At 34.1% G+C, this 61,745-nt stretch overlaps 2 protein-coding genes, 1 long non-coding RNA gene and 1 other non-coding gene across 5 annotated transcripts; 3 read left to right on the top strand and 1 right to left on the bottom strand.

Moving 5' to 3' along the window:
* Positions 1–12,112: 12,112 nt before the first annotated feature.
* LOC145569548 (small nucleolar RNA R71) lies at positions 12,113–12,219 on the top strand. Its single transcript, XR_014096144.1, has one exon. It is a non-coding gene; the product is annotated as a small nucleolar RNA R71 (small nucleolar RNA).
* A 16,067-nt stretch (positions 12,220–28,286) lies between these two features.
* Positions 28,287–39,033, top strand: LOC145568663 (UPF0235 protein At5g63440). Of its 2 annotated transcripts, none has more exons than XM_081628090.1 (7): positions 28,287–28,488; positions 31,112–31,218; positions 32,921–33,074; positions 35,717–35,813; positions 37,981–38,069; positions 38,146–38,214; positions 38,807–39,033. In XM_081628090.1, the coding sequence occupies exons 1-7, from the start codon at positions 28,411–28,413 to the stop codon at positions 38,864–38,866; spliced, it is 654 nt and encodes a 217-aa protein (XP_081484216.1). In that variant the 5' UTR covers positions 28,287–28,410; the 3' UTR covers positions 38,867–39,033. The 2 variants fall into 2 exon arrangements, with proteins under 2 accessions (XP_081484216.1, XP_081484215.1); XM_081628089.1 differs by having other exon boundaries at positions 28,290–28,488; positions 31,104–31,218.
* Positions 32,123–32,865, top strand: LOC145568662 (uncharacterized). Its single transcript, XR_014095875.1, has 3 exons — positions 32,123–32,279; positions 32,461–32,558; positions 32,665–32,865. It is a non-coding gene; the product is annotated as an uncharacterized LOC145568662 (long non-coding RNA).
* Positions 39,034–47,655: 8,622 nt separating the features above from the next.
* Positions 47,656–50,728, bottom strand: LOC145568660 (large ribosomal subunit protein uL22y). Its single transcript, XM_081628088.1, has 7 exons — positions 50,515–50,728; positions 50,378–50,414; positions 50,237–50,277; positions 48,761–48,991; positions 48,543–48,645; positions 48,400–48,467; positions 47,656–47,919 (listed from the first exon to the last, which is right to left on the bottom strand). Exons 1-7 carry the CDS (start codon positions 50,515–50,517, stop codon positions 47,890–47,892), a joined length of 513 nt encoding a protein of 170 aa, XP_081484214.1. The 5' UTR covers positions 50,518–50,728; the 3' UTR covers positions 47,656–47,889.
* Positions 50,729–61,745: the final 11,017 nt, after the last annotated feature.

The raw sequence follows: 61,745 nt of genomic DNA, 5'->3' as shown, positions 1-61,745 counted from the left end.
TTGGGTCCAAATCGGGGTTTCGGAGCCAAACCTTGAACAAAATCGAGATTAAAATAATCAAAACGAGCTTCTAATCTAATTAGCAAGCAAAACCAGAAATTTAAATTCATTTAAATCACCTTGAAATATTAGTTACAATAATTAAATGAGCGTGGGTCCGATACCGTTGTTGGGTTTCGTGATGTCCGACAACACGCGGAACAAAATCCATCCCAAAATCTGCACACAAATTAAAGTAACTAAAACATGCATATTAATTAACAACATAATTAATTAACACAACTAATTAACAAGAGAGAGAAAGAGGGTTATACCCTTGACGCGTGTTTTGCTCTTTTCGAGCCCTTACTTGAAAGCGTTAAAGCTCTGCACATGTGCAAGCCTCCAACGGCTCTCACCCTCGACCCGACCCGAACGGCCCCTACCCCGAAGCTTAGTCGAGGCTAGACCAAGAAAGACTAGAGTATTACGAACTTAAAGGTTTCCTCACTTATTGGGAGATGCCTTATTGAGTTCAACTCAAATGAATAATCCCAACTCAAATGAGGACCACAAGGGGAGGACCATATGTCCCCTTGTTCCCCAAGCAAAAGATCTCCCCTCTAAGCATGCTCCACGTGGCCTTGTGCAACATGGGTGCCATGTGGGCAACCCTTGAGCTCACAGTTGGGCCAACAAGCACAACAAGCTTTCCCGCATCGACTTGCAACAACACGCCACGCTTATGCAAGCTACTTTGTTGATGGGCGCTGGTGGTACGTGTGCCTGGGCATGCTAGCCCAGGTAGGTAGCCCTAGCAGCTGCTAGCATGCTTGCTTGGCTAACAAGCCCTAGCCAGCACCCGAGTAGGGCTGCTAGGCTTACGGCCTTGCTAGCAGCTACGACTAGCATCACTTTATAGCGTAGCCCTCGTTGGCTAGGCCAATGCGAGGGTAGGGCTATATTTTAACTTGTCGTTTAGATGATTTTTCTCGTCTTCCTCGATTTCTAAAATCGACTCGACTTGCGACACTCGGTTTTGACGCTCTAAGCTTGGAATCCGACATCTTTGTTCGTAATGTCTCTATTGACTCATTTAATCATTCGGATCAATTCGTTGGTTACTCAATTGGGTGTGACCCAAAGGGTTCAGTCAAGATTAAGCGGTAATATTAATTATGCATTAATATTACTGATCGAAAGCGGCCTCCAGCTAAGCATTCCGATCACTTGATCTCACTGAATAATTAAATTTCTAATAATTTCGAACCCCCTATCGGAATAATAATAATACACTTGTTCAAAAGACATTATTCTTTTCACCCGCAACCTAAAACTCCTCCCTCTCCCTTGAAAAAAACCTCCCTCCCCATCTGCCGACGGCCCAAACCCCCTATCCTCGAACCGGTGAACCCAATTCGCCCATCCCCCTACCATCTTCGCTCCTTTCCGTCCTAAACTAACACCTCAAAACCATAAAACCCCTAAATAAAAATTTAGAGTTTCGATGGTTCGAGTTAGTGAGGCTGTGGGGCAGTCGCCGATGTGGGGGAGGTCTGGCGTCAGCGGGAGGGAGTGTGGCCGGTGTCGGAGTAGGAAAACGAAGAAGATATGAGCGAAACACTAAACTCGGCCCAAAACCGACACCCTTTCACTAAAACGGCCATATCTTAAAATCTAAAAAATATACTTTGACCAGATTCCAATTGGGTTGGAAACTAGACTTGATAAACTTTCCAACGATATATTATATGCCTTATTCCGAGTTACAGATCAAAAGTTATCATTGTTTTAAAAACGCGTAAAAAACTGGATTTGCCACGCCACGACATATGCTGACGTGTCACGGTGTTTTCAAACGTTTTCTCCACGCTTAAAACATCACGCTGTAGACACCCAAATGTGTCTCCCCAAAACCAAACCCAGTGATGAATACCTTTTGCGTCGAATGATTATCGAACGAGGTGAAAGTGTGAAAGTTCAAGTGTTGCGGTTAGTTTTTAATAAAATTCTTTCTTTCTGTTTTCGAAAAACAACTCTATTTTATGAAAACAGCCAATCCAGTTTAGTTTGGTCCACGACAAGGGTCCAATAATAGTGTAGTTGGATGGGGCTTGCAAAGAGCTTTCCAACGATATATTATAAGCCCAATTCCGATGAATAATGAGGAAGTTATGGCCAAAATATTAAACTGGGCCCGGTTTGATCTTTACATGCGGCCCAATGATCTAGGAGAGGGCCCAATATTAATTATTATTCCTAAAGTTATTAGAATTAATTATACTTTTCTAGAATTCTCTAGAAGGTTCTCTTTAGTCCTAATAAGATTAGAATTAATAATTATATTTTGATAAGTTTTATTTGGAATAAAATATTATTTTATGAAAAATACGATTTCGATACGGACTTTACAAATCGATTTTGATTGATAAGTGGACTCCGTGTTTGAAAGCGCATAGGAATCCAGGCTGTCGCCAAACGACAGGCTTGTCGCCACGCGACAGGCCTGTCGCACGCGACAAGCCTTGTCGTCACGCGACAGACCTTGTCGCCACGCGACAAGCCTTGTCGCCACGCGACAGACCCTGTCGCTACGGTCGGTTTTGCAGCGACAGAGTGGAGTTTTATTCCTTATCAAATTCTACCTATTTCTGGACTGTTTTCTTATAAATAGGGTCCTAAGCCTCCGTTTTTAATCATCTACGATCTACAATCAACAATCAATTCACAATCATCTCTCTCTAAAACTAGAAGCTTTCACTCTCTATTCTTTTTCTAAACCTTCCCTCTTACAAAATTCCGTATTCACGAGATCTAGAAACACCTAGCCAAGTTCGAAGTTGCCTTCGCCCTAGACGTGAAAGGTTATAATTTCTGAGGGTTTGGTCCATAATCTCTATTTCAATTATTTAATTTGATTCTTTGATTTCATATTTTCCTTGAAGTTACTAACGCGTGTATTTTGTTATTAGAAAGAGGCACGAGGCATCAAAGTATGTAATCTTATTTCTCTATTCTTGTAGAAAGCATGTTTAAATTTGTTTAATTCCTAGTATCATGTTAGGATGTTGTTATTGCTTTCTAGTATCATGTTTAAGGTGCCTTTTACTCTTTTCTAATATCATGTTAGTATCATGTTAGGGCTAAAGCTTTGATCTTTATTGTTTAGTGACATGCTAGGATTTGTTATTAATCTTGTTAGTATCATGCCTAGGATCTTGCTATTATTATACTTTAACATGATTATAATTGTTATGGTTATTATTATGATGATTGTTATTATGTTGCTTGATGATTATTATTGTTATTGCTTGATCACGCCTTTTATGCATGTTTAAAGAGAATTTGTACTTGTAATCACGCTTAATAAGATAATTAATAATCTTGTTTAGGGCTAATATGATTATAATTTAAGTGATCACCAATAATAGTTTTATTTGTGCATTAATATTCAACCAACATAGATAAACAGGTTTAGGGTTGACCTATTGTTTGCATGCTAGTCAGAAAGCGTACATGAATACGAGAAGAATGAAGTAGAGGCCTATTTTTAGTGCAGGTTCAATCTCTTTTAGGTTGGATTTGTACCTTCATCCCCGAACCCTATTTGGTTTAAGACCTTTTGGAGTTGACGATCTCCTGGATCGTTAAGGGGTGTAATCTTCACCTTGTGAACGGTTTACAAGTTCCTAAAACTTGTTGGCGACTCTTTTGCTCTAGCTTCCTTCCCTTCGGACGCCACCATGCTTAAGTGTATGATCACAGTGGGGTTCAAGCTTGGGGTTAATGGCTTGAAATATTCCCTACAGTTTTTGGCGACTCCACTGGGGAGGATTTCTATTTTAATTCCTGAAATTTATTTCGGCAATGATTTAGAATGAGTGGATGAGACTCGAAAAGTTCTAAGTATTTCACGTGCGTAATTTTGATTAGCATTATTGTCATATGCATAAAAAAGGTCCTCATTGGATAGACCATCCGAAATCAGTCAAAAAAAATAGGATTTTTACACGTAGGAAATTTGAGAAATATCTTTCACAACTAGAATTGAAATAACGCTGCGAAATCTGGAAAATTCTAAGAGCGTAGATACCTGCTGAGGCATGTAGGAACTAGCGTCTAGAAAACAGGGCTTGTCGCCTGTAAAGTGCTTCTGTCACCTAGCAGCAGTTCTGTCGCTTAGCGACAGGGGTACTTTTGCGGCGACAGTCCCTGTAGTCTGGCACCAAGTTCTTCCAATACCGAGCCAGAACTCTGCCTTCTTGTTTTGACCATTTCTAGCACTGTTGGCTCGATTCTACTTCCTGATTAAGTTTTTCTCACTTTTCTGAAACCCATATGTGTTCTACATATGGACATAACCCTCTGGGGGTTCACGCTCCATCTACCCAATCGAACGCTCCTGGCAACGACGGGTACATCCGAGTTTGTGAATCTATCAAACCATGGAAGCAAGTTTTTAACTTGCGGGGTCCCATCCACTCGCGCCAGCCCTTCTAAAGGCTTCCGCGCGGTGCATCCGGACTCATAACCATGGACCCTATTTGACTAACCCATATCTCGAACTTTAGAGAACTAGAGCCATGGTTAGGTTGCAAACTCATTGCATCATATTGTGACTACTTGACTATTTGTGCATTCTTTGCTTGTGCATACTTTATATGTGCTAACCGTTTGTTTGACTTGTGTTTAAGTCTAAATAAACCAATTAATGACTAAAAAGGACTTTGTCTAATTAATGAATTAATTAATTAATTTGACTAATTAAAGACTAATAAAGTAATTAATCTGACTTAGTACGACTGTAGGCATGTCCCCTTAGAGTAAAATTACTGGAAACAGTCCCATATTAATGTTCCAGAATTGGCGTAGGAATTTGGGCTGTGGCGCCGCAGTTTATTGCTTGTCGCCTGGCGACAGATTTGTCGTTTGGCGACAAGCTTCAAACTGTGGCGACAGTTCTGTTGTTCCGGCGACAGTCTAGTTTCTTACTCGAGTCATCACGACGAGTCTAATTAAACGGTCTGCTAATCAGTTTAACCAATTTGTTAATGGCTTTAGCCATGTCTAAGTCCTTAATTGAGTCTAGGCACCTAGTCCCATGGTCATACACAAGAGTCAAAGCATGTCACCTACACTCACTAGTGTTGCCACGGGTAAAACGGACCATTGAAGAATACACACCAATAGGAATGACTTACAATGAAGCTTTTGACTGTCTCCACGATCAAGGTCTTATTCGCCCCATTGGTCCCAGTCAAGACCCTCCGCCTGAAAAACGGTATTCCAATTGGGACCCAAAATCTTATTGTTGATACCATAGAGGTCGTGGTCACACCACCGAAGTATGTCTCGCTCTCAAAGATCGTATTCAAGACCTCATTGATTCAAGTTTCCTTCATGTTCCTCCGCTCGACAAGAAGACCAGGATTAGTAACAATAATAACAGTGGCTGGAAAGGAAAGAGGAACGAAAATCCTTCTTCTTCCAAAGCTACCCACTCGAACAACGTTAGCATGCTTAACTTGGATGAGGTCCTTGCCTTGAACAAACGAGAGCAAAAGAGAACCTTTACACCTATTGGCATAAGTTATGACACAGCATTCGATCGCCTTCATGCAAAAGGTTTTATAACTCCCATAGGACCGTTTGGGGACCCACCTGTCGAGAAGAGAACGGCTAGCTGGAACCCCAATGCACATTGCAAATATCATCAAGGTAGGGGTCATACTACCGAGAGTTGTTGGAAGCTAAAGGAAGCAATTCAATATTTGATCGACAATAACAAGCTTCCTATACCTCCAGTCGGCAAGAAGACCGAGTGATGATAAGACACAAGACAAGAGGCGAGCTTCAACGATAAGATTTCGTGACCTCTTTTTTATTTCTTTTTTATTCCTTTCCCCAATAAGTCTAGCATATGCACTGTTTTATTCTCCTTAGATTTATTTTGTAGGATCATTATTTCTTCCCCTTTTAATAAAATGAGCATTTATTTTCTTGCATATGATCATCGCATTGCATTGCATTCATAAAAAAAATAAAGAAAAAAAAATAAAAAAATCCATGTCAAACTACGCATAAGGTATACCAATGATTTGAGGCACCCCTTGTAGCCACATCATATCACCTTTCACCCTCCAAATATGCAATCCTTTTTTGATAAACCACTTTGAGCCTCGTCTAATGATAGACCTTTCATTTTTCAACCCATATCTGCCTAACCTTGGGATGGGATGGTGTGCAACTTATGCAATTTTCAAAGAACGAAAGCTTGAGTGATTTTACATAAAACTCAAAAATTCAAAAAGCAAAAATGATAAAAGTGTACAAAAGGGCAAGTGTTCCAATGTCATTGACATGAACATGTCTTTGATATGAATACGTCTCAGATTGCGTCTCTTATCGAGTGCTCGGTACCATGCCTGAGAAACATGAATACCAAGTGAGTGATAGACCGTATGATCGGGATTGCCCATGCTTATAAAAAAGAGATTTGAATTTGAAAAATGATAAAGCAAAAAAGAGAGAGTAAAATATAAAGAGTTCCAAAGTGAGAAACCTCAAGCATAATAATACAAAGATTCAAAAGCAAGGTTGCACACCTTGGGGGGGCTTATGTAGGGTCTTGAGCCTTTATCCCTTTCTTCTTCAACCTTTAGCCTAACCACATTACAACCCTTAAAAGACCTTTTTGAGGTATACACACTTGTGCGAGGTTTGGCTAGAGCTACGTTCGGCCTGATTCCTAACGGATACGTAGGCAACCTCACATTGGGGTGCGACCGTAATAAAAATGCATTCATATTCACATTCACACACTCACACCATGATCATATCAAAGGACCTCCTATGCTCATCCCTATCTATTTAGAGCTAGACTTGGGGGCTTGATCCTTACATTATTAGCCTACCTAGCCTAAGAGTCACCACCATTTGACTCTTTTCAATATATTTTTCCACACACTTAGCCCTTGCAGCCTAACTTTAGTGTCACTATTACACACATCACAGATACATGACCAAATAATCCTACCTTTAGGAACCCTTTGTCATGAAATCTTAACACAACGCTGAAGCATGCCTTATCATGTTAAAATCAAGATCAATCATCATTGCATCACAAAGTATGAAGTACTTAGCCTCCGCGCCTAAGCTACCTAAATACTTTCATTATCAAGTCAACTAGGATAGTCTAAGATGTTACAATCCTTGTACTATGAGATACAACGTGGGCGCATACATTTGACTAAGCTCATTCAACATGCACCATCAAAAACTTCTTTCTTTTTTGTGTCTTTCTTTTTCGGGAGAAAGTCGGTACCCTCCACAAAAATGACGGAAATTTTTTGCTTTTCACAATATAATGCACACACGGGTCATGAGTCACACGTGTCATTTCACTTCGAGTCGAGTCAACCTCGAGTCAATCACAGCGAGTTAAGTTTATACCTTGAGTCGTGTCAAGTCAATGAGTCAAGCGACATTAAACCTTAGGTCAACCCTAAAATAATTAAAGAAATTAGCAAAGTCCTATAGTCAAAGATAAATACAGGTGCATCCCAGCAGCAGCAAGAGTAGAATAGGGAAGACCCTACTCCAGCGCCAGACGACAACATCTAGCGTCTGGCAACAGATTTAAAGGTCATAAACAACAGAGGCACCGACATAATGGCTCACAAGCAGTAAAAGCGCCGACGTACTGGCATAGCGGAAGAAAAGTTCAAAGCGAGCTTTAAAGGTCGACAAGCGTTGGTCTTCGGAAGTTTTCTTTGGAATATTATCGCAACAAACATTCAAGTATCAAAGCTCTATTGTTCAGAGACGCATGGACATTTCATTCAAAGCTCTTTTGTTCAGAGACACGTGGACATTTCATTCAAAGCTCTTTTGTTCAGAGACGCGTGGACATTCCTTTTCAAGCTCTTTTGTTCAGAGACGCGTGGACATTTCATTCAAAGCTCTTTTGTTCAGAGACACGTGGACATTTTATTCAAAGCTCTTTTGTTCAGAGACGCGTGGACATTCCTTTTCAAGCTCTTTTGTTCAGAGACGCGTGGACATTTCTTTTCAAAGCTCTTTTGTTCAGAGACGCGTGGACATTTCATTCAAAGCTCTTTTGTTCAGAGACGCGTGGACATTTCTTTTCAAAGCTCTTTTGTTCAGAGACGCGTGGACATTTCTTTAAAAGCTCTTTTGCTCAGAGACGCGTGGGCATCCTTTTCAAGCTCTTTTGTTCAGAGACGCGTGAGCATCCTAAAGAAGCTCCATTGTTCAGAGACGAGTGAACATTCCTCAAAAAGAAGCTCCATTGTTCAGAGACGAGTGAACATCAAAACAGCAAGATGGCGTTCCATAGAATGTGGAAAGTTGTCATAACAGCAATGCAGCAACAAATCGGTTACCTTTAGAGACGTGTGCTCGACGGTGCAAGATACGCGTTTCTTAACTCTTTTATCTGTTTTAACTAACGCTAGTTTGTAGGTATCAATGTTACAAGAATGATTTAGGATAGCAGAACGTTCTGAATCGTTCTCCGTCCCTATCGCTACTTTGACTTTCGTTTTCGAAACTTGCGTTTCTCCAAACTCAGTCAAAGTGGGGGCTTCTGTAGACACCCAAATGTGTCTCCCCAAAACCAAACCCAGTGATGAATACCTTTTGCGTCGAATGATTATCGAACGAGGTGAAAGTGTGAAAGGTCAAGTGTTGCGGTTAGTTTTTATTAAAATTCTTTCTTTCTGTTTTCGAAAAACAACTCTATTTTATGAAAACAGCCAATCCAGTTTATTTTGGTCCACGACAAGGGTCCAATAATAGTGTATTTGGATGGGGCTTTCAAAGAGCTTTCCAACGATATATTATAAGCCCAATTCCGATGAATAATGAGGAAGTTATGGCCAAAATACTAAACTGGGTCCGGTTTGATCTTTACATGCGGCCCAATGATCTAGGGGAGGGCCCAATATTGATTATTATTCCTAAAGTTATTAGAATTAATTATACTCTTCTAGAATTCTCTAGAAGGTTCTCCTTAGTCCTAATAAGATTAGAATTAATAATTATACTTTGATAAGTTTTATTTGGAATAAAATATTATTTTATGAAAAATACGATTTCGATACGGACTTTACAAATCGATTTTGATTGATAAGTGGACTCCGTGTTTGAAAGCGCGTAGGAATCCAGGCTGTCGCCAAACGACAGGCTTGTCGCCACGCGACAGACCCTGTCGCCAAGTGACAAGGTCGGTTTTGCAGCGACATAGTGGAGTTTTATTCCTTATCAAATTCTACCTATTTTCGGACTGTTTTCTTATAAATAGGGTCCTAAGCCTCCGTTTTTAATCATCTACGATCTACAATCAACAATCAATTCACAATCATCTCTCTCTAAAACTAGAAGCTTTCTCTCTCTATTCTTTTTCTAAACCTTCCCTCTTACAAAATTCCGCATTCACGAGATCTAGAAACACCTAGCCAAGTTCGAAGTTGCCTTCGCCCTAGACATGAAAGGTTATAATTTCTAAGAGTTTGGTCCCTAATCTCTATTTCAATTATTTAATTTGATTGTTTGATTTCATATTTTCCTTGAAGTTACTAACGCGTATATTTTGTTATTAGAAAGAGGCACGAGGCATCAAATTATGTAATGTTATTGCTTTATTCTTGTAGAAAGCATGTTTAAATTTGTTTAATTCCTAGCATCATGTTAGGATGTTGTTATTGCTTTCTAGTATCATGTTTAGGGTGCCTACTCTTTTCTAATATCATGTTAGTATCATGTTAGGGCTAAAGCTTTGATCTTTATTGTTTAGTGACATGCTAGGATTTGTTATTAATCTTGTTAGTATCATGCCTAGGATCTTGCTATTATTATACTTTAACATGATTATAATTGTTATGGTTATTATTATGATGATTGTTATTATGTTGCTTGATGATTATTATTGTTATTGCTTGATCACGCCTTTTATGCATGTTTAAAGAGAATTTGTACTTGTAATCACGCTTAATAAGATAATTAATAATCTTGTTTAGGGCTAATATGATTATAATTTAAGTGATCACCAATAATAGTTTTATTTGTGCATTAATATTCAACCAACATAGATAAACAGGTTTAGGGTTGACCTATTGTTTGCATGCTAGTCAGAAAGCGCACATGAATACGAGAAGAATGAAGTAGAGGCCTATTTTTAGTGCAGGTTCAATCTCTTTTAGGTTGGATTTGTACCTTCATCCCCGAACCCTATTTGGTTTAAGACCTTTTGGAGTTGACGATCTCCTAGATCGTTAAGGGCTGTAATCTTCACCTTGTGAACGGTTTACAAGTTCCTAAAACTTGTTGGCTACTCTTTTGCTCTAGCTTCCTTCCCTTTGGACGCCACCATGCTTAAGTGTATGATCACAGTGGGGTTCAAGCTTGGGGTTAATGGCTTGAAATATTCCCTACACACGCGCTTAATGAATCTGGGCGTTTTTTAAGTAAAACAGTACATCGTGTCACGATGTGCATTACCGTGCCACGGTGGACAGTACCGCGTCACGGTGCACACACCGTGACGGGGTGCTCAATTAGGTTTTTACTGTGGTGCTTATCCCTTCTTGGGTTTCTTGGAATCCCCTGCTCATTTCCTCTATAAATACCCTGCTGATTTCTTCAGTTCGGGGGCACCAACAATCATTCTCTTCTCTCTTTCTTACTTTAGGCTAAATATTAGCCTCCCTATTCTTCCACAATACTTCACCTAAGCACTCCAAGGAGTTCATACTTGACCCGAGGTTCCGTCCTTAAACCAAGGCGTGAAAGGTAGAATTGATTGAGGGTTTGGACCAAATCAACTTTCTTTTTATTTAAATTTTAATTATTTCAATTTGATTTATAATTTTATTGAAGTTACTAACAATTTATTCATGATATAACAATTCAAGGAAACGCGGAAAGTTAGTATTTAATCACTTAGTTATTCTTATTTTATTTTATATTGCTAGTATCATGATTAGCTTTTCTCCTTTACTACTACACTTTCTAATACCTCATCATTATGATTATAATCTAGAATTCCTTTCACAAAATTTGGAAATTGAGGCATTTGAATTAAAAGATTAGAAAAGGGAATGGTAGCATATACCTTCTTAAGAGTCTCAGAATATTTTCCAAAATGCTTATCAAGCACGAATTTTGATAACCTTTGTGGGAATGGCATCAGTTCCTCATAGGCTTGTGGAGCAACATACTTGGGATCTTCTTTCTCACGCTTCTCTATTCTTGACTCCACATTGCACACTTTCTCTTCTAATCCTTCCGCAATCAATTAATCTTTCCTCATGAAAATTGCATTGCATTGTTTCATTTGGACTTTTGTTTGATCTTGAAGAGTTGTTAGATGAGTCACTTGTTGTGACAGTTGAGAAAGATGAGTTTCTATCCTCTTATTTTTAGAAACGAGTAGTTGGATCGAGTTTTCAAAATATTCATTATGCTTTGCTTGTAAGTGAAATTGCTTTGATATAAGTTCTTGTTGTTGACGTTGGGAAGTAGCAAAAGTCTCCACAGTGGATTCAAGATTTGAAGATTGAGGTGGTGGTTGGTGCATGGGATGTTGATTGAAAGGTGCCCTTGCTTGAAGAACGGGTGTTGGAGGATTCACTAGAGCTTGAGTGTTCTTGTATGAGAACCCTTGATGATTTCTCCACGCTCCATCATATGTATTGGAATGAGGATCATATGGCCTTGTGGAGGTCGTGTTATAGAAAGCATTCTCTTGCTCAATCGTCATTCCATCATAGTTAAGCTGACACTCTCGTGTAGTATGACCCTGCGTTTCACACATTTGACAAGTTTTCGTCAAGGGTCGAGGAGGCCCGGCTTGGAGTTGATCGAATTTATAAGTTAATGCCTGTACAGAACTTATCAAAAGAGTTAGAGCATCAACATCATGTTTACCTCCTATGTTGGTGGCATTTCTTCCTCCTGGATGGTAATTATCATTAGCCGCCATCTTCTCAATCAAATCCTTTGCATCGGTTGGGTTCTTAGTCATGATAGAACCTCCGGACGCTGTATCAATGTATATGCGAAACTCATGGGTCAAACCATATAGAATATTTGGATCAACATCCACTCTGGAATACCATGATGAGGGCATTGTCTCTGCAATCGCTTAAACCTTCTCCATGCCTCATATAGGGATTCGTCATTGGATTGATGGAAGGTAGATAGCTCGTTCCTTAATTTTGCAGTTTTCTCTTGCCCCAAAAATTTGACTAGAAAGGCCTTGACAAGCTTGTCCCACGTATCAAAGGAATCAATACCTTCATCTCGTAACCACTCCCTTGCACTATCCCGTAGTGAAAAAGGGAAAAGGCGTAGTCTAATAGCATCATCAGTGACACCATTGAGCTTCATAGTGTCACACTTCTCCAAGAAACTATCAATGTGAGTCATAGGGCAATCATTCGGTGAGCCCGCAAAAGAATCATTGGAGATGAACTGTATGAATTGGGGCTTCAACTCAAAAATCTAAGCAGTGACAGGTGGTCTAACAATACTAGAGAGGAATCTAGTTGTTGTATCTGGAATACCATACTCCAAAAGAGATTTTATTCCTGGATTGACCATGTTTCTTGTATTTTGATTTTTCCTTTTTCTACCTCTTCGTCTTCTTGCAGTAGCTTTGATCTCAGAATCAAATGGTGTTAAATCATCTGAACCTAAACTTCAAGTTTGCATGCAATAAAGAACTAAAACGGGAGATAAAAGACACGAGGAACAATAACTGAAGCAACAAAATGTATGCTTAGTAAAAACGAATCACAAATAACTAGAATGAAACCGTTAGTCCCCGACAACGGCGCCAAAATTTGATAGGCGTGTCACGCACTTAACAAAAATAAACCTAACTAGACCACTACTATGTAGATAGGGAAGCAAGGGTTGGATTCCAAGAGACTATGGTTCAACCAATTATAACGACTCAAGCAATTACTAAGCAAGGAATCAATTCAAGTAATAAGGAGTATACTAACTAATTAACTAAATAGCACAATTATTCTAAATAATAAGAGAAATTCGATAATAAACACATCCAAGATCAAGCACCACCACGAATATAATCAATGCATAGTCATTCTACCCCTAACATATAATATAATCGACAAGAGGAAAAATAATCCCTATAAAATACCAAAGGTCTCTCTCGAGTTATCAATGGCTACCCTAATCACAATCAAGCCTACTCTCGTGGAATCATGAAAATTAGAGACATTAAGCACATTACTCTAACTTCCTAATCATTCATTCAACTATTCTCATGATGAACTTCAAACCCTTAATTGATCTATTCAAATCCGTTAAAACCCAACTCTCTTTGCGATTAAAACAAAGGAATAATAACAATAATAATTATCTCTAATCTAGTATTGGCATAAACACAATCAATTAAGCATGTCAATTGCAATTATCATTAAAGAATTTAAAGAAATAATTCATGCATCAATCATATTATGGTTCCGCTAGATCTTAGAATAAGAAAACTACTCACTCATGATTATAAAAACAAGAACAAGAATTAAAGATAACATAATTAATAATAAAATAAATTAAAGAGAGTAAGAAAGTACCAAATCTTGAATTGCAATGAAAAATAAATTCTAGAGAGAAAACTAGGTCTAAGAGTTCATAAAATAAAACTAAGGAAATAAAGAAGTATTTATACTCCAATAGAAAAACCTAGACAAAAGATAGAAAATATCTTAAATTTCCTAAAATACGCGTCCAGGCACGGACATGCCAAAATTAGGCACGGACGTGCCTGACCGCACAAAGCTAAGGCTTCTTCGCTGGGGCACGGACGTGCCTACATGACATCTTCCGCAATGGCACAGACATGCCTTCTCAAAGGCATGGACGTGCCACCTCCCAAAAATGAGGCAGTAACTTCAAAAGGTTTTCCATTAATGAAGGCACGGACGTGCCTGGAATTGGCACGGACGTGCCTGAAATTGGCACGGACGTGCCTTCACTGCATCGTGCTTCACTCGCATCCACACGTCCATGCCCGCACAAAGGCATGGACAGCCTGCTTAGGCACGGACATGCCTCCATCGAGCACGGACGTGTCTGGGCATTTTTCTTCTTTTTTCAGCTTCTTTACTTCCTTCCTCGAGTAGGTACGTCCATACCTTATCCAACATGGACGTGCTTGACTTGAAAACTGCTCCAAATTATCTTAGCTTCAATCTTTGATCCTCGTGAACCTCGGTTTAGATTCGCAACACCACAAGATCTCCAAATTAGCTCCGTTAATCCTAAAATACATCAACAATAACAAAACTACCCATAAAAGCACAAAGTCATTGCAACTAAACCAAAGCAAGCCAAAATGAACCAAAATCAACTAAACTAGACTCAAAAACTAACTAAAAAGACTCTAAAAATACGCACAATACACGATATATCACGTAGAGATAGACTTAGGCGTATTACCACCGTGTGATTACACAAGGCTACTCAAAATACTTAACTCAATAACAAAACTTGTAGTGGAAAACTCAACTTTCTTTTTACGAGTGTTAACGTTTAAAAAATTAGTAACGTTGTTATGAGTACTCAAAATAGAAACAAAGACCAACATTTCTAAACTAGGTGAGGCAAATCCCGGGACTCCCATATGCTCATTCATGACTCCACCTGAAAATAGTCAACCCTGCTTTACCATTACGGTTAACAGGGCAAACCAAAACAAATAGGAAGTACGGATTAGTAAAATATGCTAAGTACGATAAGTGCAAGATTACGTAAAACACATTTTATTTGCAAATACGCTTTTAAAACCAATTCCAATAATTAATCCAATAAATTCCAAAACTCATGATTCAAAACCAATTCTCAAATATAATTCCAATAACTCAATAATTCAATAATAGTGATTAATAAAATCAAATCTTTTCAAAAACCCAATTTCCTCTCTAAGTGTGCACACCCCCCAAGCTAGTTTCCTACTATTTCAAGGCTATTCTCGAGGAAAGACTTGGTCATACAAAGTTCATAGTATTCAATGAATCCACATAGTGGGATTAATATAATAATCATGCTTGTAAAGATTTTATAAATAATTTAATAATTCTCATAAAATTCCTCTTTGAATAAAATCAACCTTTATAATAAAATAACTCAAAAACTCCTTTTGTATTTAATTCAATAAGCTTTTAAAATCAAACCTTTTTAAAAACTCTTTAAAATAATCCAACATACTTTTTAAAACCAAATTCCTGTAAACATTATAAATAATTTCAAACCATTCAAAACATGATATTAAAATCAATCCTTCAAAAATACATTTATTAAAACAAATATTAAAACCAATTCCTCCAACCATAATTTATTTCATAAATCGTAATTCAAATCAATTTAATTCAATCACCAATAAAATCATATAATACATGTTATTCAAACCAATCACTTTCGAAGGTATCTAGCCACCTAAACGTACCTTGATTCCGAATATCAACCAATACTTCGCACTTTCAAAGTTTAATCATGAATACACCTTGTAATTAACATAACCATAAGATTATTACAACATCTTTAGACATAAACCCAAATCTAATGTGCATGGACTATAAAACTCTCTTAAAAATTATACTTTAAAATAAAATTATAGCTTTGAAATAGATTTTATATTTTAGAAAACTAACCATGAAGAAAATAAAGGAATAGGATTAAAGAGAATTGAATTTGCGTTGAAAAGAATAGGCAAAAATTGCAGAGTCTATAACTCCTTCAATATAGCTCCAAATTGGGTGATACTTGAGTCTAACCTCAAGGATTTTTCGAGAGGAATAATCTTTTGTGAAACATCAAAACCCCAGAAACTGACCAGAAGTGCCCAAAAATTGGATCCAAAGATATACGAGCCGATTATGTGTGAAAAGAGTAGAAAGAAAAATATGAAAAGGTTTAGGAAAAAGAAGAATAAGGGAGAAGAAGAGAATTGGGTTTTGGTGTGAATTATATGAGAGGTATGAGGGGGTATTTATAGGCTTGCTCATGCAAGAATTATGGTAGGAGAATGTAGGAACAATTATGGTAAATTGGTTTAAGGAAATTACTTGGAGAATAGAGTTTAAAAATTAAGAAAGGCGTAATATTATGGGACTAAGAAATAATTAATTATGAAAAGTGTGTTGTCATGAAAAATAATGTGGCAAATGGCTTTACTTGGGGAATAATCAAGAATGATTTAAGGTAGGGAAATAAGATGAACAAATATTTAGGAGATAAAAAATAAGAATTAAGGAAAGTAATAGAATTGAGGAAGATAATTAAAATACAAAAATTACCAAAATAATTTTTCTCAAAATACAATATGGTGACCGAAAATTTGAGCTTTCCTCAGCTCATATTTTCGGACCTCCCTTTAAATATTTAGGCAATTATTTTGCTAGTTTTTAAGGAATAAAAATGATTGTGTAAATAATATATTTTGTATAAAATAATTAATTAAGAAAATAAAAATTATTCACTAAATAAATTCACTAAAAAAAATCATATTTTCTACACTTAGAAAATCTGAAAATCATAGCTTATTATTTAGGAAATTCGGACCTCTTAATTAAATAATTTAGGAAATATTTAGGAAATATAATTTTGTTTGATTAAAATATATATATATGTATATATATATACGGTTTTATTAAATAATAAATGGAAAATAAATCTTATTGATATGTCCACTTTATATAGTGTTTTACCCCCATCCCTTGGTCATATTTAGGAGTATTTTTGGCTCTACGCAATCACTTTTATTACTAATATGCGTTTTCTAGTATTTTCGTTAATTTGGTATATTGTTTTATAGGAAATTGCAGATTAGAAGCATTTTCCCGGACTTATTGAAGCCACTACGAGACATTGGAGTAGGAGCGCGTTCATATGACCATATTCTGTAGCCCAAGACCGGTGATTAAGGGCTCTGCGAAGAAGAGTTTGAGGCAGTGGGCCGAGCTTTAAGGACCCAAAGAGGAAATCCAGATTGGGCCAAGAAAGTTGCTCAATTGAATATCCATGAATGGCCGAGAGCTCGCTCGACCGGGGAGTGCCCTCGCCCTGAGGCGCGCCCGGCCAGGCGAGGAAGGAATAAGAAAAAGGCTTTCCGCCCGGAGGCGCGCCCGACTGAGCGCTAGTGGAGATTATCCCAGCAAAAAGACGGGCCCGGCCGGGCAAGAGTCCGCCAGACTGGGCGCGTGTTTTTGGAAGTCTGATTAGCGTCGTTTAATTTATTCTAACTTAGAATTTTCAAGCTTAAGTATAAATAGGCTTTTCTAACCATGATGCGATTACATCTTTCATTAGTTAAAATTCTCATATTTTAGTTTTAAGCTTTTGGTTTATACTATTGTTCTCTCAACACTTTTGGTTTTATGCAATTCATTAATTCCGTTTATTTTGGTAACAATTTCTTCCCCTTTTATTTTTAGTAATTTAATTGCTTTGATTAATTATGCCTTGTTTATTTGCTTTGCTTAGTTTAGATTTTAATATGTGTGAGTAGATTTATTTCTAGGGTTGTGGGGATCCATAAATAATATGAAGGGGTAATCTATTATTGTTGATTATATTTGTAGGCGTCGTTCGAAATGCGCCTACGTTAGCATGTTGTGAATATGCTTAGCACTCATAGGAAGTGGGAATTGACGTATATGATTAGGGGCAAATAAAGTAGGGAGCTGCCAACAAGTTTTTAAGGAACTTGTAAACCGTTCACGGATCATAACAGGCAACCACGAATAAAGGGACAACGATAGGCAACAACGATTGACCCGTGAAGGTTACACCCCATTCATAATCCATGAGATTACTAACTCCATATGGTTCGGAACCAGAAAAGGAGGATCGGGGATGATGGTAAGAAGTGAATCATGGAGTCACATTCGAATGTATTGGCCTCTACTCGATTCTTATAGTGAAAAGTATTCCCTGCGATCTCAAAGGCATGCAAACAAAGATTTAATTCGCTCCAAACTATAATTATGCTAAATTGGTTGAATATTAATGCAACATATAATTCAAAAATATTTGTGATCACTTAATTAAACAACAAGATTAAAAAGGAACCTAAGCCGGTCGTCCAAATTATCTTATTAGGCGTGATTTTCAATTACATATTCTCTTTAAACATGCAATATGCTGAATAATAAATATATAATAAAATAAACATTAATATTGGAAGCAATTTAACAATAAATTGTTAGTCAAATCAAATATAAATTAACCTAATCATGATTCTAGCAATATAAAAATAAAATAAGTAATTAAATTAATTAATTACTCACATTTCGCGCACTCCTTTAAATTGCTACATCATGAATAAATTGTTGGTAACTTCAATAAAAATATAAATCAAATTGAAATTAAATTAAATTAAATTAAAAGTAGAGTGGATTTGGTCCAAACCATCAATTAATCCTACCTTTTACGCCTTGGTTTAAGGATGGAACCTCGAATGTTGTATAGACTCCTTGGAGTGCTTAAGGAAGGAATGATGTAGATAGGAATATAAGTTTAAGGCTTAGAGTATGAGAGAGAGAGAAGAGAATGATTTTTTTGGTGTGGAAGAGAGGAAGAGAGAATGATTTGGTGCCTCGAACTGTAGAAAGGAGGGGGGTATTTATAGAGGAAATGAGTAGGGGATCACACGGAACCCTAGAAAAGATAAAAACCCTAATTTGGGGCACCGTGACACGGTCAGTGTCTGCCGTGATACGGCAATGGGTGCCGTGACACGGTACAGATTACCGTGTCGCGGTGCGCAGTTTTGCCCTAAACTGATAAAACACGTGAAAATTGTACGCGGAGAGTACGCATAAAAATCTCGTGTCATGGTATGTGTACCGTGATACGGGAAAGGACACCGCGACGCGGCACGGGCCAACGTGGCACGGCAGGCGCCGTGTCACGGTGTACAGCCTATCCAAAATTGCATCCAGATTCATAAACGCGTGAGAAAACTCGGAAAATACACATAAAAAGCACCGTGACACGTTGAAGAATATCGTGTCACGACAACAGGCACCGTGCCACGTCATCTTTTGCCGTGACGTGGCATTTTAGCTGCTTCATGGTAATTCTAATTTTTTACGCGTTTTTAAAACTATGATAACTTTTGATTCGTAACTTGGAATAAGGTATATAATATATCATTGGAAATCTTATCAAGTATACTTTCCAACTCAATTAGAATCAGGTCAAAATCATTTGTAGAATTTAAGATATGGCCGTTTTAGTGAAAGGGTGTCGGTTCTGGGCCGAGTTTAGTATTTTTCTCATATTTTCTTTGTTTTAAATCGGAATTGGGCTTATGATATATTGTTGGAAGGCCTATTAAAAGGCCTATCCAACCAAATAATAATTAGATCAAAATTACAGGGCACAAAATCAGTTTCTCTCCGTTTTGTGATGTGGACACGAAAAGTGGAAAGTAAGTTATGGTTTAGGGAAAGTAAGTTATGGTTTTGTGATGTGGAAAATAAGTTATGGTTTTGTGATGTGGACACAAAAAGTGGATTGGTTTATGAAATGTATTGGGAATGAATATGGATTTAAGCATTCCAAAGGTTAAATACTCAACCCGACCAATAATGACGGTGAAAGGTTGTTCATCATCGGGTTTGGTTTTGGGGAGACATTTTTAGGTGTCTACAGAAGCCCCCACTTTGACTGAGTTTGTAGAAACGTCAGTTTCGAAAATGATAGTCAAATTAGTCGATAGGGACGAAGAATGATTTGAGACGTTCTGCGATCCTAAATCACTCTGTATACGCTGATACATGCAGAAAAATGTTAGTTCCACAGATAAAAGATTAAAGGGATAGAATGTGTATCTGACACCAATGTATTGGTGGCAAACGAGTTTGGTAGTTTTCTATGCTTAATGAAATCCAACGGATGATGTTTGTTGAGATACTTTCCATGCTTGAGGAAAGTCGACAGATGATATAATCGTTGACTTCTTCGCCTTGAGAGGCGGCAACAACCGACAATTTTCCATGCTTGAGGAAAAACTTGTCTGATGATGAGATTGCAAGTCCCTGTGTATTGAGAACCTTGCGTCGTGAATCGTCTTCGCTTGGGAGATAATCACTAAAATGATGATGATTCGATTATCCCCGAACGTGGGCTTTCGATTGTCCCCGAACGTGGGCTGTTAATGGTTCGATTGTCCCAGAACGTGGGCTGTAGATGGTTCTCTTGTCCTTGAACATGGGTTGTAGATGGTTCGCTTGTCCCCGAACGTGGGTTGTAGATGGTTCGCTTGTCCCCGAACGTGGGATGTAGATGGTTCGCTTGTCCCCGAACGTGGGCTGTAGATGGTTCGCTTGTCCCCGAACGTGGGCTGTAGATGGTTCGCTTGTCCCCGAACGTGGGCTGTAGATGGTTCGCTTGTCCCCGACGTGGGTTGTAGATGGTTCGCTTGTCCCCGAACGTGGGCTGTAGATGGTTCGCTTTTCCTCGAACGTGGATTGTAGATGGTTCACTTATCCCCAAACGTGGGCTGTAGGTGAGACCTGCAAAATAAAATTTTCCAAAGGACCCGTATAGACTGCGACTGACTTGACCAAACTTGACTTGACATGACATGACATGTGTATGACTTGTGAGTGTGTGTGTATGTGTATGATTTGAGTGTGTGTGCAGACACAAGAAAACGAAGATGCAAAAGCAAAAAAATTTCGTCATTTTTGTCATGAGTGGAGGGTATCGACTTTCTCCCGAAAAAGAAAGATGTGAAAAAAAGTTTTGTTTTTTACTTTCCCTTGATGAAAAGATTTTGAAAAAGTTTTTGAACTTCCTCAAAAGAAAAGACATGAAAACAAAAGAAGTTTTGAACTTCCTCATTGAGCAAGATGAAATGAATCGTATGGATTGAACTGCTTATCTTGAAAATAATGTATGCATGATGCATGTTCTTAGGCCAGGAGGCTAAGGACAATTACGTCATGTGACACGAGAAATGAATGAACTTAGGTCATGGAGCTAAGCATCATATGTGGTGTAAAGAAACGATCTTGAACGTCACTTAGGTCTGGAAGCTAAGCACGTATATAGATGAAGTGATTAGTGCATAATGAACGTTTCTTAGGTCAAGGAGCTAAGCACGATATGCTTTGTATGATTACAAATCATTGATACATAAATGTTGCTCAGCACATTTATGCGATGCGTGAAACAATGAACACTGCTCAGGTCAGGAAGCTAAGCAAGTATATATAATGTTTCTTCTAATGAATGTTGTCTTGAAAGATGATGAAGCATGCGCGGTAGGGAAACAAGATTTCATGATAAAGGGTTCCTAAGGGAAAGATGATATGGCTATTTATGTGTGAAAAAAGGTGTGAAAGTGATACTAAGGTGAGGCTGCAAAGGCTATGATGATGGAAAGAGATGTGAGAAAAATCGAAATGGTGACTCTTTAGGCTAGGTAGGCTAAATGATGTAGGTTCAAGCCCCCAAGTCTAGCTCTAGATGGATAGGGTCATAGGGATAAGCATTAGATATTCTTCGACTCGATCATGCATATGAATGTGGTCGCACCTCAATGTGAGGTTGCCTACGTATTCGTAAGGAATCAGGCCGAACGTAGCTCTAACCGAACTTTGCACAAGTGTATGTACACCTCAAAGCGGTCTTTCAGGGGTTGTAATGTGTTTAACTTGATGGTTTTAAAGAAGATAAGGGTAAAAGGCTCAAGACCCGAGAGAATCCCAAAGATGTGTAATTGTGAATTTGAAGAATTTTGCAAGTTTTATTTTTCATATATTTTTTTTTTTGCTTTGAGTTTTTTTTTTATTCTTTTGAATCAATGTAGGCAATCTCAGATCATACGGTCCATCACTCACTTAGCATTCATGTTTCTTAGGCACGGTACCAAGCACTCGATGAGAGACACAATTTGAGACGTGTTCGTATCCAAGACATTGGAACACTTACCTTTAGACATTGTTTTTTATTTACTTATTCTTTTTTTTTTTCATTTGAACTTGCTTTCTAAATGTTACACAAATTGCACACTTTCCCATCCCAGGGTTAGATGAATGTGGGTTGAAGAAATGAAGGCCAAACGTTGGACGAGGCTCAAAATGGTTTGTGTCAAGAAATGGAGTGTATGTTTGAATGGTTAGTGGAAAAAATGGGTTGCAAAGGTGCCTCAAATCATTGGTGTACCTTGTGTTCGGTTCGGAAATTGATTTTTTTTTTCTTTTTTTTGTGAAAATGATCGAGATGTAAAGAATACTCAATTTATTGATGAAAATGGTGAATAAGCTAACAAAATTATCAAATTACAGAAAGGGAAATCTATGCTAGACTTGAATTGGGGAAAAGGAAACTAATAAAAAGAAGAAATTAAATCATGAAATATCGCGTGAAGGGCTCACCGTGCGCCTTGTCTTCATTACTGCTTGTCACTTCTTACCACCTAGAGGGACGGGAAGTTTGTTGGCATCTACTAAGTCTTGAATGGCGTCCTTCAAATTCCAGCATTGTTCGATAGAGTGACCCCTTCCTTGATGGTACTTTCAATGGGCATTAGGATTCCATTTGGCGCTCCTTTCTTCAGGTTTTGGCTCTAGAAATGGCCCAATAGGTGTGATCAAGCCTTGACCGTAGAGGCGATCAAAGGCCGCATCATAAGTCATTCCTAAAGGAGTGTAAGTTCTCCTTTTCTTGGGCAATGGAGCATCAAGAGCTAACACTTCATTGAGATCGACCTGGCTTATATTGTTGGTAGTATTTTTGTGCTTGGAAGACGAAGAGAAGGAAGGTCGTTCTTCTTGTTTTTCCAAGTGTTATTATTGTTACTACCAGCAGTCTTTATTAGCTCGTCCTCGATATTGATGCCAATGTCGTATACAGCTTCGAAAGTGTTTGGTGGAAGAAATTTGAGATGTTCCCTACACTGGTGAGTCAGATTTTGGATGAAGAAGCGAACCATCTCTCTTTCTTTGGGAGGATCTACCAAGAGTGAAGTCGTTTCCCTCCACCTGTTCAGATTAGCGGTGAAGCCTTAATTCTCTTTCTGTTTGAGAATGGAGAGTTCGTGTTCAGAAGTTTTGGTTTGAATGTTACACTTGTAACAATTCATGAAACTGTCAGTGACATCTTGCCAAGTCGCAGTACGCTTGGCATCTAGGGAATAAAACCATTGTTGGCAAGCATGCTCTAAGGAGAAAGGGAACACCGTAGGGAAGAGTGTTACGTCCAATCCCTTGAGAGCCATGGTTGCAGAGAACGCCTTCAAATGGAATATTGGATTGTCAGTAGGCTTGAACTTTGGAATATCAGCAGTGGAGAACTTTTCAGGGAGCCTGTCTTTCATATCCAAAGGAGTGGGAGGCTGTTCCACATAAGTGAAATCCTCATAAATCTTACTCATCTATTCCTTCAATTTGTCAAGGGTAGAAACAGTGACATTGTTTTGTTCCATGGTAGTGACCTTAGTGGTAAGGGTTTTCATCATAGCAGACAGTGCCTCGATGGATTTGTTGATGTTCTCAATATCTTCCTTAGTGGCCATTGGAACGAACTAAAAGTGGTTTGAAGGTGAACGCCTCTTAGATCTAAGAGATTGTTGCGGTGATGACTCGAACCGTATTAATCTTCCCCTGCTCCTTGACCAAGTATTGAAATAAAACAATTCACTTAGGGTTCGTTTGGCATCACTGTGGTTTTCTGTTTTTTGGTTTTTTGTTTTTAAAAAACATATGATATATGTCATATAATGAATCTAAAAGTAGTCAAACTTATTAAAATCATGATAATATTGAAAACTGACAATAGAAAAGTGGAAACGCCTTTTTCTTGTTTTCTGTTTTTGGTTTTTTGTTTTTAAAAAAAAAACAAAAAACGATGCCAAAAAAGCCCTTAATTGTTTGATTCATTGCTCAAGATAGGAAAGGAAGGGGAAAAATAGACATTTGAAAACATGTGAGAAAAAAAAAACTCCACTCGTTTTTTTATTATGACGAAAAAAGGGGTGCATGAACCTACTATACGATCATAAACGACATGGTGCACGACTCGAGTCAAAAAATAAAGAAAGTGTGTGGACTATACTTGACTTGTGAGTGATTAAGTGATGTTATAAGACTCGTGATATGATCGTACGGCTAGACATGTGAATAGTAACCAAAATGACTGACGCGAGGACCAAATTAGCACGGAAGACTAAAAAAAAGCTGACTAGACTTATTCCCTGGGCACCGTGACACGACAAACTATACCGTGTTGCGGTACAACCTGCCGTGACACGGCACTGATTGTCGTGATGCGGCATTTCTGCCGTGGCGCGGTGATCAGTTCCAGGTGTTTTTGTGTTTTTTTTCCAGTTTTTTTTTTTTAGTGTTTGCGCTAATTACTAAGTGAGTACGGTCCATTGGCATTAGTTAGTCATAAAATAAACCACCATAGATAAAGAAAACTCGTTCAGGTTAAGATCAAAATGATCACACATAGGGCACGTAGGCACAATGATGCAAAGAAGAGTTCGCAACCTAAGGTCAAGTTCTATATTCCACTATGGTTAAGTTTATTTAGTGTCAAAAGTGTACCATGGTTAAGAGTTTGGACGCGTTAGCAAGGCAGCCTCCCTTGAGGGTGTATGCCAACGGGCGGCTCCGCAAGTTTGTGATTAAATCGAACTCGACTCCATGGTTTGGGTGAATTTAATAACTCAGATGAACCCTTATTTCCATTAGCGTTTTTGGGTCGATAGAGCTTAAATTCCCCGGGGCTAAGACATATGTAGAACACACACGTTTTTTCAGAAAAATGACTGTGCTAAAAAAAATAAAGCCACTGGAAAGATTTCAGGATTGCCGCGACACGGTAGGAAGCACCGTGTCACGATACAGATCGCCACGTCACGACATTCTGCACCGTGACACGGCAGTCAGGAAATCTGACTAGTGCCTCTGTTTTCTTCGTTCCCAATCAGGTTATTCAATTTTTTCTACAGGCGAACCTAAAAACGACGTTAAAACGTCTATGAAAATGTAAAAATGCCAATTTAATCACAGGAATACGATTCAAGAATCTTTCAAGTCTCATCCACTCATCTTAATTAAATACCGATCACTCAAATCGATAAATAACCAAGAATCCTCCCCAGTGGAGTCATCAAATTGTAGGCGTCGTTCGAAATGCGCCTACGTTAGCATGTTGTGAATATGCTTAGCACTCATAGGAAGTGGGAATTGACGTATACGATTAGGGGCAAATAAAGTAGGGAGCTGCCAACAAGTTTTTAAGGAACTTGTAAACCGTTCACGGATCATAACAGGCAACCACGAATAAAGGGACAACGATAGGCAACAACGATTGACCCGTGAAGGTTACACCCCATTCATAATCCATGAGATTACTAACTCCATATGGTTCGGAACCACGAAAGGAGGATCGGGTTGTTCATCATAGGGTTTGGTTTTGGGGAGATAGTTTTAGGTGTCTACAAGATTGTCTTAATTTCCTATTGATTGATTTAGTGTTATGCAATTAGATTAGGCTTGTTTTAATTGTATGAGTTATATATGCAATATTGATTCTAGGGATGTTAGTGGGGCGGGTCAAGTAGGAGATCTGCCCCATCCTTGCCCCAGTTGGGTGGGGAGGTCTTGGTTTGGCGTGTGGTGGGGCGGGGATGGGGATAAAAATCATACCCGCCATGGGTGATGGGGCGGGGGTGGATTTTACATTATACCCGCCCCATCCCCACTCCGCCTAACCCGCCCCACTTCATACCCGCCTCATCCTCGCCTCACACCCACATCTATATATTTTTAAAATTAAAATTATATATTTTTATACTATTTTATATAAAAAAAAATTATGTAAAATAAAATAGTAGATATAACAATTGTAATACACTAATTTTATAACTAAAAGAGTGTGTAATATTAACAATATTTTTTTTTTCTTGTAATCTATGTTAATTATGTTGGATTGTGTATTGGGAGGTGGGGATTAAGTGGGGATGGATATCCAAGTGGAGGGTGGGGCGGGGATGGTTTTGGAATTGTACCCGTCGGGGCGGGGATGGGGATGAATTTCGGACCCATTTCGGGGATGGAGATGGAGATGGGGATTAAAATTTTTGGTGGGGATGGGGATGGGAAGGCCAACATCCGCCCTGCCCCTCCCCATTGACATCCCTAATTAATTCGAGATTCGAGAGATGATAATTGATGTTTAGGCTTATTTTCAATAGACAGGTTAATAAATGGTTCAGTCAAGTTCGAGACATGCGATTTAATACCAGTAGATTAATTCTGTGATTGTAACACGTAGCGAAAGCCTTTTATGATCTGGTTAATTAATGCAATTATAATTGACTGTTGTGTTTTACCCTGGAATATTATTTATTGGTGAACCTATACCTTAGGCTTTGATTTATTGTTATTATTATAATTCTTAATCGTGTTAATTTAATTAGGTCCTTTAGTTTAATTCCGCTAAAAATAATTTGGTTACTTAATAGTGTAGATTATATTAATTAGGGAAATTCTACATGGTGGCCTCTAGGTTTCAATTTTTCTACGTGAAAGACAAACTTTTTTCCAACTCTCTCAAGTGGCACTATTGTTTTGCAAAATTAAGTATAGTGTCCTTTTTTTGGTTTTATGGCTAACTTTTATAATTAAAATGGTTAACCTAAAGTTTTTTAGTTTAAAAATTAATTAAATTATATTTTAAAATAATAAATAAAAAAAATAGCCCCCAACCCACAACCACCCTCCCCACCAAAATCCAAAATAACAATTGAGTTTTGAAAATGTAATTGGCGCCAAAATTATTCAAATATCATTTTGGCTCAAAAATTCAAATAGTAAAATAAATTACTAGAATACCCTTTTAAAAAAAATACTAATTAATTAGAATATAAGTTAAAAAAATACGAGGTATTACAGAAAAACTCAAGGGTATTTGGTGAAATAACAAAAAAAAAATGTTTAAATATTGTGTTATTTTGTATTGAAACTTATTCTATTGTGCTAATATATAATGTTATTTTACTTAAAGATCTTGCTAATGGACGCCCCGGGGCGTTAGATAACCCTTCAAAATACTCCGTAGTACTTAAAATGGTATTAATTTGGGAATGCATGCCAAAATCAGGCATTCATTGGTGTAATTAAAGTTTGTTTTAAGTTAAATCTAGTCAATGTCTGAGCTACGCTTGGATTTTTCAATTAATACATAGTTGGATTATTTTTATGCATAACATGAAAAATAAAATTTGTATATTGATTTACTTAGTCGTCAATAACTGGAATTATCAATATGAAACAGACTTTTTTTTTAAATTGAAAACAGGATTATGTATGTAAAAATTTTAATTTTCTATCTTATTTATAATCTTAATAAAATTATTATTTATTTTCTTATGAAAAAAAAATGACAAAAAATAAAAAAATGGAGGGATTATTTTAATATGGTGTTGACACATGTAATCTAAGAATTATTTTGGGGATTACTTTAGTATACTAGTAAGTATAGATTTCTATTTTCAACTATCTTATCCAATGCCTTCAAGATTTTCATTAGCTTTTGCTTTTACTTAAACCTTGTGTTATTATTATTTTTTTATTATTATGTTAATCCTCAAACACATACCTTTTTTTTTTTATTCTTTGTACTCTCTCCTCCTTTTAGCTTTTGATATCATGAGCAACAATAGATTCAATACAAATACAACAAGTATAATTAGAATTTTTTTTTTTGAAAGTTACACAAAATCATATTCAATTTTGGACAAAAAGAGATATGAAGAAGAGTTGATGATTGGATTGAAGAAATTTCATAACGAAGTAACTGTAGTGCGCGCGACGAAGCTGGGAGAAAATAGAGGGAAAATGAGAGGAAAAACCTTATGTTAGTCGGCGAGTGAAATCGAGTGGAAGAAAGTTTAGAAAATGACGTTTTCTAGAGATTCTCTAGGAGTATGTTAGAACTTAGAAATTGCGATTTACAATTTATTTGATCAACATGATTCAATCCAACTCGAAAATAACTCGATTCAAATTTTGATTCGTACAACACAATTTTTTCGTACGAACACAATTTCTAAGTTGAATCAAAATTTGTCGATTCAAATTTCTATTCAAATTTTTTTAATAAATTGAGTCATGCAAAAAATTCGGTCAAGTATCATTTTTGCATGACTCAATTTTTAAAAAAAATCGGACTTGACCCGACATTACTACCGATAACCGAATCCGACCCGGTTACTTCTATTGGAACCCCAAATTTGCAAGCGGTAAATCTGAAAAGAAAGAAAATCTGTGACCGCTAGTTGCCGGAGCACGGGAGCAGTGTCGCCATTGAAAAGCGAGAAGATGCCGAAGAGGACGACGCACACCTACTCGAGCGAAGATGCAGTTCCTGACGGCCCTGACTCCGAGCTCTTCGTCTACTACTGCAAGCATTGCAGCTCTCATGTCCTTATTACTGGTTCTCTCTCTTTGTCTCTCTCTTTTAGGGTTTCCATTTCATTTTCTTTATTGCTTTGTATCACTTTCTAATTAGTGTTTGAATGCTCATCTTTATTGTTGTATCATGTAATTGGTATTGATTGCATCAATTTGGCATGGTTAGTTAGTGATTATCAATTGAAGCTATAATTCATGGAGGCAGGGTTAACTGTATGATTGCATATTTGATATGCTTTATTTAATATATGATATGGTAAGTAATCAGTAAACTTAATTTAATCTATGATATGCCATGATGATTCATGTTAGAGTAGAGCTTTGTTGTTATTGCATTTTAGATGATGCAAATTGATGGAAATCAGACTTAGGAAATCATCATCATGGTCTATAGACATATAATTAATGACATCGATACGTTCACCCGGGTTTTTATGTGCTGATTTTGAGTAAAAGTCTTGCTTCTCAAACCGTTGCTAATAATCCTTTTTCTAATATTCCCTTTTTTTATTACTTAGAACCTTGACTTTTATGAAGGCAAAGGCTAATGAATTTCCCAGGGCATTAGAATTTGATAAGATGATTAAAAGTAGAGTTATTAAATTCAAATAAACATTATTTACAGCAGTCAACACGTGATTTTGGCAAGCATTCTTAAATATATATTATTATAAAAAATATTTTAAGTAGTTATCTAACGCCCTCGGCGCTAGTTAGCAAGATCCTTTTATAAACTTTCTTCCAACTCTACATTATAAACTCCCAAATCTTCGTCAAGGTTGTTAGATGCCCATTTCAATTGTGTGATCGGAAAATTTCCCCGTGACATTATTATTCGGAATTCAAAGCCCCTCAATTGCAAATCTAATTCCAAAAGCAGTAATTCAATCAGTGTGATTATAGTTCAAGATTTGAAATCACATACAACATTCCGAATTTTTGTGTTGTTTTAAACTGGTTGATTTGTTAGCAGTCATGTCCACAAATGAAAAATTAGGATTTTTTGAGTGAACAATGTTGATTTTTTATTTTACACAGCATGGTGCTTAGAGAGAGATAAGGAAAGTTGACTGACAGATTGAACACATCAACCGTCTTTGAGACATCCCCCACCGTCTTTGAGGCAGTGTAAAATACATGCCTTTGTGTGTTGCTTTTTCTGCAATAGACAACGTTATGTCCATTATCTTAATTGAAGACCCTTCAATCAGGGTCTACTATTATTATTGTGATCAGTATGACAAAAAATGTATCTAGTATTTTAGACCAAGAGCCAATATTGCTTAAGTATGGAAAAGCTTGAGCCAAGACGTTAGAAAATCTACATGTAGTAATGCTAACAAAATGCTAACAAATTTTGAGGGAATTTCGGCATTTCCTATACTACCCTTGCCACCATGACAGCCATATGTGAAATGAATCAGAGGCTTTTTAGGCCTTGGTGTATTGGGTGGGTCTATGACAGGAACTCTTCAATTAAGGGGATATAAAGGGCATTATGAAATATGAACGCTTGCTATTGTAGGTTATACGATTTGATAAGCGGTTATTCAGTAATTCACTAAAGGCAGGATGCACTGTAGTGAATAACGTGCAGTTTGAAGTAGTCTAAGTTCACAAGAAGTATCCTTTTCACCTTATTTATAGGTACCGGGGGGGGGGGGGGGGGGCTCCAAAAGAATCATTTGTGCCACTGGACATGCTGGAACAGGGTACACGATAATTTAAAATATGATTCAGCCGTGGTCCTAGGGTTTTGGCAGAAGACTTTTGGCACAGGCTGACATGGCTGTGTCACCTAGTTCCTCTTTTTCTCCCCTTTTCTTTGCTTCTCTAGGTCTCACCTTGTTTTCTTCCTTGGGTGTGAGCTCTTTTTTTCCTTCCTTGGGCTTCCTTGTTTTCTTGCTTGGGGTGAGAGGAGGTGACAATTTGAGGATGATTGTTGGCCTTTTTCCATTCCCCCAGCTTCATTCGTTTGACCTTTCATACTCCCAGCATTGCCTCCCATCCACAAATTCCTCCTTGTGTTGTCTCCTTATGAAAACAATAATGCAGGGAAACACCTCCAAATTACAATATACCAAGCAAAACCACAACAAGAGGGGAAAGTTGCAATTAGGAGTCTGAGAAGGCCTAAAATACATGAAATTTAATCCTAAATGAACCTTATTAGAATATAGTGAGTATTAAACTCACTTATCACTAGTAATTTATGGGACATTGCTACTTAGAGAAGCATGAGAGTGTTGTATTGGCTTCAAGTCTTCAATTTTCAGTTTTGATACTGTGGTCAAATTCACATTGTAGGAATATGCTATACAAAATTTTAAATGATTTTATGCCCATTATTGGATTATTTAGGGCTTGTTTGACATCATTTTTGGTTTTCAGTTTTCTGTTTTTTTTTTTAAAAAAACTATAAACCAAAAACAGGAAACAAGAAAAAGGTATTTTCACTTTTCTGTTGTCAGTTTTCAAATTTATCATGATTTTAATAAGTCTAAATAATTTTTGATTCATTATGTGACATATATAATATTTAAAAAACTAAAAACCAAAAAACAGAAAACCATAGCGATGCCAAACGAACCCTTAATGTGTAGTTTTTAATTTGTTACTAAAATATTTTTCAATAAGATACCCAGTTGCAGAAATTGCCAAAGAGAAAAACTGACAAGGCATATGTGTTGGACAAAAAGAAACATCTAGCGAGGCTTAACATCAATGAAGCAGGAAGGGTTCTGCTGAAGAGGTACAGATGATGTTTTCTGCAGCTACATTGAGTTTTCTTTTTATTATTGTGTCCTTAGTTTTGGTTGTTATTAAACTCACTGTTTGGATTTTGTCTACTATTGTACTATGATTATCAGAGTTCTGATGCATGATATGTTCAACAAATAGTATTTGCCTAAAGATGATCCATCAAGTGATTCCCTGAACTGTGATTATCTGGGGTGTAGTATTCATCACTGTGTGCATGCAAGTTGCTCGTAGTCAATTTTAACAGTTTTAATTTAGAAGCCTTTAGACTGCTAGTAATTGTTGCTGCATGTATCTTGAATCTCTGAAGTCCAGCTTTGTGATTATTTGAGTAATATAAATGTAGCGCTATACAAATATACTGATGATATGCTTTGTGGCAGTGAAAACATTTTTATCACACCCTTTGCAGAAGAGCTAATGTATGATCTTTACCCTGTATATTATTAAGTCTCAATTATGCTCATAAAATTTATGGCCCTTTTAGCAAAGTATATGGATAAACTTTGAAAGAGCCACAAAGGGAAAATGATGTAGGGTGTTTGTTCCTATGCCTTTGGTACCACCCCAAGACTTTGACCAATAAACTAGCTGGTATCCACATCCCAAAACATGAAGCTGTGATTGTCCCAAAGTATTAGCACTCTTGCAGTCTTGCCTTTTCAAGTAAACTCTCTCAGAATTTTTTTTCCAACCCCACTCTTGGTCTTTCCTATCACTATCCACACTTTTTTTTTATTATTTTTTTTTTCCATGACAAGTGCAAGCATTGCAAAATATATGAGACAGGAAGTATTATGTTTTTTAATCTGAGTGTTTCACACATACAATTGAGTCTTCTTTTGGTGTGTTCCATCAAAATAAGTGGTGGACTGACAATCTGACATCATATACAGAGAGGCACTCATATCAAATGTTAACAAGTCACCATACTTGAAATGTGATTCTTGTCACCTCTCCTGGATCTTGGCCTCCCAGAATTATGGATGAGGATATGGTTCATAGCTCAAATCAGCTGTGAAGATAATTCTTCATTCTAAATGAAAAACCATGGTGATTAACATTGCCTTTCCTTTTTATACCAAGCTTACTTCGATTCATTAGAGTACAATGGAATAATTCAAAATGGCTCATTAAATGCCACACACTTCTTAATTCTTATATGCTAGGATTTAGGAGATTGAATTGCATTTTGGATCATGGGTTGAGATTTATTCAGCTGTCATTGCATCAGGATGGCATTGCCCTCGAAAATGATTTTGTGATCCTTATTGCAATTGAGACTATTTAACACCCTTGTCGAAGTTGAACAACCTCTCCGTTATTGTAGCTGTAAGATTGTACACCTCTATCCCTTTTTACAGTCTTAACTCACCTAATTAAGAACCGTATAACCTTTTTTAAAGCCATTGAGTGATGATGTGATTATGTTTACTAGGAATGAGATTTCAAGGCACTATTCCTAATTTGCCTGAAGATCAAAATCTAGGACCGTTTTCTTGCTTGAAGTTCAGAAGTGCTCAAGACTTGCATTTGGGTATTGCAGTTGATTCTCTAAAGTGTTTTCTTTTGTATCTGCATCACCACATTAATGAGTGTTATTTTAAACATGTTGACTCTTTGAATTAATCTTCCTTTTCTTTTCTTGTTTCTGTATTTATGTGTTTGTTTATTGTGTATTTGATTCTATCTAGAGGAGAAGGGAAGCTGGAAAAGCAGCACCGAATGAATTGTTTAGGTTGTGGTCTTTTTGTTTGCTATAGAGCTGAAGAAGAGCTGGAGCATGCATCTTTCATATACATAATTGATGGCGCTCTTAGTACTATTGCTGCTGAAACAAATCCACAGGTAATAAGTGTGATATAAAGGAAGTTTGATATCCTTTAGAGCTACACTCCTTACCTACTGATCTATTAATGTCAATTTCACATAATTTTGCCCCATTCAAGTGCTCTGATAACTGAATTACTGATGTAGGCTGCTTATAATCTGCATAGACATGCACTGTATTATGCAACCATGCTGAAATAGAGCCTATATCAACATATGGCAATTATGTAATGACAAAGGATATTTTAGGTCGATGAATTCTAAAACACCTTTATTCAAACACAAATTTATAATACCTAAACCTAACACTAAACACGAGTCTAGTGGCAAGTCGAGGGTTGATCCACGGAGAACAATTAAACACTACGATTGCTACCACCAATTAAGCTAGTTCGTAATAGGGAGAAATGCTTAAGCTAACACTACAAAGCAGGACTGTAGCTAGGATTTTCAAGTCCTGGGTGCCGGACTTGTTAGACAATAGATATTTGAAAGTATTAAAATGTACTAAAATTTTAAGAAAATTTTGACTTTTACCACAAAAAAAATCAAAAAATTGTTTTTTACCACCAAAACTTCTATTTTACCACCAAAAAATCTAAAAATTGTTTTTTACCACCTAACATCAAGAAAACCGTTAAATCTAACGGTTTAAAAAAAAATTCTTCGAATTTCGTGCGCAGAACTTGTTTTTATAGGTTTAGGGGGGCATTTTAGTCCTTTGGATCAAATTTTAGGTCAAAATTGACAAAAAAAATGATCGAAAATGCCTCGTTTTACGTGTTTCACGCATATCGAGGTATTTTTAAACACACAAAACGAGGCATTTCCGATCATTTTTAGTCAATTCTGACCTCAAATTGGATCCTTAGGGCCAAAATGCCCCCCAAAACCTCTAAAGACCATGTGTTTGACACGAAAATCGAAGAATTTAAAAAAGTCCGTTAGGTTTTTGACGACATGTGGTAAAAAACAATTTTTAATTTTTTATTTGGTGGTAAAATAAAAGTTTTAGAAATTTTGGTGGTAAAAAATAATTTTTTTTGGTGGTAAAAGTCAAAATTTCCAAATTTTAATGTTACTAAAAAATTACTGCGTAGTTAAATTTTACTCTACGATTTTTCATAGTAGCAAAATCATCAATCAAAGATTCAACACTAAAATTTACAGCAATCTCTTTTTCTATGTATACTACCAAAACATATCTAAACAAATTATCCTTATTTTGCAACTTAATTGAGTTTTCTTACTATTCTACGTATATTAAACAAAAACCTTTTGGGGTTTATCGGTTTCAGGAATTAAAGTACATAGTAGTAGTTTTTCTCCCCCTCAAAATTTGTATTTGGCTCATTATCATCACTCAAATTGCTCTCGGGATTCAAATTTGCTTTAAAAGTTGAACCCTCTTGTTGTTCATTATCAACTCTTTCATTAAAAAAAAATCTAGTATTTTTTATTTCATGGTATCAATTCAAAAACAATAATTATCGAATTAAATAGGATATAACCCTAAAAGTTTGATATTTCATGTTGAATGTAAGCAATCAACCTAAAAGTCCATTCAATTAAAAAAAATTAGCAAAAATTATTAAATAAAATAAATATATTAAGCTTTATTATAAAAACCCTAAGCCCACATTGAATAGCAAAGCCTTATTACAAAAAAATATGTCGACGATAGGAATCGAACTCAGCTCACGCCAAGGCAACATTCCTCAACCAACATGGCAAGCCTTGTTTGATGAAACTAATGTGTCTTTAAAAAGATATGTAATAATTTAAGAGGGGCCATAACATTAAAAACATGGGCTGCAGATATGGGCCGGGGATGCCGGGTCTCCACCAGCCCCCCAGTACCTCCGCCCTTGCTACAAAGCGATGAAAACACGAGAAAAAGTCTAATATGCAAATGCTAACGGGAATGGGTAGACATAGAATCCACTTGAACATGCATAAAGATAGAATTGAATTGATCATGAACTAAGCAAATGCGTAAGGATGCCTTTGCTTCTTCTCATTAGTTCTTTTGATTCCTTTCCAAAGCAAACTCCTTGAATACCTGCAAAAGACACCAAGGAAGGAAGATAGAGGGAGAACAACCACATAAAAGAAAGCAAAGGAAAACTCTACATAAAAGGGCATTTATTCATGCAAAAAGGATCAACAAGACTAAGGAGTAAACCATAGCTAAAACATGCCAAAGAGGACTAAAAAGAGATTAAAACTAAGGGAAAACCTACCCTAGGAGTGTCATAAAATGACACTCATCATGTAACAACAATACAAGTAAATATCCCACTCTTGAGTCCTGAGAATGACTTCTGCTGTCAATTTGAATATTTATCTGATTGATCATAAAGCACTTAGAATCCTTTTCTCAACTTGGTTGAATGCTTTATTCTTGCATATATCCATAGGAGAAGGGAAACTTGGTTGAATGCTTTATTCTTGCATATATTTAATTCTTGTGGCATAGAACTTTTGCATAAAAGACACTCCTATGCCATTATGCAATCAGAGTTTGATCTTTTATTTTATTGATCTGTAAAGCATAGAATTCTTTTCTCAACTTAGTTGAATATTTGATTCTTTTATATAGTGATGACGTGTATTTTAATTAATATCGTAACTTGTGGAATTAAATTCTGTGCATACAGGATGCTCCTGTGCCACCATGCATATCACAGTTAGAAGGTGGGCTTGTTCAGGTTGCAATAGAAGTCGAAGACCGTGCATCTCGTTCAGCAATTACAAGTAAAACTTTATCTTTTGCTTTTTATCTTTGCCTTCACCATCTTTGGCGCTATAAACTTTCATGTTTCAGAGTTGTTCTTGTGTGGTTTCCAATATATATCTTTGACTGATATTTTTATTTCATTTTTGTTAAACGATATAAACAAAAAATACTATCTAATTATATGAAGCTGCAGCTTTTGAGATGCTCGAATTTACTATTTTTGTAAGAGTTTTATGGTAGATCTGTAACTCAGTAAGTTTCACCAGACTCAAATTTGACTGGTTAGCTGGATTGCTAGGTTACTTGATATCTTGTTGAGGTATTTTGAAGATCGTAGTGATATGTATGTGCTTGACATATGGCTTAAGTTCTAGATACCTTTATAGTTCTCTCTAACAAAACCTATATCTAAATTATTGGGCACTGGGGTTTGATAAATTAGCAACCAAGACTTGTGACATGCTAAACTTTCCCTCTTTCTTTCACAACTTGATAACTTGGTGGATTCTAGACCCTATGCACAGTTGGTATTCTAGATTTGGAGCACTTACAAGACAAAATCAAGCCAAGCATGAATGGGCATCCACTGTTAATCCTTCTTCTCTGTGATTCAAATTAATTTCATGCTTTTTTTTTTTTTTTTTCAAAACTTTTTTATGTACAAGTTTTTCTTGGTAAGGATTCAAATGTCAAATTGATTTAATTCGACTTTGATTTTTATCCTATTCTATTTACTTCTTGTTATATAAGGTGAGTTGAGTTTGATAAGTATAAATGTGAATTTAATAGATTGGTGGCAGGTTGCATTGTGCCAAAGTCAAGAAGATATCATAAGAGAGCATGAGACGGGTGGTTACATGTCAACTCGGGTCAACTTTTTGTTAGTTATATAAATACATTTATATCCTTTACTCTAAAGCTTATATGTTACGAGCTAGTAAGCTACACCCTACAATAGTCAACCTGATGAGACTTTATTTAAACATGTTATGTGATCCTTACCGTGTAACCTAATCCGTGTCATTATCATCTTAAGTTAACTCAATGATAAGCCCCATATAATAAATAAAGGTAATCATACTTTGCCTTTTCTTGTAAAATATGGTTTATTATAATAATTTCAAAGGCTTCTTTTGCCACTTCTTGGATTCACCATTGTCTCTCCTTTCGGTGCCTCTGTACTTCATCCATTTTTTGCACAATTACATGACCCACGGCGCGTCCTTTAATTAAGAAAGAGATTAAAGAAGGTAAATGAACAAGTTATTCTAATGGTTTATGTACCGGCAATCCAACTCTTCCTCTTATTGGTGGTGCTTTAATTAATTTGTTCGTTCACCTTCTCTAATCTCCTTTTTTTTTTTTTTTTTGGGGGGGGGGGGGGGGGGGGGGGGGGGGGGGGGTGGGAAGAGAGGAGAGGCTTGAGAAAGAGAGAGATGGTTAACACCCTTAAGGGCATGCTTGGATTAAGGGGTAATGAAGGTGTGTAAAGATAGTGGTTACTAGGATGAGGTGGCAGTAGAGGGAATAGGGTAATGTTATGAGAAATACGGAAGGAGAGAGGAATTATCACCCTCAAAATGGGAGTAATAGTTACCCACCTTCCCCAACTAATACCTTCAATGTGTGGGTAATATTTTCCTCCTCCCTCCTTTTTCTCATCACACTTCCACTGCTTCATCCACCATACAATCTCCCCTTCTAACTTTCTATTCCCCATTAATGAATTATTTTCACTCCAATAGTACTTAATGTCCTTTCCTGTCAACTGAAAATAAGGACACTGATGTCCTGTTGGGCAATAAATTTTTCCTTCATCATGCATCACCTACGTAATCTGAGAGGAGAAGTTTCTTTTTCTTTTCCTTTTTTTTGGGGGGTAGGATATTAGCTTGTGAAGTTTAAACTTGCTTACGTGACATTAATTATTGTGGTATTGTGCTATCCTCATTTTGACAAGAATTCTAACTGATTATATACTACTATATGTTCAATATCTTTTTGCCTAAGAAGTTTTTGAAATTAAGACTTAAGCCTCTACATATTGATTAAATGAAATGCCTGCTTTCTTTTTTAAGTGTTTTTTGTTGTGTGCTCTCTCTCTCTCTCTAATCATTAATAATTATAGCTTGTTCTGTCACAAGTATTAGACCCTGATTAGCTTAATTTAATGATTGCTTACAGGAGTTAATGCTGATGATGTAAGAGTAGCTGTGGCAGCACCTGCTGCACGTGGAGAAGCAAATAATGAGCTCCTGGAATTCATGGGAAAGGTATACAATCTTTTGATAGTATTTTTATTGCAAGTGCTTTATGATGATTATACTCATCAAAGATTTTCTTGAACAGGTTTTGGGTCTTAGGTTGAGCCAGATGACTCTTCAGAGAGGATGGAACAACAAATCAAAACTCCTTGTGGTAAGAAAATTTTGGTTTTGTTCTGTTTCTGAGTTGGGGCATTTTTTTTTGTTAATTTTTTTATAGTTTCTAAATCATGTAATTTGCTAAACATGAATATTGCTCAATACTTCAAAGAAAATGTCTGTCTATAAAGGGGGTAGAATAACACACGGCAATCATTTGTTCATTGATTCAACAACCCAATGCATCAGCCCTGGCACCCTGCTACTAGTTGCTACCTGCTAGAGTGTTTGAATATACTTCAAAAATGAAGAAAATTGCATCCCTTCAATAATATTGATAAAGGCTTCTTCAAAATTCATCTTTGTATTCATGTTGAACTTTGGATTTGCTAGTTTATTAATGGGTTTCAGTTGGAAGGGGTTTAGAACATGCAAATTTACAATGACCAATTGACCATGGTTGGTCTAGTTGCATACTATTTATTAAGGTACTAGTGTTCAATCGCAGACTCGCAGTAGAGAAAAATTAAAGAAAGAGCAGATAACTAAGGACTGCAAAGCTTTAGTTACACAGTATTGTTATTGGAACTTGATGACTTTTTGGTTCCCAAACTAATATAGTAAAAAAAATCCAATGCTTGAATTAGGTTGAAGATCTTACTGCAAGACAAGTGTATGAGAAGCTTTTGGAAGCTGTTCAACCATGAGCGAATTAGCATCCCGATTGATGTGAATTCAAGTGTATGTTAATGGCAAATGTACAACAGTTAAAATATAAGTCAGTGCATTATTTTTTACGCTTCAAGTACTAGTACATTACAAGTGTAATCTTATCGTTTTCTGAAGCAGTAATTTTAGTTTGGTTTTCTATTTATTCTAAAATTTACAAATTTAAAGTTTTCAACAAATCAAACAAAAGTAACTGTATGTACTTTCTTAAAAATATAAAATAAAAAAATAAACCTAAGAATAAATTTGAATTTCTATCTGGTTAAACAAATTCATAATCTATTTTTTATATTAATTGGTGATATTTTTATGTGGGATGGGTGATATCTTTATGTTTATTTTGTATGGGATTGGCAGGCCCGTTTACTTCAACTTAATTTCAGTTCAATTTAGTTCAGCTCTAATTAGTTCAGTTCAGTTCAACTCCTAATTTCCTTCTCTCATAAAATATTCATTTCAACTTAGTTCAGTTCATTTTAGCTCCAATCAGTTCATTTCAGCTCAGTTCAGCAAATGTGAACATGCCTTTAAAGAGTATCGATGTACAATATACTTGGTTGTACCATCTAATTGATTATATGATTTAATTTAGTAGATGAGCATTTGAGATTGTCTTATTGGTGAGTGGTGACATTTGGGAAATCTATTATTTCCGGCGTGGTGGTTTGTAACCTCATAAAGGCTTCAAACTATTTTTTACGGTTAGGCTAGGTCTTGGGCGGTTTTTTGAATGTTCTCTTTGGCTAGTCCTATTAAAGACGACTAAACTAGCACTTGTTCTTTTTTACTTTATTATTTAATCTCGTCTCTCTTAACAACCCGTCGGCAGGTGATAATAAATAGTAGTAATAGAAATAATTGTATATGGATTTGAAAGAACAATTAAGGTTCTTTATGGTGACCAAATTAATTTTGATCATCCAAAGAAAAAAAATAGGCTCGTTGAGGTGGCAATATAATGGTCACAATATACAAATTTTTCCCTAGACTCTAGGGTATGTATTTTTCCTACACCTCCTCTATACTACACGGTTTCATTCAATTTGCATGTTTGTTTGTTTTTTTTTTAATTTTTCCTTTTCTTTTCTTTAATTTTTCCTTTTCTTTTCTTTAATTTTTTTTTAAAAAAATTTACTTTCTATCCAAGCAACTCTATAAATAATTCTAGACCTATTTTTTTTGTTTTATTTTTCTTTCCTCTTTTTCAGCCTTTTTGTTTTCTCTCTTTACTACTCCGTATTTTACTGATTTTATTTTCTCTCCTATTTTATTTTTTTTTAATCGTTTTTCAATTTTTAAAATGAAAATAATTAGGTAAATTGCCTACTGTTGTTGATTTGTTATGGTAGTGAGGATGATGAGGCAACAATAGTTGACGTTCAAATATTTAATTTGCTTAATATAATTATATTTTTGTTTGTTTAGTGAAATAATGTTTATGATGGGTAATTTCACTTGGTTGCAGTAGTGGTTTTGATTTTTGAGGTGTGTTCGATTGCCATGGGAGGTAGCTTAGCTTTGAGGTGCCCCCTCGATTGAAGAAATTATTGATGAAATTCTAAAGTGAATAGTCTGAATACTAACCAGAATCTGAAAGTTACTTAGTGTAATTGAGGATTGTGGTAAATAATTGGATATGTGATTACTCCCTCTGTTGATAGATTCTTGTGGTAATGGTGGTATGAGTACTATGAGAGAGAAATTTGAAGCTCCACAAGGTAGCCATGGTGTTGAAGAAAAAGAGAAGAGTTATAAATGTGATTTTCCTTTTTTTTTTTTCTTTTTTTTTCTCTTTTTAAAAGTTATTGATTTTTCCTTTTTTTTTAATAAAGATATGCAACTCTTATAAGTTAAGGTATATAACTTTATAAGTGATCATACAATATTTTGTAAAATAAACATATTTTTTAATGTTATAAATAAACATGTAATTATTTCATAATTGAACATATAATATTTTTTACATGAACATATAATTGTGGACAATTATTATAGAAAATAATATATTAAATTTATATATTTTGTACTTATTTTTGTAAAGAATTTGTTGGTAATAATAGATGCTCATGGGAAAAAAAAAATATATGATATATATGTGATTGAATTATATATATGTGAATTATTATGTATGAACATTGCAAAAAACCACCTATTAAAATGAAATGATTATTTATTAGAATGAAAATGAACATATTTCAATATAAATATGTACATAGATAAAAAGCGAGAATAAATTTTAAAATAGCCGCAAAGTATTAATGCATGATTATTTATATATATATGAATAATCATGTATCAGTATTAACTCATGATTATTCATTCAAGATGTGAACAATCATGTATCATTGCAATGATGAGTGTCTATTAGATTAGAATGAAATGATCAAGTATATATTGGAATGAAGATGAACATTTATTGATATGAAATCGTACATGCATAAAAGTGGGAAAATTTTGAAATAGTCGTGTAGTGACATTTTAAGACACTTTAACTTTTAAAGGTTAGTTTATACAGGTTCAATTTCACTAACTTTCCATTTACGTGATTGAAAGTACAGTAAATATTCCTTATAGTATTCAACATTTAGACTTATACGAATATTAAAAATGAAATTTACTCATTAACGTACATAATGTTGTGCTCTCATAAATGTTCAATTCAGTATACAAAAATTTCTATGTACATATACATAATATAGTTTTCTTGAACATCAATTACTTTGTCAAATTATAATCTCTTCATTGTTAACCAGAAGAATAAATCTTAGTATGTATCTTTGTTTCTAATTTTAAAAATCCTCCTTTTTTGATCTATACTATTTTATCTTTATTCATGTATCCAAATGAAAATGAACACCTATTAATACAAAAATGAACATTATTTTTTGTTACGAATTGGGTTTTGAACATCTTTTCCCTAAGATTTGATACAACATTCTTGGAGTTTATGATTTACGATATATTTTATTAATAAAAATTGTTAAGGTGAATGTTTCATAAAGGCGTTTCTTTTATGTTATTGTTGATCATTTAATGATTTGGTTATGAAAATTTAATGATATGATAATGAACATATAGTAGTAAAATGATTAAGTGTGTGATTAATGAATATATTCATTCTAATATTATGCACAGAAAACCTTTATTTTAAAAAAAAAGAAAAAATATTTACAATAATATCTAGCATATCTACTATTGTATGAATTATGAGATTTATGACATAAGAAGTATAACTTGTTTATTAAATATTATAATATAGTCCATGAAGATTCAACATTAACAACTATTAATGCTCAATCACCAAATTAAGTTATAATGAGCATTTAGTTTTTTTTGTTTATGAACATGTTCCTTTTCTAATATGAACATTTTATATATACTAAGCTAGCTAGATGTCTACTTTTAAAGGATGTGATTTATATTAGTAATTTAGTATACAAGGAAACAGAAAAAAGGTTATTTCCTACTTAACAAAATCAGAGTAAAATTATTGTATACGATAAAAATTGAAGTACTGGATATTAAAATATACAATACAATTCCAAGCATAATATCAAACACAATAAATTTCTCAATCCAAATTTAAAAAAAAAAAAAAAAAAAAAAAAAATTCAAGCTCTTTTTATTGGTTTATGTTGCTTGCATGCCTTCTTTGTTTCCTTCTTTTTGTCATCTCCTTTTTTTCTTGCTAGTGTGTGGTCTAACTCGCTATATCCATGACTCTTTATTTACATGATAGACAAGATGTATTAATTATTGGATTTGAACAAGAATCGGTGTTGAAATCAACTAATTTTATATGAAAATGAACATCAGTGAGACAATTGACACGATCAAAATAATTTTATATGGATGGAGATGAACATCTATTAATATATAAATGAACATATCTTAGTTTGGAAATGGTCATAAAAAACAATAAAGTAATGTCAAATTATCTAAAAAAAGAACATTGGCGTATCTCAAAATGAACATCGAATTATCTCAAAAAAAAAAAACATCGAACTTATACAATAAATTTTTTGTATTGAGGAATTATGAAAATATGATAATAATGTTCATATAGAAAAGTGGTATCTAATCATTTTAGTTAATCTGGAAATTATATCATCAACTAATGAACATAAATTACATAACACTTTTTCAATGTGAGCGCATATGATTTATTGGAAGCATTATAGTTTCTAATTTGATCCAAGAATTAATCACAAAACAACAAAATATAACATAGAAAATTAGATAAAATAATGAAATAACTACATTACCAAAAAAATCACAGCATATTCAATCAAAAATTCTATCACAAAGTAGTAAATAATGAAATTTAAGATTGAGAAAAATAAGGCTTACATTTAATTAGTTGTAATTGCCTCCCATTGATACATCTTCAACTAATCGAAAAATTTGAGGGGAAAAAAAATAAATAAAATAAAACCGATTGAAATCGAAAAGTTTATTTCCTAATACTCCGTATGAATTTAGCTTGGAATGGAGGAAATTTTTTTTATTTTTTTTTTATTTTTTTATGTGGCTTGGGTACTTGGGTAGGTAATAATATTGTAACAGTTTGTTGGGTGACTTTAGTGCGGATGCGGGAGAGTGTGGATGAGGGGTTTAAGTAGATTTCCCTAGTCTTGGGTTAGTTATTAAACCCTACACCCAAGACTAGGGAGATCTACCTACACCCCTCATCCACATCCTCCCGCATCCTATACTCAAGTGGCCTAACAAACTGCTACCCCAACTCCCCAAGCCACAAAAAATCAAACTCACAATCAATGTCTCCTTTTCTCTCTCATCCATTTCTTCTCTACCGGTCTAATTCATGCTAGAAAATATAAACTCTTCGATTTCGATCAGTTGAAGATGTATAAAAGGGAGGCAATTGCAGCAAATTGTATATAAGCCCTATTTTTCTCAATCTTTTATTTAATTGTAACAAAATATATAATTTATGTTAATATATCTTATTCTGAAGTTTATTTTCAACTAAAGTAATAATTTTACTTTTTTTTTCATTATTTGCTACTTTGTGATAGAATTATTTGATTGAATTTGCCTTTTTTTTTTTGGTCACATTATTATTTGATCTTATTTTCTATGTTATATTTTGTTGTTATGTGATTAATTTTTAGATCAAACTAGCAACTATAATGCTTCCAATAAATCATATGTGCTCACATTGAAAAAGCATGATGTAACTTACTAACTTATATTCATTATGATGATATAATTTCCAGATTAACTAAAATGATTAGACACCACTTTTATTTATGAACATTATGAGTATATATGCATAATTCCTCAATTCGAAATTTTAATTATATAAATTCGATGCTCATTTTGAGATAAGTTGATGTTCATTTTGAAATAAGTTCGTGTTCTTTTTGAGATAATCTGATGTTAATTTATTATTATTTCAATCATAGTGAAATAGGATGAGTTGTATACATTTATTCACATATTAATAAATGATTATTTAAATTTATAAATCATGTTTATTCGCTTATTTTAATATATTCGTTTGATGTTCTTCGATCATTATCTTTCATGATCATTTCCAAGCTAACATATGTTCATTTATATAATAATAGATGTTCTTCTTCATCCATATAAAGTTATTTCGATTGTGTCAATTGTTATTTTCATATATATATTGGTTCATTTCAACACTAATCTTGTTCAAATCCAATAATTTATACGAAGTATGTTTTTACTATTAGGTATAAAAAGAGTCGTGGATATAGTGAGTTAGACCACATACTAACAAGAAAAAAAAAGGAAGACGACAAAAGAAAGAAACCAATAAGGGATGCAAGCAACATATATAAACCAATAAGAAGAGCTTGAAGTTTTTGAATTTGAATCGAGAAGTTTATTGTGTTTGATTTTATGTGTGAAGTTGTATTGTATATTTTTATCCAATATTTTAATTGTTGTCATGTACAATTTTACTTTGACTTAGTTGAGAAGGAAATGAACTTTTTTATTTTCCTTGAATAATACTATAAATCACATCCTTTGGAATGAAGCAAAATCCAACTATTATATATAAATGTTCATATTAGGAAAGCAACATGTTCATAAACAAAAAACTAAATATTCATAACAACTTAATTCGGTGATTGAGCATTAATAATTGTCAATTTTGAATCTTCAACGACTATATTATAATATTTAACAAACAAGTTATACTTCTTATGTCATAATTATACAATAGCAGATATTATTTGCTAGATTTATCGTAAAATTGTTATTAAAATTTTAAAAAATGTTTTTTGTGCATACTATATTAGAATAATGACCATGTTCATTGTCACATTATCACTAGTTCATCAAAATCTTGCACCTAATCATTTCTTTTACTATCTCTTTTACTATATATTCATTATCATATTGTTAAATGTTCATTATCGTATCATTAAATGATCAACAATAATAACATTAAATAGGATGACCTAAGATGTTACTACGCGGCTATTTCAAAATTCTCCCACTTTTATTCATGTATAATTTCATATTGATTTTGTCAAAAAAAAAAAAAAAAAAAAAAAAAAAAAAAAAAAAAATATTGATAAATGTTCAATTTCATTCCAATAAATGATCATTTCATTTGATACTAAAATTTATTCTCACTTTATTAATGTACATATTCATATTAAAAATTGTTCATTTTAATTCTAATACATAATCATTTCATTTTAATAGATGCTTTTTTGCAATATTCATACATGATCATTCACATACTTCGATATATTATTATTATTATTATTATTATTATTATTATTATTATTATTATTATTATTATTATTATTATTATTACTATTATTATTAAGCTACATATATTCATTTTCATGATTCAAAGAACAATTTTATGCAATAAAATTTGTTTTGACAAGAATTATGTGTGATAAACTAAAAAGTAAAATGCTATACTATGTATATGTATATTATTTATTCAATTCCCTTTGAGATTAATATATAGTTGTTTTAATTTATATATTTTTATCAAAATGAACAATATCCATATTTTTTCCTCGATCATCTATCACTACCCTCCCTTTTTTTCAATAATAAGTACAAAGATATAAATTCTATGCTTTTTAATCTATAATCCTCGTAAATAAACTATTTAAAATAATACATGTTCATTTGCAAATCGTTATATATTCATTTATAAAATTTATACACTTCTTATAATTATATATATATAAAAAGTGATTTTACAAAAAAAAAAAGTTATATACTCTTTGGTAAAACCAAGAACTCATCAATGGTGATTTCAGATTCACTCTTTATTATTTTCTCTTCTTTTCTATCATTGGATTTCCTCTCTAACCCACTCAACTTCAGCCACAACAACCACCGTTGCCGATGCTGCCACCACAGCCATCAATGTCTCGCCGCCGCTGCCACAACAACCACCATCGATCATCTCACCATCACGTTGTCAAAATAACAACAACATTGCAATTTGTTTATTGAGTTGATTGCCCATGAGTTAGGATCATTATTTGTTTTATTAAAATCAATGTTAGGGAAATCTCTTCACACGGTCTCTTTTATACCGTACATACAATAATTTTTTTTAAAACATAGAATTGAAACTCAAATCACTGCCATAATGCCCTATGCCCATAACCAACTTGGAATGGTATATAATGAATGATTAATAATAAAGTCTAGCTACTAAGATCATAATGTTCAAGGATTAAAGTTGGTCTCCAAACGAGATATTAGTGAAAAATATTATCGTGAAACGAGAAGTAGTGGTATGTAATTGTGTACAGTGTCGTTTTGAGGGGGTGGAGGTACTTTTGCCTACACATGGGTCTAGGTAAAAATTTGCTGTCTTGGGTCTACTAGGAGAGTGAAACCTTCTTTGGGCTTTGTAATTGAATCATTTGTGGACTGACCCAAATAGTGTAATTGGAACCAAACAATAAGGATACCCATAAAGTTGCTATTAAATTAGTCTCCTTAGACGGGTAGAGTTGATTTCGTTTTATCGTATTAATTTGTTTTGGTTGAAACTACACCCAATTAATGAGACAAAGATCAAGACGGAAGTATGATATATCACTGAATCCATATAACTTTCTTGTATATGATGGATTGTTGATTAAATCGAAAAACAATTATGTATATGTATAGGAATCAAAATAAGTATTAATCATTTAAAGCTATGGTGTTGATAACATGCTGTGAAATAAAGAGAATAAGAAAGAAATTGGGGAGAGATAGATCAATCGATTATTTCATTAAGTAGGGAATATATATATATATATATATATATATAATAGGATTTTTTTAGAAAACTCTAAACCCTAAACCTAAAAAATTCCAGTGTATAGTAATATAATGGCCATCTACACACTATTTCATAACAAAATTAAGAAATCTAAATATTTTTCAACAATTGTTCCACTTGTTTTTTACAATTTCTAAATTTGAAAAGTTTTCATCCGTACCAAATATATTTCATTTTTGGTGTTCAGAGAGCGAGCAAATGATGAAAATCGATCTCAATATTCTTAAAATCAAAAAGGAAGCTCTTGAGCTATCCCTCACTCTCATGTCATTATGTCAAATTCATTACCAAGCGCATTTCAAAAGGTTCAAGCTTATTTTTTCACCAACACTTTGAAACTCATTTGAGTACTCCGTATTTTATATCGCAACTACCAGGCTACAACAGGCATGATAAATCAATCTCACTTGCAAGTTGAAACACGTCTTAACACAATCACAAGGGAGCTTATCCACATACGCGAGAGAATCCAAAATAATCATTAGGGGTAATTGCTAAATCTCATAACACAATAAGCATAGAGTTGCAAACTAATATAACATCTCGTCAACAGCACAAAATCCCACAGGGAAAGAACAGGAAACAGAGAAAAAAAAACATCTGGCTGATCAAGAAATCGACAACAAAAAAGAATCAGTCCTCAATGATGAACTTGACCCTTGAAGTTTTTACTTCAGATAAAGTACCCTTCTATTTGCTGGTGGCTAACTGAGACTCAGGCTGCAAGAACACATTTTACAACAATGGTCAGTATTCTGTATAGAAAATAAGCAAATAATATAGGAGCTGATAACACATAGCAGAGTAACCAAGGATTTAAGTAGCAATAAAGAATAAATACAAAGGCCTCTCAAACTGCTGCTTGATGTTCAATTTGCTTGGTTGGGGAGAGAGGCTCGAGGAGAGTAAAAGAAGTTTGACAGAATAATACAGAAAATTGAGATGTTTCAATTAAATTTGAACACCCAGACCCAATGCAATTATAATCTCAAAGATTTTAAAGGGGAGGCAGAAAGCACTTCCATGTACATGCTATCTTCCCTAGGTCTTGCCTTAGATTGTATCTACAATGCATTGGCATATCCCATGTAATCATTTTCAGCTACCATTCAAGTTCTTAGCAAAAAAAAAAAAGGCAATAGTAACTGAGGCCTTCTTATTCATACATCATTAAATAATGAACTTAGTAAGAGAATTTACCTCTTTCCTCACAGCTTCTTCCTTTTCCGACAAGGTTAGCTCAATGTGGCAAGGATGCGACATGTAAGCTGCCAAAGAAAATACATCAGTTCCCTGCGATTATTTCTGCAAATTAAAAAAATAAAAGAGAAGTGAACACTCACGATTGATTCTTCCATGAGCACGGTATGTACGGCGTCTCTGCTTCTGAGCTTGGTTCACCTGAATGTGTGAGATGTATAGGGAATCGACATCCAAACCTTTCATCTATAACAATTCAAATAGCATGATGAGAATGCAGCTCCAAGAAATCAGTTGTGGAAAGATGTTAATAACTCAAGCAAATATGCACCCTAGAAACTAGGAAACCAGTGTCACATACTTCAGCATTGCTCTCAGCATTTTTTAGCAAGTCCAAAACGAATTTGGCAGATTTAACAGGCCAACGTCCTTGTCCGTTTGAATGACGGTTTTTCGCCTGGGCAGTACGGCCAACTCCTCTGCAAAAACGACGGAATGGAATTGCTTGTTTGTGGGCAAGGACATCCTCCAAGTACCTTTTAGCCTTGCCTAGAGGCATTTTTCGGAGTGCAAAGGCAGTTTCTCTGGTATTCTGTGTACAAAAAGAATTGAACAAAATAATTAAGATTTAAACAATAGCTAGAGCACAACCTCAGCACCATAATCAAAGAAATCATCAACATCGTACAAAAATACATCAAAGGCACAAGTCACCAACATCATAAATCAAGATTCATTATACATACCAGCACAGCATCACTACATTAATAAAAAATTAAATAAGTAATCCTACAAAGCAACTTCATCAAATTGAACAAAGCTTGCCCATGCAACTGCTTTTAATTACAACATATTTAAAATAATGCATCCATTAATTATTATATGCAACTTTGGAATTTTTAACATCTCAAATAATACCTCAAAGTTGCACATAATACTTAATGGAGGTAATAGGTAAGAAATTGCTATCTGAAAATGGCAGTTTGCAATTTAGAAAGTCATAGTCACTATGTTGCAGTCTTAATCTATCTTACAGATATCACTCATATTCTGGAAAGTCCAGCATCTCTTGCACCCCTACCTAATGGCTAAAGCTAGTCTCATATGATCGTACCCATCTCAACCAAATTCATACATTTTTTATCTCCCATATATGCTTGATGTTCATGACAACATCAACAAAACATACAAATTAGACACACAAGACAATAAAAAATTGGATAATGAAAGAAAAACATATACTGGCACTCATCAAAGAGGGATACCATAATAAAATCCAAGGTTACATGGAAAAAACGCAAAGTTCAACATTCACTGAAACTTCAACACCAAGGCAGGCACTCCACTAAAAGTTTTATGGTCTCATACACTCATTTGAATTTACCCTGTTGTAACAAAGAATTTCACCCTGTTGTATAATTATAATAAAATAAAATAAAATAAAGCAGCTTGATCACCCTATTCCTCGATGCTTGGCAACAAAGATTCAATTTTTTTTTTTTTTTATCAAACAATTCCATTGTATACTTGTATCAGATATGAGAAAGGCAATTCATCAATGGAAAGTAGGAAACTACTACTAGATCACAAAATCTCTCTTATAATCCTCTAATTGCTACCAGCGAAGAACAACATATACTCCTAATTCAGAAACACCCCATACGAATTATTTCTAGCAAATACAATTCAATTTATACACCAATAAGAAACAGAATATATGCAACAAAGTAAACACAAAATCGGATTAAACCAAATGTTGTAATACCAAAAAATTTAACACCCCATTACAAAAACCAAAAATCCCAGAAAAATAAATGCGAAGATAAACCCAAATTACCTTGAAATGACATCGGAGATCCGACCCTCTAGCCTTGCAAGCTGAAAAATTGATACAAATTAACACCCAAAAATCAAAACCCACAAAAATCAATAACAAATGGATCAAAATATGAAGAGAAATGGTGTAGAAAAAGCTTACACTTGGTGGGGTTTTCGGGTTCTTTTGAATACTTCACCTAAAAAATTCGAAAAAAAAAAACATAAATTTAACATAAATCAACCATAATAAACGGATAATAAGGTGGAAAGGGGAGAAAGAGATAGAAAAATACAGACCATTGTTGCTCCTTGATGTTGCTTCAATGGCAGAACTGTCCCAAAATGTTGGTGAAGGTTTGTGATGAGAGAGGGGAGTGAAGAAGGTAACTCAGATTTTAAGAAAACCCTAATTTCTTTCAGGGTTTTTTTTGCAACTGGGCTGGGCCATTTTTGTATACTTAATTGGACCTTACCACCGGCTATTTTACTACCCACATATTTGGCTGGATTCCGGGGGTCGTGTGCTGTTTAGGATGAAAATCTATTTTTTAAGTGAAATGTTTCTCTTATGCTTGTTGGCCAATATAAAAAACACAAACTATTACGTCAGTCTCGAGTTCTCGATCAACCAAATGTTTCGTTAGTCTTGCAGATTTTTGATATCCTCCATTCCAGCGGGTTTTTGATATCCTCTATTGGCTAGATGATATCCTCTATTGGTTGAATGATACCCTCTATTAGCGGGAGGATATCATGACTGGATGATATCCTTTATTGGCTATATAATGTCATTTATGATTGTATTTATGATATCCTTTATTGGGCAGATGATATCTATTGGCTATATGATATCATGTTTGGATGATATCTTCTATTAGTTATATAATATCATGGCTAGATGATATCCTCTATTGGCTATATGATAACATTTATGATTGTGTCTATAATATTCTTTATTGGTTGGATGATATCCTCTATTGGTTATTTGATATCATTTATAATTGTGTCTATGATATCATCTCTAGGCTAGACGATATTCTCTGTCAAATAATAGATATCATTCAACAAATTGTATGTATCCTCTAACAAATAAAAAAAATTAAAAATTTAAAAAATGAAAATGAAAATTAAAATTAAAATTAAAATAGTGGAAATACTTCCACCATTAGTTGTGCAATTGTATTGGAGTATTCTTTATTGACTCCGAAACAAGCAGTAATTTTGTCAATGAAAAAATAAAGAAAATGAAACCCAATTACTTTAATTAACAATTCAATGAATTAAAGTTCTCATCATCATCTTCCTCCTTCCTCATCGGCTCCAGCGGAGGACATGGTGGCGGTTGAAGTGGCACCGCCGTCGATTCTTCTCGTTTTTATCCGTAGTCACATAAAGCTCTCATTTTCGACGATTTCCGACGTCGATTCAACTCTACTAACATTCAGTTATTGGGTATCATTCTCAAAATCCAATTTTGGATGTTGCATTGCAAGCTAGAGAGAAAAAGTGAGACAATGAGAGAGAAATTGAGGTGAGAAGTAGCACTGTAGTAGCAGTAAAGGAAGGTAGAGAGGGTTGCCGCACGAGTAAATGGGTGGGCAAGCCGCACCAAATACCATTCTCTACTAAAAATAATAACAATTGAATATTAGGCCATGTTCATTCCACTTTGAAAAAATAATATTTAATAAAAATAATTTCAGTTTATTAACAATAATTTTAGTTTAGTAAAAAATCAATAAATTTAAAGAAGAAATATAATAAAAAATCAATATAAATATTTAAATTTAGCAAAAATAATTACAGTTCAGTAAAATTAATTTCAATTCAGTAAAAATAAGGTAAAGTAAACGGGACCTTATTCTATAATAGCTTATTCATTGAGGTGATTCCAACAAGTACACACAGGTTGTACTCCGTATTTCCTCTATTTTTTTTGGCAAAGTTTAAAATTTTATACTATTCTTTTTTTTTTTTTTGACGGGAAAATTTAAAGCTATTCATAAACACTCCTTTGATCATCTTTTGTGATATACACGTTGGAGAAAATATAGTACTATATGATCTTGTAAGATTCGCATCGAGATACACTTTCATAATGAGTATTGGCAAGCATGAAATCCCCAATATTGCGATTACAAAACAGATAAAGTATATGTAATATCCCGTATTTTAATACATATTTTATTTTAAATAAGTATTCTGTGAGGTATTTAAATAATTTGAAATGAATTATTTATGACATTTTAATTATTTATTTTAAATAAGTTTGGAAATACTTTATAAAAGGAAAGTTTTATTTTATTAAGTTGGGATTTAATTTAGGAAAGTTTTATTTTAGTAAAGTTTTATTAGGAAAAGGATTAGGAAAGACTAAAAAAAGGAAAGTTTAAGTAAAAAGAGTTTCTTAAGAAAGGGGTATAAATATTCAACACTTGGACAAATTAAACTTTGCCCAGAGTGGAGAATACCCAAGGTAAACTTTCTCTCCCTTCTCCTTTATTTCTTTTTATTTTTCTTTCTTTTCCCCTTCCCCTTTTTGCACGGCCGACCACCACCACCACACCACCGGCCACCACCATAGCCACCGGTGCAACGCCCAGCAGCCGCGGCGGCATCGGCAGGGAGCGACAGCAGCCCAGCTGAGCCGTGGTGGTGGTGCTGCTATTCGGCCTCCATTTCTAAAAAAAAATTATTCTTTTTATTTTTCTTTTGTTTAATCCTAGATCTAATTATAAATTATGAGTTTTGTGATATTTTATGATGATTGATTTTAAGGATGATGTAAATTAATTTTCAGATTTTAATTTCAATTAAAAAGCCCCAATTTTGAAACCCTAGATTTGTAAATAATTGATTATTGAAGGAATATGATTTAGGGTGGTTTAAACCTTTAATTTGAGGGTTTTAAAACATAATTACAACAAATTTTCATGAATTAATATTGCTGGAATTTTTGTTAATATGCTAAAAATTAAGTTTTTTAAAGGAATATTGACTACCCATTAATTGAGATTAAAGTATGAGGTTTTAAATTAATTTTCAGCTTGTTTTAATTAAATTTTGAGTGGTTTAATAAGAGTATATATTGCTAGAAATTTGTGTGAAGTAGATTTTAATGCCATATTATGATTTTGGATTGTAGGAGACTTTGAAGTGAGTGATTAGTCATGGCGATTTTAAGATCATATTCAAGGTACGTTCGCGTACTTAGCATACTTTTGATGATGTAGTAACATTCTAGGCTTGATTAATTAATCCCAAGTAGTATCATGCTAGATTATGATTGGAAATTGTGATTTGGTTGATATTGGTGATTGAATTATGAAGCATGGTTTATTTGTGATGGATTAATGATTGGAAAATAATCGTTTGACATGTTGTATATGAACCACACTTTTATTTATGGCATGATAAAAAACATGTTTAATTAAACTACATGTTTAATTGAGTTTGGAATATTGAGAAGGAATTTTATTATGGTTCATATAATTTTTATTGATGCTTTAAGTATGAGAAAAGAGCTATTTAAGTGTCTTTGAACACGAGGAATAAATTATATGTTGGTGCCTTAGTGCACTTAAGGTGTTTTCAACACCGAGAGATTGAATTTGTGGCGCATTATGCGTTTGATGTGTCTTTGACACTGAGCTAGATTTAAAAGGGGTTCAACATTAAATATTATGTGGTCACTAATTATTCAAGAATTAAATTGGTATGTTTGATTGTTTGAATAATTATTATCATTGAATGATTATGGTTTAAGAGTCATCACCAAGTCTAATAATATGTAAATAACGTAAAGTGAAAGAGATTACGCACCAAAACTCTAGGAACGTATATACCTTGAGTATGAACATATGAGGGGAGTTATGCGACTTTATATTTGACCATAACTTCTACTGGAAGTACAGGACGCTGTATTTCCCTTTTATTATTATGCGCAAGAATTCCGCCACTTACGAGTGGTTCTTTTATATTGGCACGGTTAGCTCCCGTGTTAGTACCCCTTTATTGGGGCAGGTTAGGGGGAAACCCGTTGGATGCGTAATCAATACTAAATAAATTAGTTAGTTACTTAATTGAGAAGTCTTGTTGTATGTTGTGTGCTTGTAAACAGGTGCAACGAGGTAAGTTGTGTGTTGATAGGCGAAAGCATGTTAATGTGTTTAAATACGCTTATGTACTCAGCTTTGCTGATTGTGTGTGTTTTGTGTTTGTTGGCCTTGTCTTTATCTTGGCCCTATGATGACCCATTTTTAATAGAGAGTAGTGGAAACAAGTAGAGAGAAGCTTTTCAGGTGATGAAGCATATTCATGATGGGCATAAGTGAAGAGCAATTCATGCTAGTTTCCATAAGTTTATGATATGTTTATTGCTTTCATTATTTTATTATATCATGTTTGTGAGACTAACGCAAAGGTTTTGAATTGGTTCGGTTTTGTCACTACAAAAAAAATGAGAATAGGCAACACATAAAATTGCAACACTATAACAGATGTTACCTTTTGTATTAAAAGGCAACAGAATTTATTTGTTAGCTTGATGTTAAACAACCATACTATACTGCAATGCAACAATTTGAAAAGCGTTGGACTAGAGTACATAAGACAACAACATCACAATATGTTGCCTATTTACCTACATAAAGCAACATTTATTCAAATGTTGCTAAAAAAACAACAATACTAAGACAAAAATACTTGAAATTTTATAAAATTAAAAAAACAATATGCATAATTATTTGAGGATTGAACCTCGGTGCAACGATGCAACCTACGCCACTACATAGGCCCAAAAACTAGTAGGGCCCCAAATTAGTAATAAATGGTAATACGAAATATATGCAACTACAGATTATGTACATGGTAATTTGCTTAATGAATTAGTACCTATCACTAGTTGCAGGGTATTTTTGGTTCGATCGTTTGGTAATATTTGATTTATTATTATTTTTTTTCCTAGCACTTTGTCTTTCATGTTTTCATGGTTATTATTCTTTTTTATTTGTCAACAAGTGAACAAGTTATATTTATTTTGTAATTGTACCTATATAAATTGACAAGTAAAATATAAGAATTAATAAACGCAAATAACTCTTTTTCAAAACAATTTTACTGTTATAAAAAAGTATGTCATTAGAGAAGTACCTTACTTTTGACTTATATAAATAAATGTAAAGTCATGGGTTTTGATTTTATTGCTACCAATCTAGTTGCTTATATGAATTAAAGCAAGATATCTTTGATAGAAATTTATTTTCCACCCTTTTATGCTTACATGCATTGTTTTGTTCACAAGATTAGTTACTTAATTAAGGGCCTGTTCACATTTACTTAATTTCAGTTCAGCTCAATTCAGTTCAGCTCCAATCAGTTCAGTTCAGTTCAGTTCAACTCCAATCAGTTCAGTTCAGTTCAGTTCAGCTCTTAATTTCCATCTCACATAAAATATTCATTTCAGCTAAATTCAGTTCAGTTCAGTTCAGCTCCAATCAGTTCAGTTCATTTCAATTCAGCTCCAATCAGTTCAGTTCAATTTAGTTCAGCTCAGTTTAATAAATGTGAACAGGCCCTAAGTGTAATTGGTGGGGGAAAAAATATTGTGACTTTGAGGTCACGAGTTCGAACCCCACCAATGACATTTGCTTTGGAGCAGGGGGATTATTCCCTTACCTCCCCCTTTTATTCTCAAGCATGACTTGTGAAGCTAGACTGACTTAACCTGTGAGAGGTGTTGGTTTAGTATGGTTCTTTAGCATATTTTATTTAATTTTTTGTTTATGCATATATTTATACACTTTTAGAAATTAAAGATAATGTTTCAGAAAAAAAAAAGAAATTAAAGATAAATGAGAAAAAGAAAAGGTAAAAAAATACTAATAAGAATATTAAAACCGTCCCCCTTTGTCGCTAATTTGTTGCAGCTATGATAAGGTTTGTTCCTCTAGTCCTCTACCATTCTATATTGTTTTAAAATAGCACTTGGCAGCTCCATTATTATTATCAATTTAACTTTGAACTTCTGATGTGTGCTATCAATCTATTATCATCACCTACCAATTGACACATGACCATTGATTCATTGAATTAATAATCTTCATAATTAAATTAGGGCCTGTTCATATTTACTTAATTTTAGTTCAGTTCAGCTCTAATCAGTTCAATTCAGTTCAGTTTAGCTCCAATCAGTTCAGTTCAGCTCCAATCAGTTCAGTTCAGGTTAGTTCATCTCCTAATTTTCTTCTCTCATAAAATATTCATTTCAGTTCAGTTCCAATCAGTTCAGTTCAGTTCAGCTCCAATCAGTTCAGTTCAGGTTAGTTCAGCTCCTAATTTTCTTCTCTCATAAAATATTCATTTCAGTTCAGTTCCAATCAGTTCAGTTCAGTTCAGCTCCAATCAGTTCAGTTCAGTTCAGCTTAGTTTTGTAAATGTGAACAGATCCTTAGGCTACGTTTTATTTCACCTTACTTTATTAATTTAATTTGAACTTATATTTTCAAATATATTTTGACCTTATTTTTCAAATCTAATTGTCTAATCAAACTAAAATTTGACCTTATACGTTAACTAGTTCTTTGCCCGAGCAACGCTCGGATATTCACGGGAAAAAAATCACATTTATATATTATTATAAGTTTGTATTTGTTTAGAGATTGTGTATATTTTAAATATTTTATTTATTTTAATTTATTGTTATTGTTCTATTATTTAGGCTATATATATTTTTTATTCTTTTTTGGAAAAAGATAGTTTATTTTATTTTTTCATCAATTGTGTTTTTATTTCTAAGAAAAATAATTTTAAAAAAAATTAAAAGTTTTTGGAGGGAAATTTTTTAATGTAAACGTGACACGTGTAATTATAGAATATTCCTGGTGATTACTTTAGTATATAGTATAGATTAATCTATAAGGAAAAAGAAAAAAAAAAACATATCAAGTAAAATCTTGTTAAACTTGTAAAGATACGTACGTTATTAATATGTAGTTTTCATTATTTTTATCATCACTAAATCAAATTTTTCAAATGACAAAATCGTAGATAAAACAATAATGTAAACATAAATAATAATAACTAATTTACTACATTCTGAACTTGTGTTTTTTTTTGAATTGATCTTGAATAACAAATAAGTTCCTGTTCACATTTACTTAACTTCAGTTTAGTTCAGTTCAGTTCAGCTCCAATCAGTTCAGTTCAGCTCCTAATTTACCTTTCTCATAAAATATTCAGTTTAGCCCAGTTCAGTTCAGTTTAGCTCAACTAACTTAGGGCATGTTTACATTTACTAAACTGAGCTAGCTGAACTGAAATGATTGGAGCGGAACTGAACTGAAGCTGAAATGAATATTTTATGAGAGAAGAAAATTAGGAGCTGAACTGAAGTGAAGCGATTGAAGCTGAACTGAACTGAAATAAAGTAAATGTGAACAGGCCCTTAGTTCACCTTATTTTTGCTAATCTAATCTGAATGAAATTAATTATTTGATTTGATCAATCATATTTTTTTTCTTCTTTTGATCAGGTCTTATTATCTAATTTGACTCAACTTTGATCTTATATGTAAAAAATATATATGAAGCAAATAATTTTATGATTTTTTTCTGAAATAAGTAAAAATAAGGTGAATTAAACAAGACCTTCATCGGTCATGGGTTACTTATTTTGGGGTTACTTGGTTGGTTAGCGCATTTTCTATTATAGAGTGACTCATGTCCGACCGAGTAATAACTCCTAATAATATAAGTAATCTTTGAATAAATAACTTTTGATCGAATAATCTCTAAACAAGGAATAAGCCTTTATTTTCATTCTTAAAATAAACCTTTATTTCCAAAAAGTAATTTAAATAAACAAAGGCCACGGGATTTGTATTTTGGGATTCAATTCCAAAAGGCGCGAATCATGAAATTTTTTAATATTTTTGCCTCCAACTGTCCAACACTTTCCCACTAAGGTTCAGTTTCTCATTTTATTTCACCTTTCTACTGGGCAATAAGTATGTTTTCTCAATCAGTTATACACCTTCTTCAATTATGCTTGGGTGAGGGGTTAATTGAACGTTATTGTTTTTTCAATTAGTTAGTTGCTGTGCTCTCTACTAACACTGCTTAATTTGCTTTAAGATTGGCCAATTAGGTTTGATGTCGGCGAAGTCGTTCTCCGAATTCCACTTGTAACTTTGTAAGTCACCACTGACCCTTTCTACTTCTTTATAACTGGTTAGTTTTGATGTTAGATTGATTTTGATGACTAATATATATTAATTTGTTTTGGATTTGATAAGCACGTGAAATCAAGGTAGGCTTGTTGGATAAATTTGACATTGGTGGCTTTGTGCTAATTTGTATCTTTCGTTCTTTTGGTTTATTTGTTGGATGAATGCATAATAAAAAAATAAAAAAAAAAAATTTGGAAATTATGAGTGCTTATTGTTTCATGTATTTAGTTATATATTGGCTAACGATGAATTGTATTTTTGTTGCAGCATGGCTTTTGTGTTATGCATAAAATTGCATAGGCAGAATATTAAGATAATACTGTATCATAGATGTAATATGAAATTTGTATAGTTAATCTCTTGACACTACATAAATATTTGTGAGATTATTATAGTGAATAAGAGTTGACTGTCAAAGATAGATTAATTATCATTGTTTACTTGTATCGACTCCCTCCATCCCTATATTTTTGCCCAATTGTCAATGACTCAATGTATGGGTCAAATTTTACTAACTATGACCTTAAACTACCATTAATGTACTAATTCTGTATGGGTCAAATTAAATTGTACTATGAGATACACATTGGCTTTTTTTTTTTTACTATGCGGCATATAATATTATAATGATTTTGGCTTGGCTATTTAAATAATACTTCATATATGAATTACAAATGTTATTGTATGATATAATATTGAGTCTATCACAATGTATAATATCATGTTATCAAATTCTTTATTATTTTATTAACACATAATTAATGAAAGTAATAGTTAAAGTTGTGTTTCGGCATGTGTGTCAGAACAAATTGTAACATGTTTAAAAAACTGAGAAAGTATACAAGATAATATATTCCTGTGAGATTTTATTGAATTTGTCTTATTGTATATTTTATTAATAAAAACATTTATAATAATTATTATTATAGAAATATAGATATATACGTTTTAAGATATGAAATGACAAATGAGGTTAAAAAAAAAGGGGTGGATGTAGTATATATTTGATTGCTTGCTTGTATATAATGGGAAGATCAATGAGAACAAAAGGCAGATTATGAAATAAAATGTAATCTATTTTCATGTCATTAATTTTGCATTTACATTAGTACATTTGAAATATACATATTTTAACTTTCTAAGCTTATCTTTTTATTTACAGGAAGTGAGATAATATGGAGGGGAAAGAGCCGATGAAGGCAACGATGTAATTTTAGAAGAAGAAGAGTGTGCGACATAGAGCAATTGAATTTGATATAGCATCTCCATTGCTAATCCTCGTTGGGACCTATATAATTTTTATCCTTTCTATTTATTAGTAAGACTAATATTAATAGCCTGCAATGTACTCTTAAACAACAATTTGATGTTGAAAACATGTTGGTATTGTTGGAGATTATCTAGTTAATTGCTGATTATATTATTATATGTTTTGTATTCAATATTTCTCTATTATAACTACACAAAAATGCAATGATATCTTTCAACTCTTTCAATTTATTATAAAGATTTTAATTAATTACAATAGGACAAATAAATTCAATTCATTTTAGTTCATTTTATTTATAGCTAACAATTTATAAGGTGTTGGCTTTAAATTATTTGGCAACAGTTTTGTATTATTACTAGAAAAAACAACAATTGAAAGGCTATTGCATATTATGACATAAGATGATGGTTTTAGCTTGTTACTATACCCAAGGTTGCAACACTTTTCAGTTGTTGCCTTTGTAAAAGTGTTGCCTTAGATATCATTTTACTTTGGCTTATATAATTGTTGCCTTTGGATAAAAATGTGTTGCCTTAAGAATAGACAACGGGGGCATAAACTACGCCTCATTTTTGTTGCCTTATCTTCAAGGCAACACTTTTTTTATATTAGGCAATTGTTTTTCACTGTTACCTAAGCTTCATTTTGTTGTAGTGTGTTAAGGGCCTACAATGGTTCCAAGTTGTTGATTGACTTTGTTTTATTTTGGTTTGACTTTATTTTCGTTAGTTGACTTTTTAAGTTAGGACGTTTTGAATATTTTTAAAGATAGTCTTCCGCTGTGTGTCTTTGATAGTTGCCTTAGCCGTTTTCGCGGTGGTGGTAATGTCTTAGATTTTCCTATTTTTGAGTTTTAAACAAAGCAAAACAGGTATTTTAAAAGAAAGGAATTTCTAGGGTGTAACAGTATAAAAGTATACCTGAGTGTATAGGCAATGCCTTATTGACATAATTATTTCACTTTTTTTTTATTTATTTATTTATTTTTAATCACGTGTGGAATATAACAAATCCAAGTTTAATATCCAAGTATTTGCAATGTTTCCCACAAAATGAAATCTTCACAATAGTTGCAACGCACTAAAATGAAAACGCTTTTAGCTTAACGTATACTTCTCTTATATTCACTCATCCACTACCCTTAAATTAATTATACTCTTAAACACTCCAACTACTGTGAAAAAACTCACATAAAAATACATTTCTTGTCACTCTCCATCTGTCCCCTTGTTTCCCATGGTAGTCATTAGTCATTATTACCACCTCGTTCCCTTGTCTACTTTCATATAGCCCCCCCCCCCCTTTTTTTCTTTTCTATCACCTTCTCCATATATAAGTATTTATTAACCTCTTATACCTCAAAATCAGCCGAGAAAAACATTTGCGTAAAATCGTCTTACCATTGCTATCTAAGGCCCTTAGCAGAATTTGATCTTTTGGAGCTGGATGGCCAAACACTGTTCTGTAAATTGGATGAAAATTAGGATTCGTAATCAGCTGTCTTATTTTCCATAGTTGCATGCCCATAAAATGATTCGTACACAAAGATCTAGATACCTCACTCATCAAAATCTCTATACCTCATGGATATAAGATCACATTTCTTACCATCTTATCCAATAGTATTATGTTTTTTTATATACACATGAATAAATCTATGTTTAAGTAAGCACAAAAAAGGATAAAAAAGACAAGGTCGTAGCCTTTAAACATGAATAAAGAGGAATAACCTAAACAATTCCAAGACAATGAATAGTTATTATCTTTAAATTCTCTTTTTTTATTTACTAAATTATGTTTTAAAGTAACAACCCGACGGTGCAACATCTGGGACACACACAACAATTGTTTAAAGTGATCATTATATATATATATATATATATATCTAATGAGAACCCGGCGGTGCAACGTCTGGTACACACACAACAATTGAAATGAGAAGGGGCTTAAAATAAGAAGGGGCTTAAAATAAGAAGGATGAGAAGGAATCCTCACCATTTATATTTTATCTAATGGCTACGATTGAAATCC

The sequence above is a fragment of the Chenopodium album genome, chromosome 11 (assembly GCF_948465745.1).
Source record: "Chenopodium album chromosome 11, dcCheAlbu1.1, whole genome shotgun sequence".
NCBI lineage: Eukaryota > Viridiplantae > Streptophyta > Magnoliopsida > Caryophyllales > Amaranthaceae > Chenopodium > Chenopodium album.
This window is presented reverse-complemented; position numbering and strand designations above follow the sequence as displayed.

What these genes read in the sequence shown, in the direction of transcription:
- LOC145568663 (XM_081628089.1), top strand. Translation starts at nt 28,374, where the DNA reads ATGCCGAAGAGGACGACGCACACCTACTCGAGCGAAGATGCAGTTCCT. An exon ending in TCCTGGAATTCATGGGAAAG is followed by an intron (nt 38,070 to 38,145) that starts GTATACAATCTT and finishes TTTCTTGAACAG; the next exon opens with GTTTTGGGTCTTAGGTTGAG. An exon ending in ACAAATCAAAACTCCTTGTG is followed by an intron (nt 38,215 to 38,806) that starts GTAAGAAAATTT and finishes TGCTTGAATTAG; the next exon opens with GTTGAAGATCTTACTGCAAG.
- LOC145568660 (XM_081628088.1), bottom strand. An exon ending in ACCCGAAAACCCCACCAAGT is followed by an intron (nt 50,278 to 50,377) that starts GTAAGCTTTTTC and finishes TCAATTTTTCAG; the next exon opens with CTTGCAAGGCTAGAGGGTCG. An exon ending in ATCTCCGATGTCATTTCAAG is followed by an intron (nt 48,992 to 50,236) that starts GTAATTTGGGTT and finishes TTTTGTACACAG; the next exon opens with AATACCAGAGAAACTGCCTT.